The 60,948-nt window shown below is 45.5% G+C and overlaps 2 protein-coding genes across 2 annotated transcripts; one reads left to right on the top strand and one right to left on the bottom strand.

Annotated features, from left to right (window-relative positions):
- Positions 1 to 954: 954 nt before the first annotated feature.
- On the bottom strand, positions 955 to 13,759 carry HAUS7 (HAUS augmin like complex subunit 7). The gene is made up of 10 exons (XM_033173607.1): positions 13,666 to 13,759; positions 12,857 to 12,972; positions 8,701 to 8,768; positions 6,182 to 6,243; positions 5,256 to 5,329; positions 3,630 to 3,788; positions 3,255 to 3,351; positions 2,491 to 2,718; positions 1,855 to 1,966; positions 955 to 1,147 (listed from the first exon to the last, which is right to left on the bottom strand). The coding sequence occupies exons 1-10, from the start codon at positions 13,702 to 13,704 to the stop codon at positions 1,074 to 1,076; spliced, it is 1,029 nt and encodes a 342-aa protein (XP_033029498.1). The 5' UTR covers positions 13,705 to 13,759; the 3' UTR covers positions 955 to 1,073.
- Positions 13,760 to 29,941: 16,182 nt separating this feature from the next.
- LOC117061119 (extracellular matrix protein 2-like) lies at positions 29,942 to 47,349 on the top strand. Its single transcript, XM_033173806.1, has 9 exons — positions 29,942 to 30,259; positions 35,200 to 35,511; positions 36,719 to 37,897; positions 39,266 to 39,381; positions 39,677 to 39,809; positions 43,395 to 43,552; positions 45,109 to 45,248; positions 46,059 to 46,385; positions 47,054 to 47,349. Exons 1-9 carry the CDS (start codon positions 30,061 to 30,063, stop codon positions 47,232 to 47,234), a joined length of 2,745 nt encoding a protein of 914 aa, XP_033029697.1. The 5' UTR covers positions 29,942 to 30,060; the 3' UTR covers positions 47,235 to 47,349.
- Positions 47,350 to 60,948: the final 13,599 nt, after the last annotated feature.

The raw sequence follows: 60,948 nt of genomic DNA, 5'->3' as shown, positions 1-60,948 counted from the left end.
GACTGGGCATCAGGGCCCATGAGGCGGAGTGAAGCAGCCCACCTTGGTGGCAGAATCTCATGGGGTGGTGCCCCCTGCCACTGGGATTGTATGGCGGTGGCTTCTGACGAGATGTCACCAGAAGCGGCCACCATGTGACTCAATTAAGTGAGGCTTTGGCGAGGGGGGGGGCACCTTTCCATTTCACCTGAGGTGGCAAAACTGGACGGGCCGCTCCTGCTTAGCACTGCATCCAGACTAGCTAGCGCTAGTGGTTTTTCTCCTGAACAAGCTATGGTCAGGAAGCCAAGGCTCATTGGGAGAAACAAACCAAGAAAACCAAGTTGTTTCCCTTAGGGAGGGGAGCATGCTCCATCTGCATGTGACAGCTAAATTATCTAACAATGGTTAATAGCTCGTTATGTCTGAACCATTGTTTATGACATCAGGGTATCATGGCCATGTATTCCTCACTTGCCTCCTGTCACCTGCTGGCTTCCACCTGCAGAGCCTGGCATTAAGCCAGAGTTCTCCTGTTCAGACATAATCGGGAACTCTGGCTTATTGGTTTATGAAGTTGTAAACAAGCCTGTCCAACATGATTTAGAGATGAATTTAATTCTTTCCAACACAGCAAGGCCAGATCAACCAACTAGGTGACAAGCAAACGCTAACGACTAAAGAAGTCATAAAGAGTGAGCTGGCATGGTGTTTACCTGAAAGATAGAAGTGGAAACTAAACCTATTGTCCTTTCGATAACAAGAAGTAGTTGCAGGGGCAGCAGAGGAGAGTTGCTCACTCGTCGCAATGTTAAACTAAAAACCAGAAAAATGTTGGAAAGCCAGTAGCTAAGATGAGAGTTTCAACTTCGGCTGTTAAAAAAAAAAGTATTACAGAAATCTAAACTGCACCTGAACAACAGTCCAGACGACCACAGAGAGTGTTCCCTCAACCCGATGAAATAAGGACAAAAGTACAAACATGCTCTTTATTCTCACAAAAAATATATACAAAAAAAATATATTTAAATTTGGGAATGCAACAGGCAAGTCTTTTCCTCCATAATATCCTACAATTTGCAGCCGACTAGAACTCAGGGTTGTTGGCACTTCTTGAGTGCTGCATGGATAGCCTTGTATTTCTGTTGCAACTCTTCAAGTTTTGAAGCTGGAAAAGTAAAACACTGGCTAGTTATGGTAGTGACTACAAGAGGCACAGGGGTCCTGAAGTCATTGGCTCCCCACCCCCTTTTACTTTTGAGCCAGGCAGCCTCTCGCTTCTTGTTGTTCTTCACACTGCTGCTATGGAAGCTGCTAGGCTATGCTTAGAAGGGGCATGAAGGAACTGACTGGCTGGATGCCACTACCTGGCCAATACCCAATGCACCTGAGCCTTCTTCCTTGTAGCTCTAAAGGCAGATTTTTAGCTCCCCCAAAATGCCAACTTCCTGAAAGAGCTAGATCTTTTTTTCACAGGATTAGGCTAGGATGGAAGGAACGTTGAGCTCAGAAAGCATCCCAGTCACAAATCACATCCCCCCCCCCCACTGTGACCTCTCCTTGGATTTAAGCAGCAATGGAGTTTCTCTATTAGCACTGCAGCTGGGAGCCATTCCAACCTGCAGGAGAAGACTGGAATGCTATATAGGCAAGGCTCTGTGCCAAGGGCTGCAGGGACAACCAAGCATGCAGGCATATTAAGAACTTGTTGAATCCACTTCATGGTTCCTAGAGAGCTCGAGTTTCTGCATTTTATTCTGTTTTTACTGTGTACAACACTACAGTGGCTTCATGCTGTGAAGCAGTCTATAAATCTATATAACAGTAATAATGATATACACCAATAAACCATCTCCTCTTGGTCATAGTACTCACACAGTGTGGCTTTGGCACTGCCGCTCCAAAACCTTTTCCCCTGCTGCTTCTGTTTCACGGTGTTCACGATGCACTCTGAAGTTTCGTTAACCTGGAGCAAAGCCTGCAGCTCCTGGAGGCAGGAGCGTTGATGAAAGCAAAGAGCCTGATCAGCTGCATCATCTCACTAGCCTGGTGTCCTAATCACTAGTAACAGTCTAATATTGTGTTCCAGATTCCAGGATTAAAGGTGAGTTGGGGTGGAGGAAAGACCAGCCCCCACATCATCTAACCAGCCTTCTAACTCACATGCTCATCTAGGGCTAATTTCACGAGGAGAGCAGTCCATTACATGAGCCCCTACCTGCAGACTGAAGTGGTACAACTTAGAAATAGGTCTTACCGACTTAATGAACACCAGACCTAGGAAAAGTACAAAAGCCCTGGGGGAAACAGCGGGGTGATTGCTAGGAAACCAACTGTGGCATGCTTTAGCTATTCCTATTATTACTACTCCACTCATCATTTCCCTAAATATCGGAGCCCTTGGGCATCATTTGAGAACTAAAAAGTGCTTCCCTACATTATGGCCACCTGACTGCTCGCCCTTGAGCTCCTTTCCTTTCCTTGCCACCCACCACCCACCTCCAGTCTCACCTGCACACAGAGTTGCAGGCCAAGGTGGACCTCTTGGACAAGGGGGCCAAGGCAGCTCAGCGCAGGAGCTGGCCGCTCACAATGCTGCTGCAGCTCGCGCTCATACACCTGGCTGAAGGCCACAAGCAGCTGGCTGAAATCGGAAGCCATCAGTTTGAGGGTCTGCAGAGCTGTGGCATGGCCAGAGGATGCATCTGCACCAGCCGGATCCCCATGCAGGAAGGAACACTGAAAAGGCACGAGTTTTGTGACTGTTAGAGGAAGCTGGGGCAACACAGATGGGTAGGGTACAAATAATAAAATTAGTATTAAGCCCTTGTACACGCAGGGCAACTGCCTGACTTTACTATGCCCCACCTTCCTTCACTTCAGGGCAAAAAACCCAGCACTGTTAAGCCCTTGCTCCCTTTCCCAAAAAGAGCCTTAGTCCAGATGCGAGTGCAAGGACCAAGGGAAACACAGGTGGTGGGATGAGAAGGGGATGACAACTCTCCTGCCTTCTTTACGGTCATTGTTCAATATGTTCAATAGTGAGCATATCCTTAGCAAAATGTAAATAATCAGAGGATTCCAGACTATAAGGCTTTCTAGCCCAGTCTCCCAACATCCCATCATGAACCATCAGAGGGGGCCACGGACAGCACTGATGCACTTTACAGCTGTGCCAGCAGTCATTAAGCTCCAGGTGACTGGGTGAGCAGCAACCCCTTCTTCACTCACCCTGCTCCCTGCAAGACACCCAGATCAGTCTGCAGGATGCTTACCTCTTTCCTGAGATCTTGTAGAGCTGCCGCCACCTCTTCCAGCTCCTTCGATGCCTCTAGCAGGGTTTCCTCATGAGAAGTCACGGACAGAAGGGACCTTGATAGACACAGGAAGGTAGGTTGGGCATCACGACTCCTGGATTCCACCACTGGTGTCCAAAGGGAAGATACGGCAATAGGGAATGAAGGAGATGGGGGAGCCATGAGGCCTGGGGGGGTCCATCTCATGGGGGCTCCATCCCCACTTCAGGCTTACACTAACCAAGTCTTTCTCTGGTTTGGCCTCTAGTCTCATTCTAGCTTTAGAAACGCGGTGTAAGAACTTGTGGGCTCTTTTCCGCATGCAGGCACTGGCACACAAACCGAGCAGCTCACCTTTCCTGCAGCACATCTTCTCTCGACAGGAGGCCCTTGATGTCCGAAGGCCAGGGATGACACTCTGGGTTCAGCACACTCTGCAAGTAAGGGCTGGTGAACACCTGCTTGATAAATGCCTCATTCTTCCTAGCTATCTCTTGGAAAGATTCCACTGCGCTGGAGGAAGAAGGGGAGGGGTAAGAACTATAGACATGTGACAATGGTAGCACATCCCAGGACAGCTGATCAGGCATCAATCAGGCTGTTCGATTCCTAGCTCTGCTAAGGTGAACAGTGGAGCAAAGAAATCAAGAAAGCTGTGGTTTAACCATATTATTGGAAGGATATGCTGCTTTGCTATAATAAAAGGAAGAAGAGGCTCAGAGCTCCATCTTGGTACCTGGGCCTCCCATGAATTCTGGAGGCTAGCAGAGGATGAATGGCACAAACCACAGCCAGTGCTTAGCACAAAATAGGGCAGCTTCGTGATACCGAGGCAGGGAGGGGGAAGGCACGAGCACAGGAAACAAAGGGAAGGAAGTGGCCTCAAAGCGTGTTAGACCCTAAAACTGGCACACAACACATTTTAGGGGAACCTGATCCAGTTTCTTCAGAGGAACTGCTTAAAAGTTTACAAACAATCTGAAGCAACCTGTTTAGTGCTGGCCCAAGACATCTGAGCTCTGCTTTAGGCCACAAAATCTTCCTCCCCTATGGCTAATAATTTGCGAAATAATCTTACCACACCACCCAAGACATCAAATCCTTACCTTCATCTATTCTCCTCCTACCCCATGGTGCCATATAAAGCAGGTCACTTCCCCCTGCAGCCCTATTCAGCCTGACAAGAGGCATCCCTGGGTGTTTGGAGCCAAGCACTAGAAATGCTTCTAGTCCTCATGGTTACAGAGAAAGACTGATAGAAGTGTGGTGCGCTGAAGGCCTTAGGAATCAGGGGGAGGTGTTGTTGCTGGGTTGCCAGTATGTATGATATGTCCAGGATTCTAACCACAGTTCCCCAGCTCCTGTCCATCTGCAACTCTGCCCCAAATATTTAATTCCTCATTCCCTGGTCCACTATTTAAACAAAATACCCACAGCACTTGGAAGTTTGACCACAAAATATCCAGGACTAACTTGCCAAGGACACACTTGTGATGTGCTGATTTAATCCAAGTTTCAGAACCTGCTGGCATCTTATCAGGCACAGAACTCTATACCCTTTGCCAACTAATTCAATCCTGCTCAGCAAGATTGACAGTAAAGCTAAATACCCCACAAAGGCCATCAATCCAATAGATCTCTCTAGCACAGGGGTCCCCAAACTAAGGCCCGGGGGCCAGATGTGGCCCAATCGCCTTCTAAATGCGGCCCACGGACAGTCCGGGAATCAGCGTGTTTTTACATGAGTAGAATGTGTCCTTTTATATAAAATGCATCTCTGGGTTATTTGTGGGGCATAGGAATTCGTTCATATTTTTTTTCAAAATATAGTCCGCCCCCCCCCCCCAAGGTCTCAGGGATAGTGGACCGGCCCCCTGCTAAAAAAGTTTGCTGACCCCTGATCTAGCATAACAGTTACCAGATTCATCAGTTTGGCAAGGGAGATTCCAATCCTCTTTGTGCTTGAAAAACCTCTCTCACCTGAGTGCTTGAGCAGGAATCACAGCCACTAGTTGTTCCAGGAAGTGGAGCTGCTCCTGCGCAGAGACCTTTCCCTGTAAAAATATCACACACAAACACAGAGCTCTCCAGTTATGGGGTGTGTGTGTGAGGGTGGCAGCATTAACAACGACAAAGACTAAACTGCAATTGATACAACACAAAAAGTAGGGGTCATTTGGGCTGTGTCATTTGGAATATGGTTTTTGAGAAAGGAAACAGGAATACCCATCTATTGTAGCATGACATTCAGCATAGTTGCTACAAGGAGGAAAGAACTTGGAGACTAGCCCTGCTGGGACAGGCAGGCAGGCAGGCAGAGGGTCTGCATGGAATGGACTTCCTTGGAAGGTGGTGGACTCTCCTTCACAGGAAGTTTTTAAGCAGAGGTTGGCTGGCCATCTGTCATGGATGCTTTAGTTGAGATTCCTGCATTGCAGGGGGTTGGACTAGAGGAGCCTTGGAGTCTCATCCAGCTCTACCATCTTATTATTCTACTCCAGCATTGCATCGAACTGTTGCCTGTTAAGAGGCCTCCAGAGGCTGCCATGGGCAGGGCACCCCCACAACCATGTGTTCCCCACATTCAGCAACTTGTATACAGAGGGTCACATTTCAAAGGCTCTAGGAAAGGAAAGCCAGGAGGAAAGGATCAAGCGGACATGTTACCCCCTTAGTCTTTTTTCATACTAGAACCTGAACTTTCAAAAACAGTTAAAAATGATCTCAGGAAGGGGAACTGTTCACCACATTCAGTGCAAGCAAATCAAGCTGCAGCAGTCTCGAAATTAGGGGGCAGCGGTTTAAAATTTTAAAAGGGGAGGGGATCCTGAGGGAACAGTTAAGCAATGGAATAAGATGCCTATGAAGGGACAGTCTCATTCTCCAGAAATCCCCCCAGTGCTTACCTCAATGAGATCCAAGTCACTGGCTCGACAGAGCATCAGGTGATATCCCAAGTTTGCCATTGCTGTCAGGATAGAAGAAGTTTTAGGTAAATAGCTTGAGCCACTCATATGCATGTCTTTCCCCTAGATTTCAATATGGTCTGGAGCACCTGTACTGTTTTATTTTTTTGAAGAAACCATCAACTTCCGAAGAAGAAGAAGAAGAAGAAGAAGAAGAAGAAGAAGAAGAAGAAGAAGAGTTTGGATTTGATATCCCGCTTTATCACTACCCGAAGGAGTCTCAAAGGAGCTAACATTCTCCTTTCCCTTCCTCCCCCACAACAAACACTCTGTGAGGTGAGTGGGGCTGGGAGATTTCAAAGAAGTGTGACTAGCCCAAGGTCACCCAGCAGCTGCATGTGGAGGAGAGGGGACGTGAACCCGGTTCACCAGATTACAAATCTACCGCTCTTAACCACTGCACCACACTGGCAATATGCTCCAAAGTCCCATCCTCAATGCAGCTTGTGAAGCACTTTGGGCATTCTGAAGTCCCCTCGCACAGGTCAGACCACTGGCCAATCTAACATGGCATTCCTACTCTGGTTTTCCTTTCACACATCTGGTGCTAATGGAAGATACCAGGGACTGAAGTTCCCAAGAACTGGGATTTTGATGAAAGTCATCATTCCTGCAACTGCTTCACCACACTGTCTACATTCAGACCCCATTTCAGCATGCTTATAGGACTATGCTAGTTGATCCATGAATCCTTTGTTTCCTGTGGAGAAAATGATGATCCTCCTTTGGCTCACTGTTGAGGCTCATGCTACAGGCAACGGGGCAGAAGCATCTGTTCAATCAGATAGGAAGCAGGTGGTGGTGGTGGTAAATTTTAGAGCAGCAGGAGACGGTTAAGAGGCCTGGATGCTCCCCACATCTGTGGGTTTACTTCCCCATAGTCTATCACCAGAACTCAATTTCTCTCTCTGTTAGGCTCAGATACCAGAAATGAACCTGGTGGAAATGAAAGTGGCAAGGGCAGAGGTAAATGATGGGGCTGAATCTTCCACTATGTCATGAAGTTTGAGACTAGGAGAGAAAAGGCAATCTCTGAAAGGAGGCCCAAGCATTTCCAGGTGATGTGAAAGCTCAGCTTTCAGCCTCCCAGCAGCTGGTCTGCTATGCATTTGCAGTGGGCTGCAGGCTTGCCCACAAGTATTGATTTGATGTCGCTGAGTGGCAGTGAAATAGTATTTTATATATATATATATATATATATATATATATATATATATATATATATATATATATATGGACAAGGGAACTATCATCCTTCCAACATTTTGCTTTATCTTTGCTTACTTTGGTATGAATGAGTGAAAAAGAGAGAGAAGGTAGGCTGATTTAGAAATCTGCAAGGGAGAGAGCAACTGATTTCAGTTAACTGAAATCACTTCACAAAAATTTCTAATTTTTACATCTTCCTAAGCAGAAGTGCGTATCAGTTGTCAGATGAGTGCATTTTGATTTACAGCTAAAGATGTAGAAGGTCTCAGTCCCCAGCATCTCCAGGCAAAGCTGGCAATTTTCACAGTCTGAAACTCTGGGGAGTCACAGCCAGTCAGTGAAGACAATACTAATCTAGGTGAGTTAAAGAATCAACTCAGTACCAGGCCACTTCCTCTACCCTACCTAGAAGGTATGTTTAACTGGTACATAAAACACAGCATTGAGCAAGACCTTCTTTTTGCTTGTTAAGAGTTCTGGGGGATGTACTGTTCCAAGACTCACAACCCCACAGTTTAAGAAATCCTCCTCATAGCCTTATAATCCAATGAGAAGACTAGATGGAATCCAGCTCTAGTCAGATTTATCTGGCCATCTGTAAATAAAGTTAGTTCTACATTCCATTACACTCTAGTGTGACCAAAAACAGAGCTCAGGAGGAGGTTGTGCTTCTCATCTCTGTCTGCAATATAGACAGTGGCTGGCTTGGTTTTCAGTTGTTTCCATGGAGTTCTATGGGACAAGCTAAACAAGCAGGAATCTAGGATAGAAGTGACAGAAGAGCTGTGCTGCCTCGCCCCCATCTGCGGTCATCAGGAGCAGGTTTAATTTCCATTTCTATAGCTGTCCCAAATGCTATCACTTTATTCCCCTCGCTAAAGAGTAAATATTAGCCATGCATTTAGATGGAGCAAATAACAGGTTGGAATAACAACTGCCAATCACACCCAACATTGCTTGACCTTGACCTTAGAGTGAAACAACTTTTGCTGGCACAACAGGACATGCTGCTCAGTGCTACTGTGAATACAACCCAAGGAGATTATAGGCAAATACAATTTGTGCCTGCATACAGAGCACAGTGATGCACTGAAACTCTCCCCCACCTCTTCCCCCGTCAGGCTCCCTGTAACGTGCAGGTCCTCTGAACACATACATGCCCACACACAAAGGCAAACACATTTCAATACGGTTCCCTTTGAATGACAACTATTACATGCTTGTCCTTCCAACAAAAGCACAACATGTACCTTTTATCTTCAAATCTGACTGCGATTCCCCAAGAGATGACAACTGCTTTCGGTGGGCTGGAGACACACTGCAAGGAAGAACAAAACAAAGTGAGGGCCACAGTTGTGGATTCAAACTACAAGAAAGAAGATTCCACCTAAACATTAGGAAGAACTTCCTGACAGTGAGAGCTGTTCGACAGTGGAATTTGCTACCAAGGAGTGTGGTGGAGTCTCCTTCTTTGGAGGTCTTTAAGCGGAGGCTTGACAGCCATCTGTCAGGAATGCTTTGATGGTGTTTCCTGCTTGGCAGGGGGTTGGACTAGATGGCCCTTGTGGTCTCTTCCAACTCTAGGATTCTATGATTCTAACTTTGTTGATAAGCTGCAGAATGGAACCAGATCTGCTCCAAATTTGGCTTCAGCAATACAGCTGCAGTTGGTCCTGAGAAGCCAGACAAATTACTCCAGCCCTCTACAAATAACAAATTAACTCTAATTATTGAGAGGTGGGCAGTTAAAAACTACTACTACTACTGACTATGCTTGAGAAAGCAAAAAAATACAGAACTATGTAGAAAATAGGAGATTCTGACTAAACACAAGGAAGAACTTTCTGGCCGTAAGAGCTGTTTGACAGTGGAAGAGGCTTCCTCAGAAGGTGGTGGCCTCTCCTTCCTCAGTGGGTTTAAAGCAGAGGATAGATGACAATCTGTCAGGGATATTTTAGTTAAGATTCCTGCATTGCAGGGGGTTGGACTAGATGACCCTCAGGGGAACCTTCCAACTCTACAATTCTCTGATTCTAAGATTCTTTCAGAATCAGATCAATACTGACGGAGGCGATGATGATGATTTTCTAAAGTGCCTTCATAACAAAAAACTGTATGTAAACCTGGCCCTGCTCACAATTTGATGGGGGTTAGTGCAGAAACATAACGACAGGAAAAGTAGAATGGTACACAGTATGGAAAAAAGCGCCAACAGCAAAGGGACAAGAACTACAAAAAATTCCCAGGTTGCTCAAAGATCCATTTCCCTACTGTGCTGCACAGCAGCTTGTGGCTAGTAAGTTGTTGCTTGGCAAGTATAGTATATAGTATATGTCATGGACTGGCTGGAAGCAGAGGAATGGTGGGAGGCACCAGCTTGGGAACCCCCAGGGGAAGAAGGCTGAGAGCCAGGGGAGCGGTGGTGGGATGACGATGAGGGGTCAGAGGGAGAGGAGGGAGAAGACTTGGAGAAGGAGGTGGCAGAAGCTGAAGAGGCAACACGGTTTAGTGAGCAGGAAGAGGCTGTGGCAGAGAGCAGTCCAGAAGCAGAGGCAGGTCAAGAAGCAAAGTGGAGGCAGGCTGCTGAAGAAGCCAGGGGGGCTCCCCCTCCTGCTGTGACCAGCTCTCCTCCCCCTGGTCTCCCAGAACACAAAGAGGAAGGAAGAGGGCAAAGCAAAGAGAGACAAGATGGAGGAGTCAGAGAGCAGTGGGAAGGCAGAGATCTTCAGTCCTCGCAACTGCCTCATTGGGGCAAGACCTACTGGGAAGAGTGCGCTGATCACTAGGCCTGAGCTGTTTTGGTTTCTTTGAATAAAGAGTTGACTATGAACACCAGGTGTTTTATTGCTGACCTGCTCCTGACTCCGGCTTGTGACAGCTGACAGTACAGAATAGTATAGTATAGTATAGTATAGTGCAGGCATCCCCAACCTTCGGCCCTCCAGATGTTTTGGACTACAATTTCCATCATCCCTGACCACTGGTCCTGTTAGCTAGGGATCATGGGAGTTGTAGGCCAAAACATCTGGAGGGCTGCAGGTTGGAGATGCCTGGTATAGTGCATTAAAACTCACTCAAGTCATGGTACTATCACAATCACAGTACTATCACGATTCTGCTAACTTATGCTCAACACCGTTTTGCAGTAGAAATAGAGAATATTGTATATTTTAAAGCAAAAATAAAAGGTGTACCTGTAACCATGTACATGTCTGTCCTCTACCTATAAGAGATCTTAAAAAACAAGAATGACTGACCAGTCATTAGCCACAGTAAGCCCAGCCAATGCTAAGCCTGTTCAGGGCTGCCCTCACTATCTGTTGCTCTCTGAGTGGTCATTTTGGGGGTACTTGGACTTTGGCCTAGCTGCAAAAGTGGTGTTAGATATGTAAATGAAGAACAAAAGCTGTTTTTGCTTCAAGCTACAGATTTCCATTAGGAGCCAAGCATTGCTCAGGGAAGCTGATCCTGTCTGTCTAGGACAGGGGTCAGCAAACCTTTTCAGCAGGGGGCCAGTCCACTGTCCCTCAGACCTTGTGGGGGGCTGGACTATATTTTGAAAAAAAATGTGAACGAATTCCTATGCCCCACATATAACCCAGATATGCATTTGAATAAAAGCACACATTCTACTCATGGAAAAACACCAGGCAGGCCCCACAAATAACCCAGAGATGCATTTTAAATAAAAGGACTCATTCTACTCATGTAAAAACATGCTGATTCCTGGACCGTCCGCGGGCCGCATTTAGAAGGCGATTGGGCCACATCCAGCCCCCGGGCCTTACCGGTAGTTTGGGGACCCCTGATTTGGGACAGTGGTGGCAAACCTATGGCACACATGGCATGCCATCACCCCAGCAGGGCTGTTGCTGAGGGTTGGCAAATTGGGCAGTCACACCCCCCGTCACTGCGGGTGGGAAATGCTCCCTAGAGCGTGCGCCGCTCACAGTGGCAACGGGGAGAGTTGTGTGCCCACCAACCAGCTCCTCCACACACACCGCAATTTGAAACAGACAGGCCAAGCAGGTGAGAGGCAGATAGCTATTTATGTTGTTAGCTGTTATGAAGACAATGAGCAGAAGGCAGATGCACATACGAAATAAAGCCAGCCAGCTACTATTTGTCCCCAAGCAAGTTCAGCTTCCAAAATCAGTATCAGTACCTCTAGCCAACCAGCTCCAAAAATTTAGAATTATAGCATTCTCTTGCAGGACAAATTATTCATATTTTATCTTGATTGTGGTCAGTGCTTCTCTGCAAGGACACTGCAAGAAATCTGTTCTGAGAGGGGCAGTAGTTACACCTTTACTGAAGAATCCTCCTCTCAACTTGGGTGATTTTGGAAATTACAGTTTCAAATCCAACAGTTTTGGCTAAAACAGTTGAGTGAGCAATGATTCCATCTCTTTATGACTTAGGGCTCATCCACTTGACCCACCACTCTCCCCGGGGGTGGGGGGGACCCACTGTTTACCTCTGGATCAGAGCAAAGTCAAGTTGGTTTTCTGTGGAATGTTTATCCTGATTTAGAGCTGAATAACGGGTTGGAAAGGCAAAACCTCCCGGACCTGTGCTTTTCCTTCTCGAGGTGACCTCTGTGGTCTGACACAGCTATTATCCTTTAATACAGGGGTAACCAACATGGTACTCTGCATTATAACACTTCTAATATCTACCTATTGGCCATGCTGGTGGGGTTGGGAGTCCAGCAACATCTGAAGGGCACCATAATGGCTGCCCCTGCGTACACCAATAGCCTGCCTTACCTTCATCAAGGAATGCAAGGTTAGCATTCAGGGGGTTCTTAGGTAAACTCTCATCAAACGGCAAAATATAGTAATAATAATATATTATTTATACCACACTCATTTGGCTGGGTTTATTTATTTATTTAAATTTATTTGTATGTGCGCATGCAGACAATCATTATTGCCCCATATTAAATTGTCGTGTTGGCACTTTGCGATAAATAAGTGGGTTTTAGGTTGCAGTTTGGGCACTAAAACTGCCCAAAAAACTGGTCTCTAAAAGGTTTGTCACCACTGGTCTAGGACAGGGTGTGGCAGGAGAGGATGCAAAGTGTGATGACACACAAGAACAATCAAAGAAACATTTAAACATTTCAGTGTAGTATAGTATCAAAATAATTGTTTTATATTTTCTGAATGCCCTATGGTCATATAATAAAGTAGTTGTGTTCTATAATATAAACCAAGTACAGCTAGGAGTTGTTTCTTTTTGTTTGCCAATGCATTTCTTATCAATAACAAATTCAGTGCGGTGCAAGCAAATTTTTATTCTGAAAGTGTAGCCCAGAGAAAACGTTTGAGAACCACTGGTGTAGAAGTAGGAAGAGAGTGGTAAATGCTAAAGGAATAAAGATCAAGTGCTGATGACCATCACCTGCCGCAAATCCATTCCAGTATGTCCAGGCGATGCGAGGAGGGAGCGCATAGCAACTTCTGCATGTCTTTGGCCTCTGACAGGTAAACACCATCTAGTGCAGGGCAGCCCAGTTCCTGCAAGAGGGCAAGAACAAACTGGGACAGGTGCAGTGCACTCCACTCGCATTCTGCAACACCCTACAATTCTCTGCAAGCCGTGCAGCGCTCATTCCCCCACCTTCATATGCACTCACTGAAGAAAGAAACGATTTTAAACTCCAAGTGATAATAGCCTACTCAGCAAACATACAGGATTGCAAGCGTTCAAAGAATCTCCTGCATGTAAACGAAGTCAGTCTTGTATCTACCAAGCATAGCAGGCGGGAGGTCTTGTTTGCCGGAATCAAATTCCCAGACATCAAGCTTGCATAAAGGGTGGGAAGATCATGTCAGGATCCTTCAGCACCAAATTCCTCAGCCCAAGGTCTGCCCCCACCGCATTCAAGGACACGTGTCCTACTGTGCTCACCCCGGACCCAGATGGTTACCATCTCCTTTTTCAGCCTGTCGGCTTATTTGTGTCTCCAAGTGATGCGATGAGCCAGACCCCCAACATAACGGGAGACACACCTGCCTGCGCTCAGGGCCAGTATCACTCACTGGGCATTGCTCAACCACTTTGCAGAAATACTAATCTGGCTCTCGGGGCCTCCAAGTGTCCCAAGAGGATCATCCCCGCACTTAAGAAGAGGGAGGCTCCGGCCGCCGCCGCCCCCGCCTCGCTCTCTGCTTAGAGAGGCCTCTGCCCCGAGGACGCTCCCGGAATACCTTCAAGCGCCGGAAAAGCGCAGCAGCACCCATCGCCATTTTCCCGCCGAGCGCAAGGCGCCGCCTCCGCTCCGTTCCTATTCGCCGCGGACCCAGGAGCCTCGAAGCTGATTGGAGGCGAGGGCGGAGGGAGGAGGGGGAGGAGGCGGGACGGCCGCGCAGTCGCGTCAGGGGAACCATAACGTTCTGAGCTGTACCAAGCCGTGGACGGCGGGGGGGGGGTGGGGAGGCTGAAAATTAGTTTGCCCCTCCGGAACGCCTTACCCCCCCCCCAACACCCGCACCTCACAAACACTGGGGTTTTTGATGTTGTTTCCGCCGTGTTGTATGTTCCCTCATTGTTCGTTGTGGTTTTTTATGGTTCAGTTTTGAAAATCATACACATGCCTCCCCCCCGCCAGGGAAAAGTAGACGTCGGCTGAGCGCTTGTTGCTTCCCTGCTAGTTTTCCACAAGGTTTTATTATTAATTTATTCACACCCCGCCTTTTCCCTAAGAGGGACTCACTCAAGGTGGCTTACAGATAAAATAAGAACGGCTAAAAACATAGAAAGCAACAGCACAATACAAGTAAACCTCGGTCCAATTTAAATGTGAAATCTGCGTGTTTTTAATCGGTCCTGTCTATGAAAAACATGCAAACAATTACAATAAAAGCAGTGTTCCGTCAGGAGAGGGGGCCCAAAACTACCAGGGAGAAACTACCATTCGTTTGGAAGACATGGCATAAGGCGAACTTGAGTTTCGCAGCCTCCGGCGGGAATCTTGAAGGGACAATGAAGGTCCCGGACTCAATGCCACACACATATTTGGGGTTTTGTTTTTAACCACCCGAGACCAGGGTTCAAACTCAGCCATGAATCTCGCGGGGTGACCCTTGGGCAAGTCACAGTCTCTCAGCCTAGCCTGCCTCACAGGGCTGTTAGGAGGATAAATGGGGAGGGAAGAGAACCAGGCATGCCACCTTGAGCTGCCAGCTTTCTCGGAAGGTGATTGCACAGCGTTAGTTTCCCAAAACTGCATGGGGTCAACCAACTTTTTCAGCAGGGGGCCAGTCCACTGTCCCTCAGACCTTGTGGGGGGCCGGACTATATTTTTTTGGGGGGGGAGAACAAATTCCTATGCCCCACAAATAACCCAGAGATGCATTTTAAATAAAAGGGACGCAGGTGGCACTGTGGGTTAAACCACAGAACCTAGCGCTTGCTGATTGAAAGGTTGGTGGTTCAAATCCATGTGACGGGGTGAGCTCCTGTTGCTTGGTCCCTGCTCCTGCCAACCTAGCAGTTCGAAAGCACATCAAAGTGCAAGTAGATAAATAGGTACCACTCTGGCGGGAATGTAAACGGCATTTCCGTGCGCTGCTCTGGTTCGCCAGAAGCGGCTTAGTCATGCTGTCCACATGACCCGGAAGCTGTACGCTGGCTCCCTCGGCCAGTAAAGCGAAATGAGCGCCGCAACCCCAGAGTTGTCTGCAACTGGACTTAATGGTCAGGGGTCCCTTTACACATTCTACTCATGTAAAAACATGCTTTTTACCGGACTGTCCGTGGGCCGGATTTAGAAGGCTATTGGGCCGGATGCGGCCCCGGGCCTTAGTTTGCCTACCCATGCTCAAAGGTCATTGGCCAACGTGCCAAGGCTTTTTCGGTTCTGAATCTGGAGCACAATCCTTTCCTTTCTCCCAGTCGTATCTGAACCGACTAGCCACCACTGGCTCAACAACCTTCCCCATGTTAAAGATATAAGATTTAATGTGCATAAAATGCAATGTTTGTATGCTTTGTATTTAAAATGCAAAGCAGGAAAGTTTGTATTTGGCGCAGCTGGTTTCACTCTGGCAAATGAGGCAAAAAAGGTTGGATGCCTTTAGGCTAATTGATGACTCATCCTGGAAACTGAGCTGCAATCTCTCAAGCAAATTGTTACTTTGTATCTTGTAACATTTATTAGTAACCATTTTAAGACTGAGCTTCATTAACTGTGAAGCCCAAAATCTGGAATTCCCTTGAAAATGCCAAAGTTTTGCAATTGTTTTGCAGCAAAAATCCTGTGTTTTGCAGCGCCCCACAAATGGAGTAACTGATACATCAAACTCGGGTTCGTAGTTAACACCTAAAAGCCCACTGTCGTCTGATTCACCTAAATCTGGCACCAAAGTTTGGCAAAGGTTTTGCAGCACCCCACAAACAGAGCAATAGACCGTCAAACCTTGGGGTCATGGGGTCACCCAAAAATCCAGTGTTGTCTGATTCACTCCAAACCGCCAGCAAAGTTTGGCAAAAGTTTTGCAGAAAGCACATCAAGGAATATGTGAAGACACTGTTCCAAGTTAATGCTAAAGTTGTGCTGTTGTTTTCAACCTTATTGCACTGAACCCCCCCCCCACATTTTTACACCCCAAAAAGTGGGTTACTGCCTTTCTCAATGTGGGGTGGGACCTTACTAGACTTACCCTCCTTCCCCTTTGTTTTCCAATGCATGTATCAGACTTGTGCACAACTGCTAAACAGCAAGACAACTAACTGCCTTGTAAGTTCACATTCTGGGTAATAACCCCTTCCAATTTTTTTTATTGTATGGTAAGTTTGTAAGTTTGAAACATACATATGTAGAAGAGTCCCCAAAGAGCCTATCAGGATTTCCTTCTGAGTAGTCAAACACAGTTATTTCATTTTAACCTGTCTCTGTCCCTTTGGGAAGCAGAATTTGCAAGTTAATAGTTTCAAATATGGAGGTTTTTTTAAAGTTGTTTTTGAGATTTTTTTAAAGTGCTATTTTTTACAGTTCTAATTCCAGTGCCAACATTTTCCAATTGTTCTGCTGCTTTTTGTAGTGCCAACCCAATGTTTGGCAATCATATCACAGCACCCCTAGAACTGTGATCTGCTCTGGGTGTGGCCTTTCTGGTCTCTTCAAATCCAGTGTTGCCCTGTTGCCTCCAAAGCTGCTGCTGCTGCTTCTTCTTCTTCTTCCATCCATGCAAATTCCCATAATCTCCCCTTGATTTTTTTTCTTCTTAAAACATGCTTTCATATAGGATAAAATGTTGGATTCAACTTGGTGATGCAAATATAGATGGTAATGGTTTTACTGTAACTTAAAAAAATACTGCAAGAAGTAGACAAGATACAGAAAAATTATACTGTACACACATCATTGTGAACAAGCATCAGATATGAATATCCATACTGTATACACATACATGGGTCAATATTTGAAAGAAGTACATTCAGCAAAAGCATAATGTGTGATAGGGAATGAAAACAAAATTGTTTGGGGCTTTATGTGAGCTTTATGTCCACAGATGTGAATAAGAATATAAACATCTGTATATTAATGTATGGTAATAATGTATTTTTCCCTTTCTATTTATTTTCACTTTTTATTCCTTTTTGTTCTTATCACTCTTCTTCTTTTTATAAATGAAATAAAATATTAATAAAAAAGAAAAAGACTCTGGTACTGCACACACACACACCAATACGTTCCCCGTTTATACGTTACTTTTTCATTCTCTTGGCCATATTATAGCACCAGTGGCCCTCACTTGCCGTTTGGTGAACGTAATGCCTGTCAGTCACCAGCAGGGGGTGCCCCAAGCTCACTTGTGTCCAGTTTGACAGCATCCTCCCAGTTCCTGCTCCACTGGTAGATGTGGGGATACAACCCGACACATGGAAAGCCTACACAGAGCCTTTGGATTTTGTCCCATGTGCGTAAGAGCAGTATGCATCAGTGAGCAGGTGTGAGCATGTCTCCTCCTCCTGAGAATGAAAAGCATGATTTTCAGAAGAAGAGACTGTGTGAGGCCAGGAGGAGGACAGGGGGGGCAGATTTGAACCAGATCCTCCTGCTCCCCTTCTGATGCTACCGCCCAAATCTGGCAAGAGATTTTTAGTGGGAACACCAGCTCCTGGACCAGCCTTTTGAGCATCAGGAAATGCAAGTATATATTTTTTTAATCAAAAATGTATTGGTTTTTACAGTTTTAAGCACATTACATAGTTGTTAAATTTTTTCATCCCCCCCCCCCTCTCACTGGGGGGAGCAAATTTCCACTCCCCTCTCTCACAGGGAAAAACATTAAACATTTTCAAAATTTAACATATTTAACGTACAAAAAATCATTGCTTAAGTCTGGCCTGTTTCCCTAGGCCAAACATTCATCCTTTCCTTAATTTCATTGTCAATTGACTTCCCCAAATCCTCCCCCCCATTGAATTCATTGTCTATCCTCTTTACAGTTTTCCAAATTCATAATCAAATCTATTTTACACACCTATAAAAAATTTCCTTTTATCCTATTACACAAAATCATTTAATATCATACTTAAATCCTTATATATTTTACCAAACCACGGCTCCTAGGCACTTCTGAACCTTCCCTAAACCCTACCAATTTCCCCTAACTAAAATGCAAGTATAGTAGCTTGCTTGCTGCTCACACGGCTGCTCATGTAAGCATGAATGGTCTGAGGGAAACGGAACATCTACAGGTGCAGCTTCTCCCTGAACTGCTCTGCAGTAAAAAAGGGGAGAAACTCCGAACTTTCCAAATGTTATTCTGCATGGGATCTGTGCTCAAGGCATTAAAGTCCAATTTTATTTATTGTGCAGAACGGTTGAATGTTCTCATATATTAGGTTTAATGTGGCTCTTTAATTCATCAGTAATCTGAATATAACACTTAAATTGGCCAAAGTGCTGGTTTGCTTGTTATTTAAATTCCTACTCCACCTTTCATTCAAAACAATATACCAGAAGCCAATTTAAAATCTATTCAGTATGACTGAGATTGCAGTCTTAATTTGGAAGCCTTCAGAGGAGAGGCAAGATCCAACACTTTATACTCTACAGTGAATAAACAGCAACACATTGTCAGTAATATAAATAAGTATATTAGTTATCTGAGCTAACTCATATACTAGGTTGATTTTCTTTTCTTTTGTAAGTTGGTTGCCACCTGGTTAGGAAAGAAGTCTGTACTGCTCCTGTGCCTTTAACCGAAATTTTATTTTCACAAATTACTAAAGGACATTTCTCACAGTATGGTGAGTAGTAGTCCTATCTCTGTTCTGTAAAGTCTCCTGCTGGTTTCTGCAGATCAAACATTTGGCAACCCTACACCTCAGTGTGTTTGGTTAGGACCCTTCCCCTGACCACGTGCTGCTTGGCCTGTGTCTTCCTGCCATCTAAGCCATTTTGCTAGCTAATATGGCTGCCTTCATCTCACATCCTCCAGGCCAAGCTCTTGTTGCTGGGCAACAACCCATAAGATGTAGCCGGGCTCAAGAAAGTAAAGCAGACCTAGCTGGCCTAGTCGAAGGGAGGAAGGGGGAAGTTTTCACCAATTGCAGGAGGAGAGAGGAAATGAAAAGCCAAATAGCTTGGGAATGACTCCCCGTCTAGACGGACTGCTTGGCAGGGTCACCTGTGACTCAAAAGTGTCTGGATAAATAAAGAATGGCAGGGAATATTAATGGGGAGGGGGAAGGGAGGTCCGTGCCACTCAGAAACGCATTGGCCATTCCATGGAGAGTGAAATGTTTTTAAAAACCACATCTGGAGAAGGTTCTCTGCAAAAAAACAACAACAACACTGTGGCATCATTGCAGCTTTGCGCAAACAACCCCCACTGCCCACTGCAACACGGGAGGATGAGCTGAGCGCAGCACCAAGCGAAGGGCTGCTGTAAAAGGCCTCCTTTCATCTGGGCCTTTGTGTTACTGTTGCCCAGCAACAAGAGCTCGGCCTGCAGGATGTGAGATGGAGGTGGCCAAATTAGCCAGCATAGTTGCCTATGTGGCAGTGGAGGCCAGGGGAGGGGGGAGGCTGGGAGTTAAAGGTCTAGCCCATGGTAAAAAAAATAAAAATACATTTAGATGGGGGTGTAGCTATATGCTTCCCAACCTCTGCTCCTGTGCCTTTAACAGGGAATTGCAGTGGAAATGCGGGTGATAAACGGTCATGGCTCCCCCAAGCTCAGCATCAGTGATTCTAATGTGGCCTCCTTGCTGACTTAAATGGCCTGTTGCAGAGATAACACAGCTGTAGATGAATTACTTTGCTTGCCTGCTGGCCTAGATCAAGGTAGCTTAACAATCAAGACGGGGGAAGCTAGCTTAGCAATTACTGGTAGGCCTCAGGACTTGGGGCACAGAACAAGCTTAGGGTTTGAGCCAGAGAGGCTGCATGGGGAGCTATGATGCTGGCCTGAAGCAATGTATGTGCTGTGTAGCCTGGCCAGGCAGAGGTCTATTCAGTCTCTATATCCCTGGGGCTCCCAGTAGCACAAAGGAGGGGTTGCCATGAATTATTATTATTATTATTATTATTATTATTATTATTATTATTATTATTATTATTATTATTAATATCCTGCCCATCTGGCTGGGTTTCCCCACCCACTCTGGGCAACTCCCAACCGAATATTATAAATTAAACACTTCCCCAAACAGGGCTGCCTTCAGATGTCTTTTAAAAGTAAGACAGTTGCTTACTTCCTTGACATCTGATGAGAGGGTGTTCCACAGGGCAGGCACCACTACTAAGAAGGCCCTCTGCCTGGTATTGTCTTCTTGTGGGTGATAAGCCTGCTGCTCAATATATTTCAGGTTTTCTTCACTACATGCTTCAGAGATCTCTAATAAGGAACGCATTTTGCCTTTGGCAAAACATAGCTTGATAGGAAGAAGTTAACAAGCTCTGGGGCAAAGCCTGGCTCAAATGATGTTTTTAGTTTCCTTCTCTCCTTCCTTGCACCTTCCATCTATAACACCAAGTCCTGTTTGCCTTCTCCTGTTCCTCAGTTGTCTGAAAACATTTTTGTTTGTACTGTTGTTTGACAGATCCTTGCACAATCATAACAAATGTCTTCCGTCAGGCATCCCAAGCCACACATAATAATTTACTGAGATTGTCATATTAAAGAACATCCTACTTTCCAGTGATCTGGAGCAACAAAATGGGAAGACCAAGTCAGTGGACCTTGGATAAACACTATAGCCTTGCCACAGGGAGAAAAGGAGGACTGGGTAGCCAATATCTTCATCCCTTCTGCCCTGTTACGTATTTCCTATAAATTAATGGCCCATCATATTGTCTCTCCTGACAAGTATTTTTATTCTTTCCATAGGCCTCTTTAACACCCCATTCCTTAATATGTGGCGGAAAAGGATATCAATAACTATTATCATGATGGCTATACAGTATACTACCAACAACATCTCGGCACACAGATTGAGTTGGCTGTAACCCATGCCTCACTGCATTTCCCAGGAGCAACTGTGCATTATGGCAGAATGCTTCACGTCAGCACCGTGTTCTAGGAACCTCTTTGCATCAGTAGAAGCGGTAGCAGTTGCAAGTACAGTGGTACCGTGGTTCTCAAATGCCTTGTTTCCCAAACGCCGAAAATCTGGAAGTAATTGTTCCGATTTTCGAACGTTTTTCGGAAGCCGAACGTCCGATGCAACTGTTGGCTATTGTTTCCGAGGGACCTGCACCAATTAGAAGTTGCACCTTGGTTTTCGAATATTTTGGAAGACAAACAGACTTCCGGAATAGATAAAGTTCAGCGCTTTTGTTTTTGCTATTTATTTTGCATTTTTGTTTTTGAGGGTTTTTCGGTTAATTTCTTTTTGTGACTGTGTGGAACCCAATTCAGCTACTGATTGATTGATTGATTGATTGTGTGACTGCGGAAATGGATAAAGAAGACAGTATTGTAGATGATAAAAATTTAAATTACATTTATTTATTTTTACCTGCACTGATGATAGTCGTTGTTTGGAGGGGGGGGGGCTTTTATCCATTTCCGCAGTCACGCAATCAATCAGTCAGTAGCTGAATTGGGTTCCACATTTTATAGTACAGTACATTGATTATTGTTTTCATTTTATGGATCAATGGTCTCGTTAGATAGTAAAATTCATGTTAAATTGCTGTTTTAGGGGTTGTTTTTAAAAGTCTGGAATGGATTAATCTTCTTTGCATTACTTTCTATGGGAAAGTGTGCCTTGGTTTTGGAACGCTTTGGTTTTGGAACAGACTTCCGGAACAGATTAAGTTTGAGAACCAAGGTACCACTGTATATCACCTCAAGGAAACGGGAAGAGCTAGGCCCCAAAGTCAAGCTGAGATAACTTGCTATTTCTGTACCGTACCAGTCTATTTTCCTGGATTTTCCAGACAATTTATAATAATAAATTGTTCCTGGTTAAACGCTGGAATGTCTCCAGTTGTTCTGCTGTTCCCACAACACGACAAGCTAGAAGCCATGGCTGTGATGGGGTGAAATGGATGTGTACTGGTAATTTGGCCCTAGACCCGTATCTTTCAAGAGGGTTTACTTCCAAGGAAGCAGGCTGAGGGTTACAGGTCATGAGCCATACGCATGTTTACTCAGAAGTCCCAGAGATTCCTCAAGGTGACTTAAATCTGAGTAAGAGCTCTCAGGATTTGCTGTTTATTATTCATGTTTATATTCTGCTGCACAGTTTTTAACAGATCCCTCAGGATGGCCTACAACATAAAAACTCAGAAGATATACAGTTACATCAATAACATTTCACTTATTAAAAACAGGAAAGCAGAAGTATAACAAAACAGTTACAGACTTTCCCACTGCAGTCACAATTTGGTCTGAGGTGGACGGGGATTTTAATTCCACACGCTTGCTTAGCTAAAGCAGTATTCACTCATTTCCTGGGAACCATAACCGAACAGGCCCAAGTGTCACCGGGGAATTTCATGGGGCAGATATCACCCTAGAAAAGGCTCTGCCACTTTGCCAGCCAACCTAAAACCTGACAGTTCAAGCCAGACACTCAGTGAAGGCCCCACCTGAGAACATTAGTGCACTTGGATGGGAAAAGGCTTATCAAACCCCAAACATTTAGAACTTTAAATATTAAAACCAGCACTTTTCAGTTACGCCTGGGATCCAATTGTGAGGCAGTGCAGTTCTCCAAGTCCAATTTAAAGTACAATTCTAGCCTCAATTAAGGCTTATTCACACTGGACTTCACTGTGTGTGAGCAGCTGTTTGCATTTCCATTAAATCCACATGATGCTACCCTCAAACAACACCAATTTTGATTCCTTTCCCATACAAATTTGGGTTTACCCAATATGTGGATAATCCAATTTGATGTGGACAAATGGGCTCTGAAGCACTCGGGGAGAGGGGGGCACAGATGATTTTTTTTCCAGGGTTTTGGGTGGGTAGATCAGTTGCCACTTTCTCTGGAGCTATGGTATGCATACATTTGAGCATATGAAGAACAGAGCAGCATACATATAGATGAGTGCACAGATACACTCTTAATAATAGATGTTAATTGATGGATGTTACTGGCTGCTACATACCATGTTGAGCCTAGCTTCTGCCGTGCTGCTGGCAGACCAAATATTTGTACTGTACAAGGGTGAGAGATGTAGAGGGGAGGGGAGTGCATTGTATCAAAAGCCCCCCCCCCCCAATTTCCCCAGGATTCAGTAAACTAGTTCCTTGACCTCTTCTATCCTTGGTGGAGGAGATAGCCCATTCTCCTTCTTCTGACTGATGTCTTATCTCACAAGCCAAGCTTGGGAAGTTGTCCAAGCTAGAAGTTCAGAATGTCCCATGCCGAGCCTGGGGTGGTGTCTTGTGTGCCATGAATTTATTTGGACAAAATTACATAAAATGTTTTGGTTTTTTTAAGCAGCCTTCTCAGGGGGTCAGCGAGGGGGTAGTGTCATAATGGGAACCAGCCGCTTGGGCTGAGGGAAAGATGGTTTCTATCAGTAGAATGAGGCCAGGTTGAATGAAAACAGGAAAGGGGAGGGAACCAGATCAGCAGCCCTTTTGGAATAAAGAATAGTAATAAACTTTACCTCTCTATTTATTGGTCTTCCCATCTTCTTGCTCCCAAGGCTCCATCACCACATGTAAGACAGATATTCCTCTTCAGAGGACCAGGAGCTGCTGACTGGAGCCATGTGCTCACTAGGCAGGGATGAGCCTTGGAGAGGAAATCTGGGCAGACAGCTGTACAGGTGGGCAGATAAATTGTTCCTATAAGGGAGACTTGCAATAAATTTTTGCAGCATACCCCGAAGTCACTATGGCTATAACTAGCCCCTCAGGACTTGGGGTCATATTTAAGGTACGGGAAAAGGAATAGTGACACCTTTCCCCAACCCTAAATATCTTACTCATATTAGGGTTCTAAAATGCTTGGACATCTTCACAAGTATAGGAGGTTCCCCAGTTCAGTCATTTGCACTCCAAACTTGTGGAGAGCACCTGGAAAAAGATGCCGAGATTACTAAGCCCCAGCATGGGTTTCTTAAAAACAAGTCATGCTAGATGACTCTAGTCTCTCTCTCTCTCGCTCTCTCTCTCTCTCTCTCTCTCTCTCTCTCTCTCTCTCAATCTCTCTCTCTCACACACACACATACAAGCTTGTTGGATCAGGGGAATGCTGTGGACAGAGTGTATCTTGATTTCAGTAAGGCTTTGACAAAGTTCCCCATAATATTATTGGGGAGAAGCTGGTAAAATGTGGGCTAGACAAGGTAACTGTTGGGTGGATTTGTAGCTGGTTGACTGACTGAACACAAAGAGTGTTTGCTAATAGTTCCTTGTCATCCTGGAAATAAGTGACAAGTGGGATGCCACAGGGTTCTGTCCTGAGCCCACTGTTGTTCAACATCTTTATAAATGACTTGGATTAAGGCATTGAGAGGCTGCTCCTCAAATTTGCAGATGACCCCAAAGGATTCCAGGATAATTCCTTGTTTCGCCCAACTGGGCTTCGTCAGCCATGCATACTCTGGGCATGTTGGAGGGTATGCTTTAGGGTTTAGGCTATCAACATCCTGGTTACGTACACAATGCACATTTATAGCACATGACTTCACCCCAAGAATCCTGGGAACTACTTTGCTTAGGGTGCTGAGAATTTTAGCTCTGTATTGGTTAATTGATTATTTAAAGAAGGTCGTGTCTTTAAATATATGGTGGGTATGCAGCATCTGTGAACTCACAGGTTTCTGTCACACAGGTTAGAACAACGGAATCATAGAACTGTAGAGTTGGATGCAACCCTTAGGGTCATGTTGTCCAACCCCTGTGATGTAGGACTGTCAACTAAATGCCTTCCCACCTCCTTCCCTGTCTTGGGCTACAGCTCTCTCCTTGAATTCTTTATTCAGTTTTCACCAGGTTGGCCACTGCTTTCCTTTTGGGTGAAAACAGAGTAGGTGTCGAGCAGTTCCAACCATCTTCTGTCATCCGATAGCATATCTCCATCTTCTCCACGCAAAGGACCTGTTAACTTGCTTGTTCTCTTGCTTCAAGCATAGCCAAAGAAACCTCTTAAAATTATTTTAACTTCTCTTGCAAGCCTAAGTTCATTCTGAACTTTGGCTCGTCTGACCTTACTTGTATATACTCTATTCTCACAATTTTCCCTTTCTTCCCTTCTGATACATGCCCTTCTTAAATCTCATCTCATCTCTAAGCTCCTTAAGCAGTCATACCGGTTTCTTTAGGCGCCTCTCACTTTTCTTTCTTCTTGGAATTGCCTGCTTTTGTGACTTCAATATTTCACCTTTAAGAAACTCTGATCCATCTTGGACCCTCTTCTCTCTGAGTATTTCTGACTATGGGATTTCACTGAGTAGTTCCTTAAGCTTTTCGAAATTAGCCTTTGTTTTGACCTTTGCTGTTCATAAAATGTCATTTCCTATGTAGACATATCTATGTCAAGGTGTCCCCATTTCATTTCAACAATGTCAGTTCACTATAGGAGGGAATTGCATTCATGAATTGTCAAGTACTTAATAGCATGTTTGTTAGGGAAAGTGCTGGTTAATAGCCTGAATTGCAGGCTTATTAATAACACTTAATAAGTGTTGGCACTGAAATCATGAGACTGGCTCAGAACAAATGAGATGTTTTAAAAACAAAGCAAGCTTTGATTGGTGTAGTAATTTATTAGAAAAATAAAACAAGTGTAACACAAGGGCAGCAATGCTATGCACAGTTAATATGTGGAAACTCCATGACATAGCAAAACCATTTCTGAGTAAACATGCAATAAATAAATAAATGTAGAATTCTGCTACTAGATCATTCAAATTTTTTGCCAAGAAAATTTGAATTCTTTAACCTGTACAAAATATATAACTTGAGCATTTATTTGTAATTCATATTAACTTGCCTAATTTATTCAGGGTTGTTTCCCTAGTTAGGGGCTGGAGACTGGAGAAGGGACCTCTGATGGGCACTGAAGCCCCACCACTGGCAATGTTAGGCCGCATGATGCCCTCTCCAGTTTGCACCCAGTGGACTCCCACTGCTGCTTTGGGAAGTGGTGTACACATGGTGTTAGCCACAATTCATATTTATCCTGCCCTTTCTTATGAAATACTGTGTTTGATTGCATTTTCCCCAAAACCAGCTTCAATCCAAATTGAGAGAAATATGACTTACTGTACATGTGTTTTAAGCTGGCGATGTGTATACAGGCTTTTTCAGCCACTCTCCTGTTTCAAAGGCTTTAGCAGATAACTGCATTTCAAGCATAAGGACTAGAAAGATGCTTTTTCAAACTAGAAATCTAAAATTATTGGGAATATGATTTCTGTGCATTTTTCTGCATTCCTGTGGAACTGTAGCACGTGCATAATTATGATTTTGACTTTTTCAATCTTTGTCTTCTGAAGGTTGGATTCTACAGCACACACACTCACTGCAGGCATACGGTATTTCAATATTCTCTTTAATTGGAGGAGCAGATCTGGAAGATCTCTTTTTAAACGAGCATTTAATGCATTTCCACATTGCAACTTCATACTTTTAATGGCTGTGCCTATGAAACAGTTTCAACCGAAATGAGCAAGCAGTGCTGCGTATCACCATAACTCCTGCACCATCCTAATCCTGCTAGTGGCAGATAATGATTAGCTGTTGCATACCAGTGCACACATGGAGCTGTTGCCAGACCTGTCACCATCTCTTCCAAATATATGAGAAAGGCACAGCTCCTTCAGTGCTACGGTGACTCATAGGATCGAAACATCTGTAGTAATTTTAAAAATGGCAACCAGAGTTGGAGAAAGATGATCCGTTTCAAGGGCCAACTGGATATGATGCAAGAAATCCCTTCGTATGGTTAATTGCAGCCATTAAATTCATACTGTGTGTGTGTGTGTGTGTGTGTAGAGGGTTTAACCCTTTCCTCCATAGAGCAGTTTTCTGATTGATATTACACCAAAGCTGCAATTTGCCCCATGAGGCAAACATATTGGTATCAATGTAGGATATTTTTATGAGTTTCCCAACAGATTTCTGTGAAAAGGGTTCTCAGTATGGGTTGTCCCGAGAGCCAAGGATATATCTGAGCAGAGTCTCCAATTTGATGGAAACCATGAAGAGCTGGTGTTCTGGTGACATAACTCTATGGGAGCTAAGAAGTCTAGGTAATGGCTAGTAGACATGGCTCATCTGCATTTCACACACTCACATGCAGCCAGGGGAAAGGGGGTGAGGTGTCTCTGTGTGAAAAAGAACAGTAGGGACTGAGCAAAAATGACCGCCTAAATTATTTCCACTAAAATGGTAGCTGGGTCGGTGGAGTCGGCAGTCAAATATTTTGCAGTGGAGAAAAGATCTTTACCAACAGCTCAGGATAATATGAAAAAGACCATTTCAAATAATTTGATGTCCCAAAGTATTCCTGGGAAACCCTACCAATGTCTAGTTTAGACCTGAGAAAAACTACCAGTACTCTCTCTCCCAGCTTCAGGTATAGCTTTTATTGGTAGTACCACTTCAGGGTATAAATAAAAGAATGTGACATTTGTAAACCATAGACAATATTCTCCTTGTTTCACCCCAAATCACCCTGTGTGGAGACACATGCCACTTCAAAACCAATAATGGCAAAACTAACGGAACCATTTATGAAGTATGAGGAAGTCATGGGTAGACTTGAGGCAGAAGGAAGCAAATAATATTGGTCACAAAGAAGACAAACACAACATTTAGCCTGTCTGGAGAATCTGTCCCTACGGGTGAATCATGCCTGCAGAGACCAACACACCAACTGGGACTAACCAGGAGAATAGGGAGTAACCCAGTACTTTGCCTTCTCTGCCTGGGACCCCCTGGTGAGAAGCTGGAAATGCAGGTGGCACACACGTCTTGCACATGGGATGATGAAAGTGGAGGTTCCAACCTAATGGGACTGCCTCTTGCATCATGCGCCCACTTATGGTCAAGCTGCTTTTGCATGGTGAAGTGTGTGTGTGGGGGGGGGGGGGTTAGAAGACACCAAACTAATGATATATGCTATACATATATACATAAAGAGATAAAGGTAAAGGACCCCTGACAGTTAAGTCCAGTCACGAACGACTCTGGGGTTTCGCAGTGGCGAAGCTGCATGCTCCGCTACTGGGGGCGGAGAGCAGGTGGGGACGTGGCCGGCAGCCCAGGGCGTGATGCGCATCTGGGGGCGTGGCGTGCCACCCGCGACAGCTTGGCGTGCTGCCCGCAGGGGCGTGGTGTGTGTTCTGGGGGCGTGATTCCCATTCCTCCACCAGTGGGGTTGCGGTGCTCATTTCGCTTTACAGGCCGAGGGAGCTGGCGTTTGTCCGCAGACAGTTTTTCTGGTCATGTGGCCAGCATCACTAAGTCGCTTCTGGCACACGAACACCAAAACCACAGCAGCACACGGAAACGAGCTGTTTACCTTTCTGCCGGAGCAGTACCTATTTATCTACTTGAACTTTGACATGCTTTTGAACTGGTAGGTTGGCAGGAACAGGGACTGAGCGACAGCAGCTCACCCCATTGTGGGGATTCAAACCGCCCACCTTCCGATCGACAAGCCCTAGGCACAGTGGTTTAGACCAGTGTTTTTCAACCACTGTTCCGCGGCACACTAGTTGCCGCGAGATGTTGCCTGGTGTGCCGTGGGAAAAATTGTGTTTATTTGATTCCTATTCAAGAGAATTACTTTATATATAGTCAATATAGGCACAGAGTTAAATTTTTTAACATTTTCTAATGGTGGTGTGCCTCGTGATTTTTTTCATAAAACAAGTGTGCCCTTGCCCAAAAAAGGTTGAAAAACACTGGTTTAGACCACAGCGCCACATACACATATACACATTGAAAAGCATTAATCTTAATGAAAGCAGATTGGCAGCTATTCAGTGTGGAGAAAGAAAAGTCAACTGCCCAGCATCCAAACATTGACAAAGACTGATGCCCCCTCCTCAGGAAACCACATGCCAAATTTAGAAATGGTATCTTGAGATGTGGCCAAACCTATGCCAAAAAACAGGTAACGTTGCCACCAAAGTGATGCTTTTGTCCACCATCTTGACTCAAAATGGCACCTGGCCTCCACACAAGGCCCTGCCCCCCACCTTGGGAACCTTGTGCTGAGTTGGCAACAATACTGGACAAACATTTCCCAAATTATATAGTAATTGTTGTTGTTGTTGTTGTTGTTGTGTGATTTTTTTTTTAATAAAGAAGATTGTATTCCTTTGTTGTGTGAACAGTTTTATTAACAGTTCTGTACACCACCCTGGAATCTTCTCAAGATCAGTGGTTGCAAATTATTTTAAACACCCACCCCACCCCTCGGGACTAGGTATTGCAGGGGAAGTCGTGGTGACCTGAGCAGGCTGTGGTAAACTTGTCAGTTTGTAACTGAGGTGAGACTGGTAAGCTTCAGAGGAGGAAACTCCAAGATACCCCAGAGAAGGCAGCTTGGAAGCCATTGCTTTGAGAGATACAGTGGCAATTCTAAGCGTTATGGTGCCCCCAAACAAAGGGCTCATTCAAGGGAAGCTTCACAACCTGCCCAAATCCCCCGAGACCAAATTGGACCCCTGTAGGGCCCTCTGCTGTATCACCAGCCAGCAAAACCCCATGCCCCTCCACCAGACGGATGCTGGTTTCTGTAGTCACAGACCTGGCAGTGTGCTGGGATGGGCCAGCTAGGCCCCGAAGGCGTCAAATCTCCTTCTCTAACAAGAGCAGTTCACGGTTTCTGCACAGTAGCTGGTTGTGTGCATGCACAGAAGTGCCATTCATTGGAGTGAGACCTCGGAGCCTGGCCAGGTGCTAATAGACAAACTCCTCTGTCTTAGGTGAGCCGGCTCCCCCAACGGACATTAACTGCCAGAGCCCCCTTGGTACTGCCAGAGCTTTCCCTCCATTTGCTCCAGTCAAAGCCCTGCTTTTCCCTCCCTCCCTCCCTCTTCCTCCCCATCGTCAGAGTTGTGGGGATGAAGAATATAAACCTCTCCCTGTGCAGGAATATGCGCCGAGTGGTGAAACCAGCCTGGAGCTCAGCAGCCTTGCAGACTGGAAGGCAGAGGAAACATGAAGCTCCTTCTCCCCGCTCTCTTTGCCTTGGCTCTGTGGGCTCCCCTTGGCTGGGCTGCCAGGAAAAAACCTGAAAGCCCAAGCAAGGGCTTGAGTTCCTCATCCTCTCCTGCCCTAGATGTGCCAGCCCATCCCGGGAAGCGACGAAAGCAGCAGGCAGCAAGCGAGCTCGTCTTGGGGAAGGGTGTGGCGGAAGGTGAGTCAGGGGGAAGGCCGTGCGGGTGATGGAGCTGCATAAGGGAGGGGCTTCCAAAGGGGCGTGGCTGGAAAGTGAAGCAGTGGGCGACATGAAGCGGGAAGCCGTGCAGACTACCACAAAATAGTGAAATGTGCCAAACTGATACAGTCTCTCACCCCTGTGGACACTAGCGGAAAAAAGGCAACTTTGAAGAAGGGAAGCTCAGCTTCAGTACTTTGTGCCCTGTTTGTCTTGCCCCGTCCATCCTGCCCACATTTAAGAATAAGAGTTGTCCCACATGCAGCTGGGATTTTGCAGACAGGCTCAGCTAGAATCTTACCCTGTTGCCCGAACTGGAGGATGCAAAACCAAAAGAAAACGTTCCCACAAGCTGCTTTTGCTTGGAGCGTGGCTGCACATGCTGGAGAGGTAGGGATTGGTGGGAAGGAACGCCATTTGTAGTATTGCATATGCTGTAAATGATGTTGTGGACCATGAATTTGAATGTGTGTACATTGCGCTGCCATGTGAGAATAAGCCCCTTAGCAAGTGGCGTTTGGCAGCAGCTGGAGCCATTTGGCAAAACTGCAGGTGAGCATTGGCCTCTTGGCTTTGGCTATGCTAATGAGCCCCAGGCAAACCAAAATGTAATCTAGGGCCCAGATAACAAACATCTGGGGACAAATATGTTCCTTAAGCCATCAGTTGTTTTTCCTGGGGTAAAAGGACACACATTTCCCCACATTTTTTCACTATACATTTATGCATGGATCTAGCCTCTGCTCAACATTTATGGTTACTTTCACACTGGTATCTGAAATTGCCACCCTTTGTTCACATACCTTTAATGGAGAAAAGAAATTACATTGTTGTCAAATCCTTTTAGTCCATTGGTTTCTGTGTTATTCTCCTGTAATTAGCAGTCTTGGTATATGTGTGTGTTTTGGGGGGTTGTCTCCACAGACTGTTGAAGCTTTTCAGGACTACTGCAGCTTTAAAGTTCCTGTTTGCAGGTCTTCCCCATATTATTGCTTCCTGTTTATTCTATCTGGAGGGTTACTGCTGAATAACATCTCTTAGGCTGCAATCCGACACACGCTTTAGACTCTGTAAGATGGACATCAAAGTAAATAGGTTTAGACTGTTAGTTGCCCAGTGTCGTGTTCTGTTCATGGATGTGGTGGTCGTCTTTAAGTACCTGTACTTGGTTTTTGTTTTTGTTTTAAAAAATATAATAGTAAAATAAAACTGTTTAGTATAAAAAATAATAATATAAAAAAGGGAAGCAGGCAGAGGGCCTTCTCAGTAGTGGCACCCGCCCTGTGGAACACCCTCCCACCAGATGTCAAAGAGAACAACAACTACCAGTCTTTAGAAGACACCTGTTTAGGAAGCTTTTAATGTTTGATGCATTACTGTATTTTAATATTTGTTGGAAGCTGTCCAGAGTAGCCAGATGGGCGGGAAATAAATAAATAAATAAATAAATAAATAAATAAATAAATATTATAAAATAAAAAAGTAAAAGAGCAAGAAAACCAGTAATCAAAGCCTCTCTATCAAGCAGGAAAAGAAACGGCAACGGGGACAATTAATGGAGGTTATTCAATCACCAACAATCCTCCAGTCAACGGAAAAAAATAACATGGGCACGATTTTCATTTTACATGGGCAAGGACTTTTTCTGACTAAAACTTGTTTTCCAGCAAACATTATAAAAAGATTTTAGCTATGGTATATATTGTTTACCAATGGTATAATATTGTTACATGCCACCCCAATCTCTGAGCGGAGTTAGATTTCAGGCTCCAGGTACAGAGACTGTGGTGTCTTTATGAGATATGGTTTATTTACCCACATATACAGTCTGAGCCTCCGATGGAGGGGCTCCCAGCATAATACTCCAGGAGGGTTTTGTGTCTCCCATTCCTGCAGCCTCAGATTCAAACTGTCAGCTCACGTTGTGCTCTGACTTCCCTCAGCAAATTGCAACTCTATTTCCTCCTCCTTACATCATACCCAACTGCAATCCTGAAACTTCTTCCTCCTAAAAACTCTGGCATTGTCTTCTGCTAACTACCCGGAGCCCAGGGCAGGGCTCCCTCCACCCATTTGCTGGCTGCTGGCTTGTCCCCCCTGTCCTTGTTCCCTGCTAAGGACTCATACTTAGAGACCATAATCAGGCTGGCCTGTATTTTCACACTGCTCATTTCAACACCTGGCAGCCCATCTTCATACTCCAAGCATTGATCAAACTCCAAGACCCACCAGACCCAGGAGTTTAGGGGAGTCAAGGCACCCACAAACTAATACCACTATAATGCTATGCAGAACTTCTGCTTTAATTCCACTTCCAGTTAATATGGAAAGGCAATTCTTGGCAGTTAGCAGTTCTAAAGGACTCCGGCAGCAAATCAGCTTAGAAATACAGCCTTAAAGAGCAGTTGTGATTCAGCAGTCATTCATTCAAAGTCAAAAAAGTGTGGCCTTGTGTATGTGTCCTCTGGCAAGAGCTGACCCAGATTTTTTGATGGATAGCCCCAAGAATCAGCAGAAAATATTCTGTTGATGTGCACAGCAAACCAAGTCGCAGCATTCATCATGTTATGCTTCACCCAGGATCGACTTGACCCAGACTGCAGTAGCTCCATGGAGAGAATAGAATAAATTAATATTATATGGACCGTTCTAATCCACTTGGTAAGGCTGGTCCTGATTGTGCCCCAAAGCGAGCAAGAAGCCAGTGCAGATAGCAAAAACTGGAGTAACTGCACCCGACCCCAGAAATCAACTGGGTTGCAGAATTCTACACCAGCTGAAGTTTCCAAAATAGAATTTAAGGACAGCATTGAGGTGTGCAGTGTAGAGGGAAGTGGACATAAAAGTATTGCAATGGGATTAAAAGGGGCTCTGACTCCTAGAGGATGCTTGCTTAAATTAGCATTTATGGTTTGTGATAGATCCGCTCCACTTCCGGGTGGGGAGGAGTTGCGGTGGACCGCAGAGCCGCTCTTCCCCACTTCCTGTGGGCGGGGGACTTTGTCCCTCGCAGCTTAGGGAGTCCCCGGCCACGTCAGCAGGCATCCGGCCAATCAGCCGGCTGGGGGCGTGGCCGGGGGCTCCCTTTCAAAAAGAGAGGCGCGAGCCGAGAGACTCCCTTTCTGCTGGCTACTAAGTACTAGACACATCTTACCAGCCATGCTGGAAGTTGAGATCAGTGTCCTGTCTGCGTATATGTCTATGTACTGTATACCAATGTGAAAGAGTGTATGCACCAGGAAAAACGTAGTGGTTAAAATGTAGCCAGAAATTGGGGTGGGGTGGGGTGGGAAAAGAGGTATTCTGTTAATCTGGCCTTCTTGCTGTTTGAGACATGGTGGAGAAGTGCACTGAAAAGTGTGGGCTGAAAAAATGACTAATAGCAAATGAGGAGGAATGCAAGACAAATGCTCAGTGGCAAACTAACTAACCTCAGGATGAACTTTCAATAAATAGGTTTCCCAAACTCTGTTTGGAGCCCTTGCTTGTTCCCACAAGCTCAAACTGTATACATGTAACTAACACATTGTCACAGAAATGCTATCAATCTCAAGTATTCACCTTCTGCATAAGGAAATTAGCTGTGTGCACGGCTGTCCTTGGAACTCCCTACCACTTGGAGAACCAAGAAGCTGTGAATATCGAAGGAATGTCTACATCGGCACTATGCATTTAAAGCACGGCCACCTCGATTCTATCTTGTCTAGCCTCTAGATTCCGATCCGATCCAGCATCCTGTTTCCCACAGTGGACAGTGAGATGCCTCCTAGGAAGTCAACAAGCCAGACATAAAGGCAATACAGTACAGCAGCCTTCTCCCAGTGGCTGGTTTGGACGGACAGAGTTATTCTCCAGGAATAAGCCTAATTCTCTTCCGAAGCCATCCAGGTTAATAGTCATCACCACGTATTGTGGGAAGTTTTAACTATGCACAGTGTGAATAGTTTTGGCTGTCCTGAATCTCCCGTTATTCTGCTTTATTGGATGACCCTTGGTCCCAGTGTTGTGAGAGAGGTAGAAAGAGAGGTTGCTCCTGGAACAGCCTGTTTACTGAACATTCATCCTGGTCTGTTTCCAGGGAGGTTTGATGAGGTTGCATCAGAGCAAGTGCTATCACACGCTTCCCTGTGCATTTTCCTGCCACATTCCTTATCAAAGAAATTATGATCTTTTGGGGAAGTGGGTTTGTTTGTGTGAGACCACCCAAAACAATCGGCCACCTGGAAGTGCCCAGAGAGAGAAAATATTTTCTCCGGGGACTCGCTCACACAGACTTCCTTTTGTAGAGAGTTCCTAGCAGCAGGTCCAGGCTTTTAAAGCTTCATGTCCAAGCATTTTATATTTTGTCTCAGCGTTTTCCCCGGGAATACCTGCATTTTACCACTGAATCGACGGTGCAAATGGTAATCAGGTTTTCCACAGGTGGTCACTTGCTCCAATTCAGCAGTAAAATGTGGGCTTTCCCAGGGCAAACACAAAACTGCTTGGTCAGGGAACTTTAAAGCCCGGACCTGTGCCTGGAAAGCAGGGTGCCAAAGGAAGCCTGGATGAGCCCTGCGCCCCTCATCACATTAGGACCCAGGGTCAGGTTTTACCATCCGGCTGCAGTACTCCCAAGGGAAGCGCATTGATTTTTCCGGTAGGACTTATTGGCAGCCACTGACACACATGGGAGGAGAAAGGAAATGCCCTCAGGGACACCACTTCTTGCCCCTAATGATCCCAGGCCTTAGGGGGCAAATCCGATCCTATCTGCTTAATTAGCATAATATGCATACTTAGGTCCTGTTTCCTGGTGACTCTGATGAGGCATAATTTTAGAAGCTGACTATTACATAGGCAGGAAAGATGTGCATTTTTAAAATCCTAAGTAAATAAGCGAGGTGTCATGGTTTCTGTTTCCCCTCTGAAATTTGCAGGGACCCTCAAATCTGTAGCCAATGTGGAGAGTGTCGCAGGAGAAAAGAGCTTGCCCCAGAAAGGTGAAAAGCCTTCGGTCCTGAAGAACAGTGTCTTGAGGAGGAAGGAGGCAGCACCCCCCAACTACCTGAATGGCCAAAATCTGGGACAGGGAGGTGTACCAAAGAAGAAGTTGTCCAAATTTGGAAAGAAGGTGTTGGGCACAAAGAGAGCAGAGGCTGCCAGCAGCAGCATGGGTGCAAAACCAGAATCCGCTGCCCCTGCGACAAACCTCAGCCTGGCCCAGGCAGGCAGTATGTACCCTCAGAAAGGTATGAACAAGAGTGGGAATAAAGGGATGAAGGCCAGCCTGTGAATAAGTTTGGACTAGTTTCATTTTTAAGCTTGCCTACCAGTTTTAGGCTGCAATTCCAAGCATGCTTATTAGGAAGTAAGTCCTGCTAAACTCAGTGGGCCTTACTTCTGAGTAAGCTTGTGTGTGCAGCATACATTTAGAGCATTCACACCCTGCAAAGAGTCCTGGGAACTATAGTTCACCCCGCACAGAGCTACTATACTTAGTGCCCTTAACAAACCACTTCTAATTGTGGGAATTAGACTTGTAAGCTCCCAGTTGCAGAGTATACAGAAGGCAGCCCTGGGCTTGTTTGACTCTTTAGTTCTCTCTTCTCTCCTATAAAAACTACACAATACACTCTCTTTTAAAGTTTAAAGAACATAGGACTTTTACTTAGTGTACTTGCAGTTTCAGATTAAATATACAATGCAGGTGGCTGTAAACATCTCACCTAGATTACCGGTAAGCTGTTGCAGACTAACAAACATTTACAGACTGATGATACTCTGACTCCAAGGCAGACAACAGCACAACACAACACACCTACTGCTCTGACTGCTAAGACTCACAATACTGTGAATAACAGAACCAATGGAAATCACAGGGTCCTACAGCCCTTTCAAACATCAACCCTTGACATATGCAGTTTGGATGCTAACACCCCACACTAATCTCCGTGGAGGTTAACTGTACAGTTAATACAGGTAAGGTTGATGCCCAGGCTGTTGGGACCCCCAGAGAAGTGCACTCCATTGGGACGCTTCCTCTATCAATGGTGTTTATTTGGTAACAGTCGTGGGGAGCTGCAAGTTGCCATTTTTAGCTACCATCAACCTAGTGTTGCCCTGTGGGAAATGTAAAATGGTGGCATGCAGAAGGCCTCTTCCAACAGACTTGGCACCTGCATCTGATAGTGGAGTTCAACACATGTGGCTGAGTGGAAGACGGATCTAACCCATGGCTCCCTGTTTGAATGAACAGCTGGGCAAGAGAGAGAGAGAGAGAGCCATGCTGTCTTTGTGCAGGGCAACTTCCTGGTCAATGGTGCCCAAGTTAATCAAGGACTGTTAATTAGGTATTGGGCCCCCTGTTAGGTGGGGGGCGGAGCGGAGATGGGTCATGTAGGTGCCAAATTGTCTTAGTCTGCTTTGCCTTTCATTGTGCATCTCTTGTCTCTACAGGTTTGATCCATGTAGAGAAAACATCAGTGAGGGAACCTGTTGCTCCACAGAAGGCAAAGGCAAGAAAGGAATACGCCGTCACATATAGGAATAGCACTCGGATACAGATAGGAAAAGTGCCAGGCCCTTGGCATGGAAATGAGAGCCAGGCACTCTCTAGTCCTACCCACAAAAATACTGGCAAGGCAAAAGAAGGAAAGGAGCCCAGAAAGCTCCAAAGCAATGCCAGTCGGGCACTGCTGCAGAAGGAGAACATCTCTCCCCACAGGAATACCAGCAGGCCAGCATCAAGAAAGGACCATGGCCCCCTCTTCAGAAATGCCAGTCACACCCCAATGCGCAAAGAGTATAGTGCCCTCACTAGGAATGGCACTCAGGCCCAGGGAGTGAAAGAGCCCAGGCTTCTTCTCCCCAAAAAGGCCAGCAAGGCGCAATCAGAGAAAGAACATGGCATTCCGTCGGCAAACACCAGTTGGTCACTGACAAGGCAAAAGCAGGGCATCTCCCAGAGAAATGCCAGCCAGGCACAGATGAATAAGCGGCTCAGAGTTGTTCACATAAATGCTAGCCAGGCACAGTCAGGGAAAAGACTCATCGCCCCAAATAGGAATACCAGCTGGGTTGAGGTCAGGAAGGAGCCCACCCTTACCCATAAGAATGTCAGCCAGGCAGTGCCACAGGAAAAACCCAGATTTTCTCACAGGAATGCCAGCCAGGCATTGCCAGGGAAGCAGGATGGCTCCCAGCAAAGGAATATCAGTTGGGCAGAGGTAAACAAGGAGCACAGACCTTCTCACCAGAATGCCAGTTGGGCATTGCCAAGGAAAGACTCCAGTTCTTCCCGCAGAAATGTCAGTCGGTCACTGGCAGGGGCAGAACATGGCATCCTGCACAGGAAAGGTGGACAGGCACGAGCAAGGAATCTGCCTGGTGTCCCCTTCAGAAACATCACCCAAACTGTGGCTGTGAAAGAACAAAACGTATCTCATAAAAATGTCTTCAGAGCAGGAGGCACACCAAAATGGCAACCTGCCATGCCAAAGGAAAGAGATGAGCCCATAATGCCATCCTTGCCTGTGACCTGCTTGCTTTCTGAACATGCCATCGCTTGTGGCAATGCTCGCCTGAAACACGTGCCCAGGCTGAGTGACGCTGCGCTCAGAACCCTCTACCTGGCAGGTGAATATCTTCTTCACCCACCTGTGCCTCTCCAGCTTCTCTTTCCTCACCTCATTCCCAGTGTAAACTCTCTTCTGGGTCCAATAACTGTCTTATCGTGCAAACCTATACATGTCTACTCAGAAGTAAACCCTACTGAGCTCAGTAGGACTTACTCCCAGGTAAATGTGTATAGGATTGCAGCCTTGTTCAGTCGGTACTCTGTTGTGCGCTCATTATTAATGATCCTGCTTTCAATACTATTTGTGCCTCCAAAGTTTTGGGGTGATCAGACTGTTTAATTTCCAATCAGTGCATACCCTATAACTTCCTGCTGAAATCCTTTTAACTTTTCATACCACAGATGTTTTGGGGTGTTTTCTCTCTTGCTTTGTTGCACTGTAGCCCCTCCGGAGAGCAATAATGTGTTAGCATTGGGGAAGCATCGCAGAACAAAAAATAAAGCAGAAACAATCCTACCACTGTAATTGTGTGAGAACATGTTGCAGAATGCACTTGCATCCAAACACCAATTTGGAAGCGCCCTTTCTCCCCATTTTCCAAATGTCTGTGTGGTGGATAGAAGCCAGCTAGAGCTGGAATTCCCAAAAGGTTTGTGTGCTGCTGCTGGGATCAATACCATGACTTTTGCTCTGACAGGAACCCAAATACAGTACAGACAAATTCTTTAGGGGCCCATCAATGTATCACAGTGGTTTGGAGGTTAGCACTAACCATAGTTTGCCTGCAAACTTGTGGTACTGGGAAGCAGAGACTGGAGGAGGGAATTGGTGCACAGGAAGTGGGAGCACAGGTTTCAAGTCATTCAAACCATGGTTATGAGGAGGGAAAAGAAGGAAAAGAGACTATGAGGATGGAACATAAGGGTGATTTAACAGGCAAATAACTATAGACTAACATGGACAAATACGTTACTGAGATTTGATGGAACCCCTAAAGAAAAACATATCACAAGGAGCCGGTGAAATACTAATTTAGGACACTAGAAGATAATTAAAAAGAAAAAAATGGTTATGAGGATCTCTTGAATGGCAAAATATGATGGTTGGAGGTGTGGGAGGGAATTTTGAGAAAAGACAATCATGCAGAATGAAAAAACAAAAAACAGGAGTACATATGTTAGATACTTTGAATAGTGGTTATATATTCACAAATTGTTTTCTATTATTCTCTTTAGTTTAGTTGGAATTTTATAGAATATTAGTTTGAAAACCTTTAATAAAATTGATTTTTTTTAAAAAAAAGGATTGGAGGAACAGAATGAGATGTCTGAGCTGGGCTTTCAGAGTTGCCATGACAAGGCCCAGAGCGTGATCTTCCCTGTAACTGCTTTTGCACCTCTCACCTTCCTTCCTTTATGCTTCCCAGAGAATGAGATCACACATGTCCCAGCTGGGATTTTCTTGGGGCTGCCCAATCTAGAATGGCTGGATCTCAGCAAGAACAAGCTGGATTCTGCAGGCCTGCACCCAGAAGCTTTCAAGGTGAGTGGAGACAGGAAATACCTTTTGCTATGAAGGGAGGTTCAGAAGCAAAGAGGGAAGTCCATTTATGGGGGGGACTGAGGGGGAAATAGATTATCATAGGCACCTTTGGAGATCAATTACTCCTAACTTCTTCAATTAAAGGAGATCCTGAAACTAGGACTGCACATGCATAGAATGTGTTGCGCCATTGCTCTATAATTTGCCCATTTGCAAGACAATAATACTTGAATTATTTCTTGATGACTATTGAACATGATCACAACCCCATCAGTACCTTTCTTCTTCCATGCAGAATCTCACCAAGCTGAAGCGCCTGAATCTGGATGGGAACCGCCTCACTGTAGTCCCAGCTTTGCCCAGTTCACTACAAGAGCTAAAGATGAATGACAATAATTTAGAAGGGCTGCAGAGACACAACTTCCGAGGTAGGGGTCACTTCCTTGGATGTGTGTGTGTATTCTGCATATGATCAGAGGCCCTCATTCCTAGGTGCCGGAATTTTTGTAAACACAAGGCAGCACCCTATTAAGTCACGTTCCCTATAGATTTGTGAAACTCTAGCATACATACCTAAGGGCCCGTCTAAACTTCCTACTGTCATGCTTCTTTCCTCAGGGAAAGGTGCTCTTTAACACTCAATCAGAACAAACAGTAATTCAGGTTTTCTTAGGACTGACGTTTGCTCCGATTTAGCACTAAAGTTCAGGTTTTCCCTGGGGAAGGAGTGGGGCAAATGGAAAACTGCTCAGACCCCCCCCCCCCATGGTTTCTAGGAATGGGACAAATGGAAGTGTGGAGAAGCCCTTTGTCATTAGAAAAAAAAATCTTACATTTTCCATAGCAAAGAGAATTGCACTGAGACATGGAAATAATATCATTATTATATTATTATTTATTAAATTTCTATACTGCCCTTAACCTGAAGGTCACAGGGTAGTTTACAATATAAAAACACAAAAAATACATACCATAGTAAGAAATGAAAACAGTACCCCATATACACAACTTAAAAGGCCACAGATAGTTTAATTGGCCAAAGGTCTCTTGGAGAAGGTTGCTTGTGGGCATTTCTGTAGAATAGCCACTGTTAATATTTAAGATTGTGGTGGTGATTACAGCCACCCTGTTTTATGATCTCCACATTTTAGGCAGGACGCTGGTGGCGCTGTGGCTTAAACCACAAAGCCTAGGGCTTGCTGATCAGAAGGTCGGCGGTTTGAATCCCCGCGACGGGGTGAGCTCCCGTTGCTCGGTCCCTGCTCCTGCCCACCTAGCAGTTCGAAAGCATGCCAGTGCAAGTAGATAAATAGGTACCGCTCTGGCGGGAAGATAAACGGCGTTTCACCAGAAGCGACTTTGTCATGCTGGCCACATGACCCGGAAGCTGTACGCTGACTCCCTCGGCTAGTAACGCGAGATGAGTGCCGCAACCCCAGAGTCGGACACGACTGGACCTAATGGTCACAGGTCCCTTTACCTTTTTAGAGCTATGGCAACCACTTAATAAGATGTTAAGAATTCATTCCTTTGCTTATGATTTACTACACTTATAGGCCACCTTGCCGCCAGGGAATCCAAGACAGCATACAAAGTTCTCCCCCACCCATTTTAGCTTCACAACAACCCTGCGAAGTAGGTTAGGCTGAATGATAGTGACTGCCCAACATGAATTCTGCGGCTGTGTGGGAATTTGAATCCTAGTCTCCAGAGTCCTAGGGCACATTCTTATTTCCCTTTGCCCCCCTGCTGCCTTGTGGAACATATTCAGGGGAAGAAAAGGCTAAGGAGCAAATCCTACACAAATCTGGAGTGGAGTTTCTAAGACAGTTGGATGCCGTTTTGTACACGTTGTTTCTGGCAACTCCTGCAGCCAAGCTGGTGCCAGACTCATTTCTCTGCTTTCCTTTGGTGAGGCCAAGAGGGGGAGGGGCTTGTCATCTGGGCAGCCCAGGACCTCTAGACACACTGACCAGGCTTGCACCCCTGGGAGGTCACTTCAGGCAATAGTTACAGGTACAGGTAGGTAGCCGTGTTGGTCTGCCATAGTCAAAAAAAAATAAAAAAATAAAAAAAAATAAAAAAATTCCTTCCAGTAGCACCTTAGAGACCAACTAAGTTTGTTTTTGGTATGAGCTTTCGTGTGCATCTGAAGAAGTGTGCATGCACACGAAAGCTCATACCAATAACAAACTTAGTTGGTCTCTAAGGTGCTACTGGAAGGAATTTTTTTTTAATTTTGTTTGGACTTCAGGCAATGTGATTCTCAGGCAGTTTGGCTCCCCCCCTGGAGGCACACTCCATTGTCTTCCAAGACAACTTCTGAGGAGAGATGATTGTAAACCTTTATGGGCAAATTACCCTGCAGATAACGTTGTCTGCCACAGACCTACACAGTGCGCACACACATGTTATCAAGATGCACAGTGGAACAATTACATAATGGGATACCCGGCGATTCCAAGTGACCTCATTTCGCTAACAGCATCCATGTGTCTAAATGACCTGAAACTATTGCCCAGACACATTGAAAGTAGACAACAGTAGCAAAAAGAGATCGCTCACATAAACAAATCTCATGGATCACTACTACAAAGGCAAATCTAGGTATGTTGCCCCCTCCATTGTCCTTTGACAAAGTCAGCGCTCTACTGAGTGTAGTGCACCGTGTTCATGCAGACACATTATGGTATTTCCAATATCGGTATGATCTTCCATCAGTTTGGAAGCCAGGAAGCCTGCTATTACTGGTCTGGCTTCTTTCTGTTTCTGTAATTGCCCAGTGCTGGATGTGTGTGGGTTGGTTCCTGAGAAGTTTGTTAGCAGCTGATAAATGGGGCTAAACAGGAAGCTGGGATACACACTGGGCCTCCTGGGAGCAAGTTCTGCTGCTAACAGAGGCCCCTTGTTTCTACCCTGTCCATCCTGAGAGCGTTCCAGCAGTGGAAACTGAAAGGAAATGTAAAAACTGGGCTAATATGTTTACGTGTATTAATTTTATATAATTTGAAACTTTTGTTCCTTAACAATTGGGGGATTCTGATAGCTGTGTTGCCAATATATTTCTCCCCTGTTAATCTGTTGTTGTCCCTGTGTCTTTCGAAGCACCCTGGGGAGGCAGAAATTTGGCAGGTGAAGCTTTCTCCATTCTTTGCTAAATCCCTTCATGTCAGCAAAAAGACAAAGAGCGTAAGAGCAAGGCTGGTAATGGGAGGCAGGGTGGGGGTGGGCAGAGAGGGGAATATTTGACCCATATTCAAATGTATATTGACCTGCATATCAGTCCTGTATTTTAGTGGGGGGGTTAGCCCTCTTAGCTTCTGTGAGGTCCTCCTTTGCAGCTGTTTTTCAAAGGCTATGGAGGGCATGATTTGGTTAAAACTGGAGGAATTCAGGGAGTGAGATTAGTGCATTTCCTTAAGGGGTGCTCTGCCTGTCCCAGTATAATTCTTCCAGCACTGGATGGATTTCTGAATGTCATTTTCTAATACATTTGGGGAGCCCCCCTTCTCATCTCATACATGAGCCTTCAAAGAATTAATTCCTCCACAGCGCTGTGATGGCACATCCAGAGTGTTGTTATTTTTGCAGGTAGAATTAAATGGCATAGCAGCAAATTTATACTGCACAATTAAAATGGCTTCAGTGGTCTTGTGCAACAAAACTATCCTCCCCCCCCCCTAAAAACCTGGGCTTTCTGCAGCAAGGAAACGTGATGGGAAGGAACAGGGAAGTTTCTTTATTGTAGTTGCGGGGGGAACATGCTGTTTTATATTTTGAAAATCAATCAATCAATTGGACAGGGAAATGCCCCAGAAAGTGTGGGATATGCTTGATGCAGCATCATATAACCTCCCTGCAAAGAAATAAGAACAAATGCTTAATAAATAGCTGCCACCATATAACGTTCCCACAAACTTTGTGACAAACATCATCAGGATGAATAAGCTCAATAAGCAGGTTGGCTGGAAGTGGTCAGGGGGCATTCATGGATTCATCTCTCCTCTGTGCAGGCCTCTTCAAGCTGCTCACCCTGGAGCTGGAGGCAAATGAGCTGCATGATGGGAACGTTCTCCCCACCACTTTCAAGCCCCTGAGCAGACTCATCTACCTGCGACTGGATCGGAACCGCTTTCGAGCCATCCCGTCAGGTTTGCCTGCCTCCTTGCAGGTGAGCACAGCAGGGGTTGTTCTTTGTAACAGGACCAGACCCTAACCACGGGGCGGTCAGCTGAACCAGGAGCCAAACCTGGTAGGTCAAGGGGTATAAAATGATGTATGAGATTTAATAATAATACCTTTATTGTCAATGTACAACCTGTGTACAATGAAATTAACAGAGCCTCCCCCCAACACTCAACCTCGTTGCACTCTGTGTGCTTGTCGCACAACACACCAACCCTGAAAGTCAGTTGCTCTATATTATTTTCCGTTTCGAAAGGAATACCGTACAGCAGACATGTCAAACTTCAAATAGGTTGCAATCTACTACCCAGTATCAAAAATGGGCAGTGATCTACGCCAGGCATAGGCAAACTCAGCCCTCCAGATGTTTTGAGACTACAGTTCCCATCATCCCTGACCACTGGTCGTGTTATCTAGGGATGATGGGAGTTGTAGTCCCAAAACATCTGGAGGGCCGAGTTTGCCTGTGCTTGATCTACCCACTGTCATTTTTCAACTTAAACATACTATTCACGCCTCCCCTTAACACGTGTGTTTTAAGCTGTGATTATTTTAGACCCCCTCCAGGACAAACTGGTCTGTCTGTTGGTCTCTCCCACCCGCTCCACCCCGGAAGGTCACTAGCCAGGCTAGTGGAGTGTGCTGCGGAGCTCTCACCGGGCGCCACTTCTCCTCTGGGCAGCAGCCAGGATAGAGAAAGAAGCTCTCAAGTGGGCCAGTGATGTCTGCATTGTCTGCTCAGGGCAGCACCACCACCATCCAAATCAGCCAAATACTGGGCACAGTACTGCACCTAAGATTAAAACTGCAGAGTGAAAGGAAAGGAGGTGCTTTTTCTGCCTCTCCACTTCCAGCTACTCTCTGAAGACTAGAGAAGAGACCCTCTTAAGAATATTAGGGGATGGGCAGGGGAAGGACTAGACCATGTGAAAAATGAACACAATATTTTAGCTGCAGTTCATTCATTTCCAGCTTTGTATTCTTGTTATAAAAAGTGTGCCTAGACATTCCATTGTTGTGCCCATAACCTAGGTTTAAGGATGCCAATTACCGTATTTTTCGCACCATAAGACGCACTTCCCCCCTCCTAAAAAGTAAGGGGAAATCTCCGTATGTCTTATGGTGCAAAGCCTCCCTGTCAAGCAAGCCCTCATTTCCTTGTGGACTTCCCAGAGCCACCTGGTTGGCCATTGTGTGAAACAGGATGCTGAACTAGGGCTGGTCCAGCAGCGTTATTTCCCTATGCTCCTGTGATACCACCTTCATCTCTCTTTAAAAATGACTGTCTGTCTCCAGTCCAGCCCCATTTAACTTGTCTCATTCTGGAGTTCTTCTGTATGTTGTTGTTTTAGAGGTGGATGGGTTGTGTGAGATAGGTACTGGTTTTGTTTGCCACACAAAGCTGGATGGGGACTGAGCAGAACTGGAACCAAGGAAGAGGTGGGGGGGGGGGAGGATGTTGGAATCAACTGTGCGGTGTGTGTGGAAGCTGCAGTCATATTAAAAGACAAATTTTAAATCAACAGTTTCCCACCCTTGCAGGAGCTGCACCTCGACTCTAATCGCATTGAGGAGGTGACTGAGAGTGTCCTCAACAAAACCCTGAACCTAACTGTGCTGGTTCTGAGCAACAACAAATTGCAGGAAGATCGCATTGCTCCACGTGCCTGGATAAACCTTCCGTGAGTACCTTAGCATCATTTTCTCATACCAGTGATATTCCAAAAAGGAGAGGGTATGAGAAAATCCAGATTGAGGGAGGGGAAAGTGTGGGAAGGCAGTGATTTGGAGGTGACTGTCATTAAAAAATTTTTTTTTCAAGTTCTCTTTCAAATTGTGAGGTTTGATGAACAAATCTATGATTCTTTTATATAATTTGAACAATTTATTAAGTTGATGATATTGTAACCAACCTGTTACTACACCTTTAACTTCTCCAGACCTTTTTATTTTAACATCTCCATCTATATCCATTAAGAAATCTGTACAAGTTGCCCACTCGTTTTTCATATTTCATTTTTTCACTGATATAGCTTCTATGGGAGAAAGCCACAAAGGTGTCTTTCTCTAACAGATTTTTATATTTATCTCATACTGTATATAAATTCTTCCTGATAACATGATTCATGAAACCTTTATGCATTTTAACTTAATCATACCATAAATATGAATGCCAGCCAAACTTATTGCCATGTCCTTCCAAGTCTAACACCTGTGTATTTTTCAATACTAACCACTCCTTTAGCCAGCAAAGACAAGATGCCTCATAATAAAGTCATAGGTCTGGCTGGAGGTAACTATCATATGGACAACAGAGAAAACATAGATACAGGAAGTTTATAGTCCATATTAAACTACAATATGCCCCCAAGTGCAATGTTTTTCCCAAAGAAGGGAATGGCAGCAATTCATGTATATAGGAGGAAATCCGGGACACCACTGTTGGGAACTCAGGAATCCCCAAGGGCTGTTTGTGTGTTTTTCCTCCTCAGGAAGCTGGAGGCCTTGGACCTGTCTCACAACCGCCTAGTGCACGTGCCTTCATTTCTACCCCGGCACCTGAAGCAGCTGACCCTGCATCACAACCGCATTGAGCGCATCCCTGGCTACGTCTTTGCCCATATGAAGCCTGGCCTGGAGTTCCTGCATCTGTCACACAATGCACTGCGGGACGATGGCATCCACGCCGTCTCCTTCCTGGGGCTCTACCGCTCCCTTGCTGAGCTGCTCTTGGACAACAACCAGCTCCAAGCCATTCCCCGTGGCATCCTGAACTTAAAGGGGCTGCAGGTTCTGAGACTGAGCCACAACCGCATCAGGTAAAGCAGGGATGGGGAGACAGTGGCCCTTTGCATAGTTATTGGACTACAGCTTGCATCATTCCTGACCGCTGGCCATGCTGGCTGGCGCTTGTGGGAGTCCATCAGTACTGAGAAAGGCACAGGTTCTCCATCTCCAAAAGAGAGCCTACTCTGCTTCTTGCTCCTTTGTGCTTCTTGCATCCACAAGCGATGAGAAATCCTAGGGCATTACGGTCAGTCTGCTTGGAGGAAACAGTGCTGTAGGGACTGGTGGCGTTTGTGTAATATCTGAATGTATAGAAATATACCGATTAGCAAGCAAGCACACAGGCAGCCCAGCACACAACAGAACAGCTATTGCCAGGCTCCGCAGGCAACTATTTTAAATACCTGTGTTTTGCTCCTGGGATAAAACACGGGAAATCAGATTCCTAGCGTTGCTACTCTCACCCTCATTTTAAAGATGAATTATGTGAGCCAAGAAGTTTTAATCTCATTCTCCTATTATCCATGAACTCACTACTACATTGTCTTGGGTGAGCCAGTCAGCACCTCTCCTAATCCCATCTGTAATATGGGGGTCATGCTCAGCCGCCTTTAAGGGTTGTTGTTTGTACTGCAGAGAGAAGGTACTGTATATGAAGAGCTGCATGATGCTGAGGGTTCTTAGTCTCTCTTCCTGGCAGGCATGTCCCCCTGAACTCTGTCTGTGACACGCGGGTGGCAGAGGACTCGAACATTGTGTCGATGCACCTGGAAAACAACTTGATTGACCGCCGCCGGATCCCACCCACAGCCTTCTCCTGCATCAAAGCCTACCACAGTGTAGTGTTGCGGCCGCAACAGAATGAAGAGGACGACTACTAAAGGTGCCTTGCAGATCACTCCCAACAGCTGTGAGGTGGTCACAAGCTATGGGACCGAGCACTGTCCCAATCTGGGGGCGTGGGGAGAGATATTGCTCTTCAAGACATCACAGTGCTGCAGGAAATAGGCACCTGTCTCTTCTCTGTAGCTTGTTTCATTCCCCCCCACTAGAGGCTTCAGGGGGGGCAGTCTTTTAAGGAGTCATGTTTTTTTGTGATGAGAGAGTACTGGAAACATTACAAATGTACAAAGGTGAACACAGATGACCAGGCAAATACCTAGGCAGACAACATTCCACACAGACACCTGGTGCCCCCAAAGCAGCAGCATATCTTTGGACCTCTCTCGTCATCCTGCTATAGAACTCAAGGCTTCCGTCTCCTTTGCTGACTCTGTTGCAGCACCAGACTGACTCTTTAGCTCTTCTTCAACAGGTGGAGATGACAGCTTGCTGCCACCGGTTAATCAAAGGCCTTTAGCAGGAACCTTTAGCAAAGCAATTATGAAAAAGCCTTGAGAGAAGTTCCTTTAGCGCAGGCGTGGAGAAGCCTGTGGCCCTTCAGATGTTGCTGGACTACAACTCCCATCATCCCTGACCATTGGCCATGCTATGCTCAGGCTGGTGGGAAACGGGAGTCCAAAGCCACCTGGAAGGCCACCCGATTCCACATCCCTGAACGAGATCTTCTATCTGGCACCAGAGGGTAAATAGGTTTTGTTGTGGGTGGTTGTGTTTTGTCATCTGTGTGGTACTGGCAACATCTCCAAGGACGTTGTTTCTACTCTCCCTACCCTAACCATTGTAGACACCACCTGAGGCTTTCCCCACCTCATAACCCTCCAAATTCTGCTACATATAAAGAGTGAGGCGGGTGCATTCCAGACTCTCTCTCTTTAGACTTTCCACAGCAAAAACTCACAATCTGATAGCATTTTCTCTCCGGTGTATGAGTTTGACAAAAAGTTTTTTTTTAAAACAACAACAACAACCATAAATGATCACAAATTCTATCAGACAGCTCAGTGCTCTTATCCCACCTCTGTTTTATGTGGTAAATGTTATTAATATGCCTGGTGCTATATACTTTCTGTTTCTTCATGTATGTTGAAATCTCTCACAATTGTTTTATGTATAACTGTTTTTGCTCTTTCAATTTGTGAATTTAAAAACCTTCTTTAAATAAAATAAAAAATAGTTTAAAACATGTTAATTCAAGTGTTTTGTTTTCTGCTGTACCTTACTTAATCATTCCTAACAGTTTAAAAGTTTAAAGTTAACACTGACTCCTTTGAGAGGGAGAGGATGAGCTTGTGGTTTGCAAACCATATGACGAAACAAATGCTCTTGACCCAAAGTTCAAAACACTGATATGCCTCATGAAGAGTAAAAAAGTCAACTTGGCTGCAACTCACGAACAACAAAGATGCTGGATGCTCCTGTGAGAAAGGCCACACTATGCTTGTTTATAACTGGTTTCCAGTAAAGCAGTGGACAATGAAGAAGCTGCTGAAACTTCTGCACCATCCTTTGCAAAACGTTGTGTACTGTTACATGCACCCCAATCTCTGAGCAGGAAAAGGTTTCAGGAGTTCCAACATGTCCCCCAGATTTGGTTTCCTTAGAATGAAGGTCACATTTCTGTGATTAGAACAGGGGTCCCCAAACTAAGGCCCAGGGGCTGGATGCGGCCCAATCGCCTTCTAAATCTGGCCCACAGACGGTCTGGGAATCAGTGTGTTTTTACATGAGTAGAATGTGTCCTTTTATTTAAAATGCATCTCTGGGTTATTTATGGGGCATAGGAATTTGTTCATTTCCCCCCCCCAAAAAATATAGTCAGGCCCCCCACAAGGTCTGAGGGACAGTGGACCGGCCCCCTGCTGAAAAAGTTTGCTGACCCCTGGATTAGAAGGTTTAATTTACACATATACAGACTGAGCACAAACTGGAAGATTCACAGCATTAACATTCCAATAGACACACGGAGATTTCCCACTTCTCACAGAGAGCAAATAAGGCCTCTTCTGTCCCCTTTCACAGACACCTTGATGACAACGCCTCCAACCAGGGAAGTGGGAGCAGAGAAAGACATTCCCCCAGCAATGTAATTTGCATGGCAACACATCTCCACTTGGCCCTGTTTTTGTTCAAACCCACGGCCCTGAGATTAAGAGTCTCATGCTCTACCGATTGAGCTTTGTTTCAACTTGCTCAATGGCAAGAGGTGCAGAATCTCTGGCCTTCAGACACAATCCGTTTGACCCTCAAGCCTGTTTTGGGTAAGCCATGGGTATGGATCCCTTGGCTCCATCAGGATCCGGCATGTTTTGGCAGCACTGGACGGGAGAGGAGGAAAGAGAAGGATCAGAGAGTGGGACAGCACAGTGGACGCCCAGGGATGGAGGAGGGGGTTCTCCCCTTGATGTCAGAGAGGAGGAAGCAAGTCTGCTGGCAGGAGGGACGTCACAGAATCACAGAGCTGGAAATCGAGTTAGGGAAAGTGGGGGGATGGGAACCCCGCTCTGGGCCTCAGGCTCTGGGCCAGGAGCAGCCCCAATCCAAATGCCCCCATTCACCTCAGCTGCTTTAAACCAGTGTTTTTCAACCTTTTTTGGGCAAAGGCACACTTGTTTCATGAAAAAAATCACGAGGCACACCACCATTAGAAAATGTTAAAAAATTTAACTCTGTGCCTATATTGACTATATATAAAGTAATTTCCCACGGCACACCAGGCAACATCTCACGGCACACTAGTGTGCCGCGGAACAGTGGTTGAAAAACACTGCTTTAAACCAAAGGAGAAAAAGGAGAGCCAACATCTGTTAAACCTCCAGCCTGCCACTTCATAATGCATGGACCCCTATGGATTCAGAAGGAGCAACTGTAGCCTCTCCATGGGCAGGACACATTGAGGCCCATCCTGACTGCACAGTCTTGTTCGGTCTGTGCAGTGAATGGCTCAGGGTGGGGGCGGGGGCAGAGGTTCGACTCTTACGCTGCAGCCTCCCAAGCTGGTTCCAATTTGCGAGGTCAATTTGTTAGGTCAACCCGGCGTGGGGACTGGAAGGCGTAGCAGGAGCCTGAGCCAAAGCCAGCATTTGCTGCTGGCCCCTCTGACCTTCCCCAAACAGGAAGTGCCTTTGTTGTGATCCAGATCAGGAGGAGATTGTAGCTGCAAGCTGGGCATTAACTGTTCCCTGCTCTTGACGGGTCCCTTGTGGGGCCCAGCTGTGGGGAAGGGAAAGGAGCACCGTCAGCTGAGAGAAGAAATGCCGTATTGGGGGACTGAAGGAACATGGGGCGAGGGCAGAGGGGTGAGGATCCCCCTTGCCACACTGGATATGAAGAGAGGTTTTGCAACACACACACACACACACACACACTTTTCTCTGTCTTGGCAAACCAGAAGCACTATCAAAGTTCAAGGACATGTTACAGGCAGGGGAAATCGCCCAAGGAGAACATGGAGAAGACAGAAGAGCCTGTGTGTGGGGTGGGGAAAGAGGGCATGGCCTAGGGAGGGAGAGGCATGGCTTGGGTGGAATCCTAACAAGGGCCAGAGATAGAGACCTGGAGGGCCACACTCTGCCAGTGGGATGCAGACAAATATAAAGCCTCCCTCCACTCTCCAATAGCTCTGTGGCATATTCCTCATCACAGCAAAGGCAAGTCATGGGTGGTGAGAAGGGGAAAGACCGCAGGTCAGCTAGAACAATGCATTCAATGCTGAGGTAATACAAACACAATACCAATATTGTTTGTTTGTTTGTTTGTTTAGCCAAAGCCATTACAAAAGATAAAATACACAAAACAGGAAAAAATGCATTACACAGTTTAAAAAGTTATTAAAACCAGACATTTTATCAGGTAAGAATTGAACTTATGATCCCCCCCCAAGCTTTTCTCCTTAGAATTGCCATCCTAAAGGCAAGGCAGACCACTTTGAAGAGGGGACTTGTGCATGGACTGCAGCCGTAGAGCTGTAAAGGTTTTTCTTCATTTGACATTTGTGATGCTGGTTAGCTATTGAGGGAGAGGGGTCTGAATGGGTAGTTTGGCATGCCAAGGGGCACATTGAGCCACACAAACATCCCCTCACATGTTTGGGAGCCCGTTTCTGAGAGCTGTTCAACATTCAATTCCCCAAGGCCTTGTTCTGAAACCCTGTTCAGATAGTAACCTCCCTCCTATCAATACAGAGGAAAGCCTTCTAGTGACTCCTAGTGAAATCTAAAAAAATGGGAAGGTGCCTGGGGAAGATGGAATCATTGGAGAAGTGTAGAAAGCAGTCTGCAATTTCTGGGCCTCTATCCCTGCAGCTCTGCTACAGAAATTAATAATAGTGGTCACTTCCTTGCTCAGCGGAAAAGGTGATCCTAGCAAACCAGCCAATTTTCGCCCTATTAGTTTGTTGGATGTATATACCAAAGTATATACCAAATACTTGTTAAAGAAATTACATTATTGGCTGTACTCTAGTGAGATGATAGCAGAATAACAGGTGGGGTTCTGCTGGCTGCAATTGCGGAGGAAATGAGTGTCTCCCCCCCTTTCTCAACATGTTCCTCCCTTCCCAGTGCCTTCGCTTCCTGCCATGTGCTGCGGTGCCTGATGTGACCAGCCAAAGCCTTGTCTGCCCCTATTAGCATCACTGACAGAAGCTGCTCCTCTTTCCTCAGGCTTCCTGCCCATCTGCTGCTCCAGGGCAAGGAGTGCTGGAGCAGCAGGGAGAGGCCTGTTCCAGCACCTGCTGTTGCCGCTGCTTTGCCTGTTACCACAGATAAGATGAGATGCAGCACTGAAGGCTGGTTCAACTGTTGGTCAACAGCCTGCAAAGGAGGAACCACCCCACGAGCAGCTACAGCTAATTTTGTGCCAAGACCCTTTCGCTTGTGTGCGCATGTGTGCCAGACAACATAGGGAGTAAGTTAGCAGAGAAGATGGACTCAGGGGATTTAAACTGGGGGTGGGCAGAATCATAGAATCACAGAATTGTAAGGGATCCCGAGGGTCATCTAGTCCAACCCCCTGCAATGCAGGAATCTCCACCAAAGCATCCCTGGCAATCCAACCTCACCTTAAAACCTCTGAGGAAGGAGAGTTCACCACCTCTTGACGAAGTCCGTTCCAATATTGACTAGGAGTGCATCATTTAATATAAACTAGCCATGCCTTAGGTTAGGATATCCTACAGATGCACTCTTTATTGTACATTAAAAACAGATTGGTGGGCCATAGGGGATTTTAGTGAAGAAAACAGTAGACCACACAAGAGACTGAAGTTAGCCTGGCCCTGTTTAGCCACAATCAGATTAGATGTGCCTGATTCCTGAGAGTGCCATGCCTGATTTCTAGATTCCAGGAAGGCTTAAAGGCCTGCTCTTGGATATAAACAATATTAAATGGCAGAGAGAGAGAGAGAAACAGAGTTTTTAAGAGCACTGCTTGGAGCTGCTTTTTAATATTTCGCAATAACTATTTAGTTAAAGTCAGCTTTCTTGTTTACTGAAGCAAAGGGATTTGTGCCAGCCCAGGCAATTATCCCCCCAATTATCCTTGTCCCTTTACCATATTTGATTTGGGCAATTCCCCCCAGTTACTGGGATCTGAACCTGATGGAGTTACTGTGAGCAATTTATGTTCATAATATATCTCTAGCTCTATTTATCTGTCTATTCACACACACACACACACACACACACACACAGAGAGAGAGAGAGAGAGAGAGAGAGAGAGAGGAAGGAAGGAAGGAAGGAAGGAAGGAAGGAAGGAAGGAAGGAAGGAAGGAAGGAAGAGATGGAGTCATTGAAGGCAGCAGGATTGGCACAGCAGCACACGAGGAAAGGAGTTAAGCCTTCCTCACACACTGTTTCTGACTACCATTCTGCCCCCATTAAACTGCTATTATCTCCAGGGCAGGGGAGCCTCCACTGGTGTCAAGGGGACCAGATGCAAATAGCAGACTGGGGAGGGCGATTTTTATTGGGACATAAGGAAGGCTCTGCTGGATATGGCCAAAGGCCCATCTAGTCCAACATCCTAGTCTCACAGTGGCTGTCCGGGTGCCTATGGAAAGTCTGAAAGCAGAAGCTGAGCACAACAGCACTCTTCCCACTTGCAATTCCCAGCAACCAGCACAGCGATCGTGGTTTGTAGTCACTGATAACCAGTGATGTCATATGTAGTTTGGCTCCCAGCTAATGGGTGTTGGGTCCCAGTCAGGGCAGCAGAATTGTAACAGGAGATAGGTTGGATAATGGGAACACTTTGCTGCTAAGTTCTCCCACAGAAGCTGCACAGAAATGGATGCAGGAAAATGAGCACATGATTTGCATACAGAAACTTCCATGTTCAGTCCTTCCTGCTTTGCAGGAATAGTTAGAACACAAGCAAAATGTCACATGAATCTAAAAGTGAGCAAATGTGAAAGTTGAGAATCTGATGGACAATCTCACCCCCAAATCACTGCAGCTGTAGTCTGAGTAGAAGATTACCCAACACGGCACAGGAATTGCCTGTGTTCTTTACCAGGAAAACCAGCTTAGAGTGTTATGCAACTGGATGCCTTCAGAATATTTAATATCCGAGTGCACTAAAATATTTGGATTGTTATTCTAAAAACTTACTTGGGGTCAGGGAGACAAAAATGAATGTCTTGTGACAGAGTGGAGCATTTACACATGTGTGTGTGTTACATTTTTTTTTTGTAAACCATTCATCACATTTGTTACAAATCTACCGTTCTTTTGGAAGAATGGCTCCTCTAGCTTGATTTTAAAGATTTTTGGAAGGTACTGAACCAACCCATCCTGTCAGCGCAGGCATTTCCGCCCAGGCAACAGGACTCCTTCATATTCTACCCCCCCCCCCCCCGCACACTACACCCTGTCTGAATATGCTATAGAGGGTAGAAGAAACCCCTAGAACAGATTTAGGAGGATCAGGAAGAGAAGGAAAATGTTCAGTTGTACAAGCAGAAATCCTTGTGCAAGCAGAATGTTCATGAAACACTATGTTGGATACAATCCTTTGTTCTGCCTCTCACCTGCCTGCCCAATGGGGTCAACAGGGCCTACACACACACACACACACACACACACACACACACACACGACCCCCCCCCAAGCATTTAGTAGGAAGGAGAGAGATGCGTATTGATCCTGGACAAAAATGGGAGCTGCCTTGAGTGTGGTGGGTTTGTGCTGCTTCATCCCACTGCGAGGGCCTGTGCCCTTTGTGGATGACTTTATTTATACTTTCAAAATTAAAGGTTCTGAGTGGCTGAATCCCCAAAGCTCATAATTTCTTACTGGGAGAAGTGGGTTGCAAGTGCAACTGACCCACAACCTTTATTCCTCTAGGTGGTGGTGACTGGGTTTGTCACAGGTGCTGGAACTGTAGTTCTGTGAGATCAGCACCCTTAACAAAACTACAGTTCCCAGTATTCTTAAAGTGCTGTGAAAATGCTTTAAATGTATGGGGCGGATGAGACCCCTCCTAGTCATCAAGTACCCCAGGAAGACTGAAGCATGTCCAAACTTCTCTGTCCTCAAGAGCTGCAGTGTGTTGTTAACCCCTGTTTCCTGTTCTGACTCCAGCTGGGGAAATTCCATTCTCTTCTCTAAAGCCACCCGCCTCCTTCTCTCACCCACTTTCTTGGTCAAGAAATATCCTGCACATCCTGTCCTGAATTCTTTGGGAAACAGAAATTGTGCAACCATGTGCCAGCTGCTTTCTTCTGCCTCATGGTATCCCAACATCCAAAAGGCAAATGAGAGTGAGAGAGAGAGAGAGAGAGATCCACTAGGCAAGACTGTTTTTATATGATCAGGTGTTTCTCTCTTAAGAGATGCGGTTTTGAGCTAGTTATTACAAGGAATCTAGCTGTTGCTGCTGCTCTTTTCTCTGAAGTACATGCAAGAGCTGATGGGGTGCAGGTGAGGGACTTTTGAATAGAAAACAGCAGGGAGGCAAAGGGTTCTAGTAGCTGCCTTGGGTTTCCTTGTTTGTTTTTAAAGAAGTCCAGGCATGCATTTGCTTGTAACATGAAGTTGTCTACTTTTAGCCAGGAATCTGATAATGAACAGTGCACTCCTAGAAAGCACAGGTCCGAGCAGTTTCCTACTTGTCCCGTGCCTAGTCTGGGAGGTTTTGGCTACCAATTACCAAAGTGCTGTTTTGACCTATAAAGCTTTAAACGGCTCAGGACTGCAATACCTCAAGGACTGCCTCTCCTCATATGAACCTACCTGGTCCCTGAGATCATCTTCTGAGGCCCTCCTTCGTGTGCCTCCTCCTCGAGAGGTCCGGAGGGTGAACAGGCCTTCTCTGCAGTGGCTCCCTGTCTGTGGAATGCTCTCCCCAGGAAAGTTTGCCTGCCGCCTTCATTACACACACCTTTAGGCGCCAGGCAAAAACGTCCCTTTTAAACCAGGCCTTTGGTTGATCTGTTTGACATCCAACACCCTTTTAGAATGTGGGGTTTTTTTTGGGGGGGGTAAATTGAGTTACTGCTTTTGGTTTGATTTTATATATTGTGGTCTTATTATGAACTGTCCTGAGACCTCTGGGTATAGGGCAGCGTATGAGTTGAATGAATGAATGAATAAATAATTTGCCCAGCCACTTCCCCCCAAAAAACCTGCTCTTAAGCACTAAATCGGCACAAATGGCAACCTGTGGGAAACCCCGTTTCTGTTTGTTCCGATCCAGTGCTAAACCAGGGGTTTTCCTGGGGGGAAAGAGGTGGAAAGGAGTGTGGGTGTACCTTGTCAATGTTTACTTGTTTGATAGACTTTTGCAGTTGGAGTGAAGGACAAAAGAGTGGGAGGGGGATGTTGCTGTTGTTGTTGTTGTTGTTGTTGCTGTTGTTGTTGTTGTTGTTTTAATTTATATACCACTCTTCCTCTGAAGATCTCAGGGCAGTTCACAATATGAGAACACAGGATAAAAGCACAAAATAAATAGTTAAAACAAAACATAACAATAATCCACTCTCCCACAAACACATTTAAAAGGCTGTAAAATATCAATCAGCCCAAGGCCTGGTTGAAGAGGATCATTTTTGCCGGACACCTAAAGATGTATAACTGCAGAAAAGGCCATCCTCCGAACCTCACGTGGAGGTAGCACACGACGAATGGCCTTGGATGATTAACACAGAGTCCAGGATGGTTTATATGAGGAAACATGGGCGTACCCGGGGGGGGGGGAGCTGCCCCCCCCCGGAAGCAAAAATTTTTTAAATGGTTATCAGCAGCCTAAAAGGAAAAAAAAGCTGAAGACTGGTCTTTCTCCCCCTCCCAAAATCTCAATAACAATTGAGCTCTTCCGCTCTTGCCGAGGCAGTTGGCCACTGTGTGTGTGTGTGTATGTGTGTTGCGGCGGCTGTTTTCCCCTCCCTCATGCCGACAAAGAGCTGGCGTGCCTATCAGAGACCGGATCCTAGCCTGCACCCTGCTTGGTCAAATGGGGTTGCAGGCTGAGACTTGGGCAGTGTCAGGGGGCGAATTCATCATTGCCGGGATTCATCGTTGCAAGGGAGCTTGGCAAACTGAGTTCCCTTGCATGGTGAGTAGTTCCTTTGCGAGGACGGAGGATCCTGGGAAACTGAGTTTTTCAGCCATTTGGGGCTTTCTGTTTGAGGGGGGAGAAAAGGTTTTTCTGTTTTTTGAATCTCTTTTTGTTTTTGAACCTGATCGACCATGGCTTGCCCCCCCCCTCCCAGTTTTGATCCTGGGTACACCCCTGTGAGGAAAGGCGGTCCTTGAGGTATTGTGGACCTGAGCTGTTTAAGGCTTTATAGGTCAAAACCAGCACTTTGAATTGGGCCCGGAAACTAATTGGCAGCCTTTGCAGTTGGGCCACGATCAGTGTAATATGCTCAAACTGTCTTGCTCTGGTGAGCAACCTGTCCATCAAATTCTGCACTGGTTCAAGTTTCCAGAGGCAGCCCTACTTATAATGTGTTACAGTAATCCAGCCTAGAGGTTACCAAAGCAGAGATAACAGATGTTAGGCTATCCCTGTCCAGATATTGTGGCAGCTGAGCCACCAGCCAAAGCTGATGGAAGGCACTCTGCACCACTGAGGCCACTTCAGCCTCAAGCAACAGCAAAACATTCAGGAGGACCCCCAAGCTACGTACCTGCTCCTTCAGAGGGAGTGTAACCCCTCTGAAGAGCAGGCCACCTCCCATCCATCTGGTCTAGGGAACCTCCACCAACAGTGCCTCTGTCTTACCTGGATTCAGCTATATGTGTAATGCAAAAGCTCCCGTGCTCCTGAGCTGCTGAAGGCATAGCCTGTATATGTGCAGAAACATCTGTGAAACCTTGAGAACTTGAAACATAGCCATTTTTAAAAAGTGAGGTTCTCAACTAGATGTGTGCCTGTCTGTGTACACATATGCCACACACATTTTTCAGCATGACGAACAACAGGAGACAATTGGCACTGATCACAGCTGGCTGCATCTCAGGCCTTGCCCAGACAGCTCTAATTTAAAGGACTGGGAGCATTGTTTCAACAGGTTTCAAAAACTTCAGTCCAGCTGTGCTTCAGCTGAATCAGAAATTGCGTCAAGCGCCAGAATGGGCCCTTGGCCCTCTCTGCACCTCAGAGAACATGCAATTATTCCCATGGAGCACCTGTATTTCTGACCAGTACACAGATTCTACACGTTTATGTATCCATAGTTATAAACATGTTAAGGCGCCAGCTTTATGTAGGATCACTGCAGATGGTGACAGCAGTCATGAAATTAAAAGACGCCTGCTTCTTGGGAGGAAAGCAATGACAAACCTAGACAGCATCTTAAAAAGCAGAGACACCACCTTGCCGACAAAGGTCCGTATAGCTATGGTTTCCCCAGTAGTGATGTATGGAAGTGAGAGCTGGACCATAAAGAAGACTGATCGCCGAAGAATGGATGCTTTTGAATTATGGTGCTGGAGGAGACTCTTGAGAGTCCCATGGACTGCAAGAAGATCAAACCTATCCATTCTCAAAGAAATCAGCCCTGAGTGCTCACTAGAAGGACAGATCCTGAAGTTGAGGCTCCAGTACTTTGGCCACCTCATGAGAAGAGAAGACTCCCTAGAAAAGACCCTGATGTTGGGAAAGATGGAGGGCACAAGGAGAAGGGGACAACAGAGGATGAGATGGTTGGACAGTGTTCTCGAAGCGACTAGCATGAGTTTGGCCAAACTGCGAGAGGCAGTGGAGGATAGGCGTGCCTGGTGTGCTCTGGTCCATGGGGTCACGAAGAGTCGGACACGACTGAACAACAACAACTTACTACTTGAATGGGATACAATGGAGGAAATGGTTAGGTCTTCAATGATAAATTGGGGTAGGGACATGGGACTAAATATTGATTTTGCACTATGGGAACAATTGTGGAAAGTAAATGTAAAGTTTGCAGCATGTTACACACTAAGAGAAAACTTTATGAAGATGCTACATAGGTGGTACCTGACCCCAAACAGACTAGCAAAAATGTCAAAATCAATAAAGGACAATTGCTGGAAATCCAAGACAGCAGAGGGATCCTTTTACCACATGTGGTGGTCAGGTAGCATAATTAAAAACTACTGGGAAATGATCTATAATGAACTAAAAGAATGTTTTAAAAAATCCTTCTCTAAAAACCCAGAAGCATTGTTGCTGGGGTTAATAGCAACAGAAGTGACTAAAAAAGAGAGAAAAAGCTGCACATGTATTACTAGTCCAAAAAAAGGAAAACAGATAAGGTACCAACAAAAGAAGAATGGCATATGAAACCGTTAGAATGCGTGGAGTGAGCAGGGATGACCACTAGAATAAGAAATCAAAATGATGAAAGATATAAGGAGGACTGGATATTTTTTATTGAATATATGAAAAAGTATGATAAACACACAATTGACCTAGCAGGATGGTAAGATTTTCAGCAGGGTAAGAAAAAACTAGATAAATAGTTGTGATAGACGGGGTGTAGATAAATAGTTGTGATAGACGGGGTGAACCAAGAAAACGTGAGAAAAAGAGGAGACAAAAGGAACCATGGAAGAAGAAAGAAATAAAAAAATAAAAAATTCCTTCCAGTAGCACCTTAGAGACCAACTAAGTTTGTTCTTGGTATGAGCTTTTGTGTGCATGCACACTTCTTCAGAAACACTGAAACAGAAGTCACCAGACCCTTATATATAGTGAGAGAGCGGGGAGGGGTATTACTCAGAAGGGTGGTGGGAATGGGTGATTGGCTGATAGGGGTGGAAAACCTGTTGATAACTGTTAACGACTACAATTGGTCTTACAGGAAAAAGCAAGGGGTGAGATGGCTAAAGATAGCTTTGTCATGTATAATGAGATAAGAATCCAATGTCTTTGTTCAGACCAGGTCTCTCTGTGGTTTTGAGTTTGGTAATGAGTTGCAATTCAGCAACTTCTCTTTCCAGTCTATTTCTGAAATTCCTTTGTATTAAGACAGCTACTTTGAGATCTTGTATAGAATGTCCTGGGAGATTGAAGTGTTCTCCTACTGGTTTCTCTGTCTTGTGATTCCTGATATCAGATTTATGTCCATTTATCCTTTGGCATAGGGTTTGGCCTGCTTGTCTAGTATTCTAGTTTTCTGCTTTTTTATATCCGAAAATTGTTATTTCTTTCCTATTTCAGAGTTTTTTTGTGTGTGTCCTTTGCATTATTTCCGTTCATTTCTTTGACATGGAATTGTATCAGAATGCAAATAAAAATAAAAATCAATGAGAGGAATAGAGAGAGAGAAACCATCCCGGATTCTGATTTGTTCCCAGAATGTCCCACTTTTCCTTAGGATGTCTCCATTTTCATTGGAGAAATGTTGAAAGATATGAAGTTATCCGACCGAGCCGTCTGAAGGCAATCTTGTATAGGGAAGTTTATTTAATGTTTTAATGCTTTATTATGTATTTATAGATGTTGGAAGTTGCCCAGAGTGGCTGGGGCAACCCAGTCAGATGTGTGGGGTATAAATAGTAAAATTATCATTATGGAATGGGATGTCCCTATTTTCATAGGAGAAATGTTGGAGGGTATGCCAGTGCACAGCAGCCCTGTGCAAAATTGGACTCTTAGTCATGGTGCTGGCTGGGAAAACTGGAGAGGTGGAGAAGTGGGGTGGGAGGGGGGGAGGGGGTAGGTTTGGAAACACCAGCGTCATCATCAATCCAGGCCTCACAGCCAAAAAGACAGCAGCTCTGGGAGAGCAGGAGGCCAATGACAACTTGGCTCCAAGACTTTGCCACCAGCCAGAGGCCCCAAATGGAACATGGAAAAAATGGCTGGGCTGTCTGCCTCTCCTTGATGCACACAGCTCATGGGGCCCATATAGGTTTTCAGTGTTATGTGGTTTTTTTTTTCCCTTTTCATTTTTGCATCGCATTGCAGACGCCAAGGAAAAACCTTGTGGTGCAGACCCTCACCTGGCTCCAAGAGACAGCTGTTCCTGATGCGGGGTGCTGCTGAGGAACCCGAAAAAACACAAGGAGCTGGTCAGTCCGCCTGGGGGAAAAAAAGGCAAATTTTAAAAAGTATTCAGGCTTGCATAAACAATCTTGGGAGCCAACCATAACACATCGTGAAAGGGTTGCATTAATATCCCTTACACCAAAATAAGTTATCGGATGTCCCTATTTTCATCGGAGAAATGTTAGAGGGTATGAGTTATGCAGCAGGGATGGGGAAACC

The sequence above is a fragment of the Lacerta agilis genome, chromosome 16 (assembly GCF_009819535.1).
Source record: "Lacerta agilis isolate rLacAgi1 chromosome 16, rLacAgi1.pri, whole genome shotgun sequence".
NCBI lineage: Eukaryota > Metazoa > Chordata > Lepidosauria > Squamata > Lacertidae > Lacerta > Lacerta agilis.
The sequence above is the reverse complement of the archived record's forward strand: the minus strand, read 5'-3'. Positions and strand labels throughout refer to the sequence as shown.

Coding starts and splice junctions, on each gene's coding strand:
- LOC117061119 (XM_033173806.1), top strand. CDS start 30,061: ATGAAGCTCCTTCTCCCCGCTCTCTTTGCCTTGGCTCTGTGGGCTCCC. Junction 30,260..35,199: donor GGGGAAGGGTGTGGCGGAAG/GTGAGTCAGGGG, acceptor TGAAATTTGCAG/GGACCCTCAAATCTGTAGCC. Junction 39,810..43,394: donor GCAGAGACACAACTTCCGAG/GTAGGGGTCACT, acceptor TCCTCTGTGCAG/GCCTCTTCAAGCTGCTCACC.
- HAUS7 (XM_033173607.1), bottom strand. CDS start 13,704: ATGGCGATGGGTGCTGCTGCGCTTTTCCGGCGCTTGAAG. Junction 6,244..8,700: donor GTCAGATTTGAAGATAAAAG/GTACATGTTGTG, acceptor CTATCCTGACAG/CAATGGCAAACTTGGGATAT. Junction 2,719..3,254: donor TACAAGATCTCAGGAAAGAG/GTAAGCATCCTG, acceptor GTGCCTTTTCAG/TGTTCCTTCCTGCATGGGGA.